Raw genomic sequence first — 53790 nt, forward strand, 5'->3', positions numbered from 1 at the left:
AGAAATTAGAATCCAAAGAGATATTTAATTTAACTGGTTGAAAAATTTAAATTAATTTATTTTAGCATCTCAAGTTCACATCTTGATTTTTTATAATACCAAATGATAGAATAAAAAAAATTAGATTATTTCAATTGAAGAATAATCTTGAAGAGTAATGGTAATTTCTTATGATTTTAAAAATTCAAACCAATTTTTGCTACTTTCCTTAAATCATATAAAGTTGTTAAAAATAATTGATATTAACAAATTAAAAACATTTTAGTTAAAATATACGTAATTATATATATATATATATATATATTTTGGATAAAATTTAAATATATATAATTTCTTTCCCCTGCGAGTAACAGCTCATTTCCTTTCCGAAACAACAGAGGCACCGCATTTTTCAGACAGTGTAAGGAGTACTGAATCGTCGAGCTCTTGTACTGTTCTCTCAAGCGCAATGGGTTTCGTACAAGAGGCGCGCGATAATCATGTCAAGAAAAAAGTAGAAGAAGGTATAAACTAATCTCGTTTTTGTTTTAAACCCTAAACCACTGGTTGGTTACTGAGAAAGTTATGAAATTATGAATTGAGAGAGCCATGAGTTTGGGGTTTCCCATATTTTACCCTGCTCATTCCAGGAATAATAGGAAGGTGTGTTAATGCAATCACACCGCACATTGGTTTGATTCTAGTGGAGGCTTATTTCATTGAATTAATCATAATTAATGAGTGTGTTGATGATTTCCTGTATCCACAATTTACCAGCTTTACGCAGCAAAATGAAGCAGAAGGCGCTGAAGGAATGTGATCATTACACTGCAAAATATGCTCAATGTGCTTCTGGGAGAACAATTTCAGTTGTTTGGCAATGCCGTAAACAAGCTAAAGAATTGAACGATTGTCTCCATCAATTGTAAGTTCTGTTCTGCATGTTCATTAAACTTTTTAGTTAAAGCTTTGATTCTTTCAACAAAAACAGGTTCTTGGAAAATGAAACCCAATTTTGGAAGCCAGATTGATGAAATCGGAGTTTGATATATCAATGAAATCGGGTAGGCCATTATTTCAGCAATTACAAGATTTAGGGGCGTTTCAAATTGACCTTGATGATTATTTATGTTCTAGCTGACCAAACTTCTCACATTGAGAAAACTATATTAGCTCTCTATTTGTATGGATGCTTTTGGTTTTGATTTGAGATGAATGGAGATATTTCTTAAGGTCCTTCGTTTTCTGTACAGCTGTTGGAATAAATTGAAACCATAACTCTTCTTATTTTGCCTCTGGTCTTTTTAAGGGAACCATCCCATCGTACCTTATCTCTCAGTTTCTATGACATATCATATCTCAAACAACTTTTTGTACAAAAAATTACATAAAGACAAATGAAAGGACCTATTAACTCGGCTTACACACTCATACGTGCAACAATGAATTTGGTGCATGCATGAGCTTCAACATAAGAGTGTTGACCCTAAATTTGCTTGCATAACTTCATTTTAGCAATCCATTGATTGCCTCGGTTGCCAATAAATATAATTGTTTTTATGGAAGATGTAAGGAAAAAAGAAGTGTTCAAAGTCCTACACACACAGAGACATGCACATGAGATCAAGGTCTCAAGTTAAGTGTCATTGCTACTTATTTCTTTTCTTTTCTTTTTTGTTTTTGGATACAATCATTGCTACTTATTTCTTACTATTGATTAAAAATATCAAGATTATTGATTTTATTGTTGTACACTAGTTGTATTTTTTAGACCTAATTTTCCATGGACTAGAATGAGTAGCCAAACATGAAAAGATTTTCATCCTACCCATTCGGATGCAAATTATAGTCTGAATGGCCTGATTCATAAAAAGTAAATGTTTCTCGAGGAAAATGCCACAGCCACCTTCCGGTCAAGGTATTGTTTTTGGATATATTTTCCAATATCAGTCTCCGATCTTATATGGCTGACAACAAGCCTCCCAATTCACTCCTGAGATCTGACCAAGGGAATTCAACCAATTTTGCAACCCCTGTCCTTTGTGCAGCACTAACCAGATCTCCTAAAATGGGAAATTATAGCATTACTGATACTAGAAAGACAAATATGGCCTGGCCAACCGAGAAAGTGAAATAATAATCAATATCAACATCCTAAAATCAGGAAGATAGCGTATGAGATATTTGTTTCTCTCGAAGCTGCTTTTTCTCATCAATTGTCTCCTCAACAGAGTAATTCTTCAGGGTGACTATGGATCTGAACCTGATCTCCTTTTTCTTTTTTCTTTTTTCAAATTTTTTGTTCAATTTTCCCAGCACTAATGATGCTGTTTTAGAGGAAATGAAGAAAGAATACATTCTGCAGAACAGTGGTGAAGGCTCTGCAAGAATATAGATTTGATTTCATTGAAGATTGGCCTAATCAATGAGCAACTGTTTTTACAATTGTTCAGCAAAGCATCTGCCAAAAACGTGTCATCGGTATGTTTGGATGCCTCCTTTGCATTCTAGTTCGTCAGAAATCTAGAGTGAGCTCTTCATCATCTGACTCAGTGGACAAATTAGTATGACAGCAAATTTCCGGGTTTTTTTTTTCTTTGTTGCATAAGACTAAATGAAGAAAACTTGTACGAATTTTGCAGGTTTCTGATATGGAATGTTATTTACTATTTATAGACTGCAGACGCATTCAATTTGGTGCTATTTGATAGTAAAGAACAAGATCCTAGTTTCTCTGCTCAGGTTATGTTTTGCGTCTTCTGACACTAAATAGCCTGCTTGGCTCCCTTACAACGGTGCTGCAGCACCCAAAAAAAAAAAAAAAGTTAAACTAATATGTCAAGGTTGAGATTAATCAGTTGGCAAATTAGGTTATAAGCTTGGAAGCTATCGTCGGAATCATGAGCATTCATGACACAAATCGCTCCTCTCTCGTCATCGTGCAAGATATAAGAAACATTTTAATGAAAGATTGCGAGGTTATATACGAGCACGTTTGTAGAGAAGTGGATTCATACACGAACTACATTGTTAGCCCCACTCATGGTATTGACTTGTAAGTGATAATATTGAACCTCTCTAAGGATATCTCTCAAGGGGGAGCGACAAGTTATTGGCCTTGTTTATTAAGTTTTAAGATAACGCAGAATTTCACATAGCGCGTTCTTAATTTTTTGCAACTTGATACTACATGGTTATTCAATGGAGCAACCTTCTGGAAGTAAGAACCAGAAGAGTCTGCGACAAATACAAGTGCTCTGCAGGAAAGATCACCATAAATTTAGAACGTGTCATATAGATAACTTACGTAACGTATAAATCTATATTTAATATTATGCTCAACCTTTAACGGCTGAGTTAGTTAAATATACTTGCTGATGTTCTAAGCATATGACTTGGTTGAGGGCAATATCTTGGTCTTGAAAATGTCATTATATATCTAATGGGCATTCCTCTTTATTCACTCCTTTCTCCCTCCCTCCATATACCGAACGGACACTTTGGTTGGTGGTATCATAGCCCTGAGATTTCATAGGACACTAAACAAATAGAAGCACCTCAACAATGTCAATGATAGAACTAAAGAGCATTATGAAATTAACCGTCCCCCAATGCAACCAATGACCTGCTTGAATGTGGTGTACGCTTCGACTATGGAATCCAGTTTCAACCAGTAAAAAATGATATAATGTGTAACATGCTTCAAGCACCATACAACCACATAATCTACTAAATCATTGCTTGTATATTTCAAAAGTATAATGAACCAAAATTCACTCAACACATCTATATTACAAAGTCCATGATGGGATTAAAAAAGGGGGCAAATAAAACAGGAGTAAAAGCAGTCCGGTTCATTTTCACGGCCAAAGAGCATTGCTGCATCCCCCTTACGTTGGCTTTCTCATGTTGCGTCCGGCTCTAATCACCTCATCTACCAATAGTAACTGAGAAGCTATAACTGGCCTGTAGACCATAAGAAAGAAAGCATGTGACAACCCATTATAAGAATATAATTGCCCTCCCTCAGTTAAATTTGAGGATTACAGTGTAAGGTGTTGGGGATAACAGACCCATCATGATATTAAGAAAAAGTCAAACAAAGCTAAGGAGGGCATAGGAACGTAATTGATGAGCCTTATCGAATTAAATTAGTGGCAAAGTATAGACCCGTTTTCCCCTGATCCTAGTGAGCATGTACATAGAGATATAAAGCAGGTGTCAGGTAATTTTAGGTCCAGACATACCCAGAGTTTATGATTTGGCGCTTGACGGAGTAGTTGTCAAAAATGCCCTCCATTTGGGGGTCTAATGGTTCTCCTGTGTGTTGGTTCAATCCCACTGTATTTCCTCTGTCATGTTCTCCCTGTAACAACATTCAGCAATTGTGTAAAGATGCCATTCTGTTTTGCAATTAGCAAAAAGCAATTTGCATAATGAAATTAAGGCATTGATGATGCATACTGTGAGAGCAATGATCACATCTTGTGTGTCAAGTCCTGAATTCTCAGCAAGGGTCTTGGGAACCACAAGAAGCGCATCAGCAAAAGCCTCAACACCAAGTTGTGCACGCTGTTTCATGTTTATAAACATCTTTCTCAGGACAGGTAACAGAAAATTTAAGATCAACAGGGAAGCTAGAAGAAAAATGCCTGTTACCCCTTGAACTGTTTTCTTGACTTCATTCACTAGATATTGCCTAGCAGCAACTTCAAATGCACCAGCCCCCTGAACACAGGCAAGAAAATCACATGTAAGCATCAGTTGTGGCACCAATATCTCACGAGTCACGAGCATCATAACAATAAAAGGAGTACGCCATTGATCTGAATTAAGGATATATTACAATTGAGCAATTTTAAAAAACACACTGATATAAAAGTCAGTTCTAGGAGTGGTATTGCTTGTACTCGCTATTGACTTCTAGAAACACTTCCGGTGACATTTATTCATCCATTTGAACAAGTTTCACTCATAAAACACTTCCAGTGACATTTATTCATCCATTTGAACTAGTTTCACTTCATCTCAATAAAATGACAACATTATTTCTAATCCACTTTCCGCTATAACTCACTCATCTGAGAATATGCCAGCTTCAGATTCCACATCAATCTTCCTCTCCATAGATCAGAAGTGTAATAAGCAATAACCCTTTATACTATAGCGCAACTTAGTTCCAGAATCTCATGTTTATTCATACAGAGATTTCTCAACCAATATTGTCCACCTTCTGGACAATCATCCCACATTAAAATTTAGGTCTCTGTACAAAGGTTAAACCATTCTGTCTTGCAGTACACTCATTTGTAAATTGACGGAATCAGGACAAATAATGGAGCCACTTGATACGACAGAAGCATGCATCAGACCATAAAAATGCATAAGATGCTTTTGCAATAATTCTGAATCATAAATGCAAATAACTCACTAAGACAACGGATTCATCCTCTATCGTATTCTTTACTGCTCTCAAACCATCACGAACTGCATCTTTAATCTGAGCAATAGTATGGTCATTGGGACCTGTGCATTACAATAGCAGAGAAGATCATCTCATCAAGAATCCAACAAAAATGAAGTGATTAAACATACAATGTACAGAAAATATCATCCTAAAATCTCTGCTTCAAATCCAGACTAACATCCATCTAGTTAGGAGAGAGGTTCATGGTTCACTGGTCAAACAGCTCAAACGGATCTACGTACACAATCAATAACCAACATATATTTTTTATGGTTTTTATTTAGATAAGATCAATTAAAATTTTAACTTAGATAACTGTTAATTATACTTCAATTTAACCATCCATTCAAGTTTGACTTGATGATGAAATAACTACGGAGCTTACTAGTCTCCATGATCCTCACTTGGAGAAGGGGCAAGCCATCTCAATAATTCTATATCATCTAGGTTTCAAATCTTGCTTTGCCAATATACACATCACCCAAAATCCCCAAGGGAGCCCACCATCCCACTAAGCTTGTCCAGGCTGGTGATCTTGAAACATGTATAGTTCTTACTGGTTGAACAGGCCAGTATGTTGACCAATCCTCTAGCAGGGCAGTAGATATGTAATAACAGAACCAGTAGGCCCACTAACTACCCCATTTACCAATCAAATAGGGTGACCTCTTTCGGTTTTAAAAACTAAGTAAAATACTAAGATAAGCATCTAATTTTAAAAATAAAATATTCCTACAATTTACCTTTAATCAAGATTGTGCATGAATGAGGATTCTTCACATTCTCTACAAATGTATATTTTTCTTCACCAAGGACATGCTCATACACCAATCCTGCCCAACCAAGACATTCAGGAGTCAAATCATCTACAGAGTTTACTGCCTCTCCTCCACAGGCCAAAATCAATCTCTCCATGTTTCTTCTCTTCGCCCTCCGAAGGGCAATTATCTAAAGAAACACACATATAAAGAACAATAAGAATGCAGCTATATAATGTTCATGTTCTAAAAGCAAGTTATACGCAATGTAGTGCAAATTTTTCATATATTAACATTATAAAACAAATAATATAGACAAAGAACATACCCCTGCCCTGGCAAGAAGGTCAAGTGATGGGGGATCAATTCCTTTCTGATTGATAACAACAAAGTTGCTATCATTACCAGAACATACCTGCATCCATGATGTGTAAGAAGAAAAATAGATAAAATTACTATAATGCACTATAAAACAACTTACACCTATCATAGTGTAAAGTGTTAATGATCATTATAAAAGAATATCCTTTTCCTACCTTATTTTTCAGTTCAATAATTTTTTTAACTTTTTCATCAACCTGGCGCCTTTCAGCTGCAACCATGGCCTCTCTTTGTTCAGCATTTGAGTAGAAAAAACCTGCATTTATTTCACTGACAGGAAAATGTTCCAACATTATTATAAGAACATACTATGTCCAGAAGATGTAACAAGCTCATGAGTCTGATAAAATATTGAATATCTTACAACAGATATAGACTTCCTTATTTCATGTCAACAAAGTTTCCCAGATTAAATAAATATAGTAAACCCATTCGAGAATCATTAGAGATTTCTGCTTATTTTGAATTTGTACATTTTCCGATAGAGTTTCATAAAAAGGCATGAAAAAGACAGTTTGTGTTTGCCAAAATCACTTCTATTGTTTTGTTTGGCCGCATGTTTCAACTAGGTTCATTTTATTGCCAAACTAATAAAAAAAGGAGCCTTATAAATTTTAAATTGCAATTAATCTTATTTGAATTAATGCATAATTTTAAATCTATTATAAACTTCACTCAAGTGTAATTACAATTAGTAATATAATTTCTCATTTTTATTTTGATCAAAATAAAAGAATCACAACAAATATATAAAAGGTCGTAATGTGAACAAAAATATAAATTTGACTAAGATAATTATAATAAATATATAAAAAGAACATCATCTAATATTGAAAATTCTCCGAAAAAAGGGCAATGATTCATGGAAGACAGATATATCAAAATACATTTACTACATATTGAAAATGAACAGAGATGTTAGGTAACAGAGGCTGGGTTAATTCTATTAATTAATGATGCTGAATAATGATATCTTCATTTTTTAAATAATACATTTCTGCATGTGCTTGATAGAAGAGGTTTCAATTTCCTGCTTCCTTTACATAGAAGAAAAATTGCTTCTGCCGCTCAAGAGATGCTTTTTTTTTCCCCTAACAGCTTGGCCAAATACATCAAGAAACTAAATTTGTTTGAATAATAAGCTGCAGCTTCTCCTGAAAAAGCTTAGCCAAACAGGCTATAACTTAAATGGCAAATATTTAGTAACAATACTATTCTCCTACACAATATTGCTTCCACAGAAGAGAACTGAGAATCATGCATTCACCAAAATCAGATAACATGAGTAAAGCTAGCAAGAAGTGACAACCAGCAACAAGAAAAAAGTCTATAACTAATTGTATGAACCAGATGAAGTAAAATCATTATTTCACACATTTATTCATAGTATCCGCTATCCAGCATCATTAAACATGTCTATTTGTATACACATATTTGGCAGGGCCTTGGGTCTCATTTTTTTATTTTTCCTGGTACAAGTTACGTTATCTTGTTTTTGGCAATTTGCATTCTTTATTTTTAACATAGCATTATAACATAAACAGAAGTCAGTAGAGAGAATAATTGCTGGTGGAAAAGGTACGTGACAATACTTGTTACTTGATGATGAAATCAGATAAAGAAACCATTCAATAATATTAATATTAATATTAATAGTATAATATATAATGGTGTAGATTAAAAGCATGAGATGATCAAGAGAGCCAAGCAACTACCATTTTAACAGTACCACGTATATAATTCATATGCACCCAGTAAAGAAATTGAAAGAAGAGTTAGTACATCATCTTGATTATTCCATTTACCTTTTATCATACTCCAAAGACACATTGCATGTTAGTATATAACAATTCTCTGCACGTCGCTTCATATCAGGGTGCCTGGAACCATGATCAAGAACAAGACCCTCAACCTAGAAAAACACGAGTGAACTGTATAATTAAATTAAAATTAAAAAAATTGAGAGTATTTAATGTATGCAACAAGTAAACTTAACAAATGAATGCAACATGATTAAAGTCCAGCTAGATATATGTGAAAGTGACACCATTCACGTGATTGAGATGTAGCTGAAATGCAATTGAACCAAAGAGCTGAAGAGAAATTTTAAAGGACACACGACACAGGTGAAATGGGGAAAAGAGTGATATCAAGGATGTTATAGTTTTATAAAATGTTAGTTTTAGATTTAAATGACAGTTGACAGTTGCTGTGTGATTAGCCGTTGGGAGAGTGTGAGCGCCTATATATAAATTAAAGCATTTCAGTTGTAGTTTTATCTCAGCGATGAATGAAAAGAATTCCTTCGTTCCTCAATTTCTCTCAATCTCTTCTTCTCAATCTCTTTCCTCTCTGCTTCTACCTGCCTTTCTGTTCTCTCATCTTTTCCCTTATCCCTCTCTAATTCCTACCAGTCCAAATTATTTCTACGCATCAAAGGATTTATTTCTTTAGAAGATAAAAGAATTCTTAGGAAAGTAAGGAGATAAAAAAATTCAGAACACGGCTTAAATTAATGGAAAAAGGTTTAATAGGAAGCAGTGTGGCTAGTCTCTCATTCCTAAAAGACACACTCAAAATGAAAAAAGGGGGGGCCTCAAGCCAGACACCACAAGAAGGCGGCAAGTAAAGACAACAACCACCCATCAAAATACAGACATTCAGCTTTAGCTTAAGCCATGCATTCCAAAAAGTTGTCTTTTGGATGTACAAAAACTTAGACCAAGAGGATAAACAAGACTCAACTCTGAAACTTCTCTAGAGCAAGAAAAGGCAGGGAAAAGTATGATTTAACGACATCACAGACAGAATAATTAAAATTCCAAACTCTCATGCATTTTTTTAATCTAACAACCTCTCCTACCCATAAACCAAAATCATAACATTGTCAATAAATGGGCAAACCATTTCAGTAACATAGTCTTTAACTTCTCACTTGATCGGTAGAAAAGGCAGAAATCAAGGTAGTTAACATTATTACTCTCCCAACCCCGGGCTCCTGACCTTGTAGGAGTGAGTAATTGAGTATGATAATCACAATATGGGATATGTTGTAGAACCATTATTGTTAGTAAATGTCTCAAATGCATTCTCATCGGTTTTAAATTCTGAATGTGTCAGGATGGAGGGACGATTTTGTCCATATAAATCAGTTTCCAATTGCAAAAATGCATATGGAAACAAGGCCTGAAGTTGATGTTGACAATCCTAGAAATTGCCCTGACGCAACAAAAGTCATTTCTTGACAATCCAAAGTGATAGGCAACCAATAATAATGTGTTCAAATCCCTGATAAGATTTGTAGAGGTTGGCTTGGCTCCCTAACTAGGTAAATGAGATTCTAGCAACACAATCACTTATTTAAACATACTAAACAATGCTAGAAGTTTAGGCATTGTTAAATTCCATACCATATGAGAACACTGATAACTGGCAGTCAAAAGTTATGGCCAACAAATAAATACAAAACCCAGTACAAATGAATGACTATACTTAACATACCAAGCGTGTGTCTACATCAAACTTGTGCCTCATGTGCATAATCTCCACCATAAACAAATCAATTGCTTCCTCAGGCTTCCGGATGCATAAAACCTGCAATACAAAAAGAAAAGTCAAACCAAAACAAATTGTAGTTTGTAAAAGGTACCACACAAGCAATTTCAACTGATTCAATGAGCAGAAGCAATAACTGAAATAAGGTTGTTTCATTAGACTAGCATATAAATGTCACTATCTCCGTGAATACTCACCGAATTAACAACTACATCAGTCAATTGATCAGCCAGTGCCTCGTATAACTGTAAAAAAGAACATAAAAAAGAAAAAAAGAATATCGAGCTCAGTAAATTGCATGTCCACTACTTGTTTGTTCACTCTGTCAATAATACTGAAGTACAATCAGTTTTGCATTAAAGCAAAATAAAATAAGATACCTTTGTCCTAAGGGTTGTCCTTGCAACCATACAGAGAATCTCTTTGTCAGGCTCACCACCCATCACAACAGGAGTCTTGAATTTTTCAAGGAATTGTAGAGTTGCTCTTTTTGCAATCTCAAAACCATCAACCAAGACACGTGGATGCATACCTGTAATAATCATATATCTCATTCATATATGTTTCAAGGCGATAGAAGACAAAATTAAAATGTTCATCATCTACTTTGTGAACTGAGAGATTCTTGAGGCCGTTCCTATCCAACAGCGGGACTGGGGAAGGAAAACTTCCATGAAAGCCAGACTAATTATCAAATGTCTTTTTGATTACTGGTTTTCATCTATTGAAATCTTCCCCCGTCATGAATGCGAGAAATCTGCCTATCAAGCAGTCGGCACAGAAAGACCAAGAATTACAGGGCACTTTACAAAAACACCATTTGACCTAAAAATTTCAGGAAACCCTAACCTTGAGCAGGACGTAAAAAAAGCCTACAAGAAACCTGAAGATAAATACGTGTGTTTCCTGAGAAGCAGTAACAGACACATAGTAGGTGCCTGGGTGGAGTCCAACTGCTAGATATGCAGATATAGAGACGCAAAATTGAGAGAGAAAAGCTTGAACTAGAATACTAGATTATAACTTAAATACCCATACTTCTTTGCCACTCAGCAGTTGAAATACAAGTGAATGATCACCGACCTTCATCTATGTAACGCTCAGATTGTTTCATAAGTTCACCAATAAAGATCACAGTAGAAGTTGTGCCGTCTCCACTAATGTCATCTTGGGCAACAGCTGTCCTAGCAATCATGATTGCTGTTGGGTTTTGGATTTGCTGTAACAAAAATGAAGAAAATAATTATAGAGGATTAAAAATTCAGCAACATGTAACAACCACAGAGGTGGCAGCTTATGCCATGCTTGGTAAGGGTCACTGCAAGGAAAATTAAGTTAATACAGTTTTTGCACTTCGCACTTCCAAATAACTTTAAAGCAAGACCTATTCACCTTCATTCTCAATCTATAAAGTAAAGACATGTCAGACACTTGAATTAGACACAACCCCTTATACCACACAAACATGAAGTCATGAACACAGTAAATTGTGTTGTTCATTAGTTTCAGGATACATGCTTCCCAGTTACCAGTACTTAGACCCCTACCAACAAAGGATGGCCACACATAAGAAAAACATCCAATAAACATAGAATATTTGAAAAAATCTTAAGAGGTTGAGCGTGCAACTCCGCACCACATCAGTGAAGCGAATATTTACAAAGAATCAATGAGAAGACCAAGATCAAACCGCAAGGAACATATCATACCAACAGGTTTTTTTTAAAAAAAAAAAAACTCCCACCAGATCTTCAAGTCAATTATTCCCATGATTTCATTTGCTTCAACAAAAAAACAAAATTGATGGAGATTTGGTAGTATGGGATACCAAATCTCACATTCAGTAGTATGGGATGCTCAATAGGGTATATAAGTGAGTTGGTTCTCCTACTTCAACAGCTAACTTTTGGAGTAGGTTTCTCATCCCACTTAATACCCGTCAATTAAAATCAGAGCCTCATTGTCGGTGGTTTTGGAGAGGCTACTTATAAAGGGTTCTAATCGAAAGGAGACCAAACTAAATGCTGTGCAGTGTAACCATCAGGATGTCGGCTTTCTATGGAGGGCCAATTGATGGAGACTTGGTAGTATAAGATACCACGTCTCACATTGAGTAGTATGGAATACTCATATAAGTGGATTGATTCTCCCACCTCAACAGCTAACTTTTGAGGGTTCCCCATCCGCTTAGGTACCCATAAAAAATGAAAGAAATTAGGGGAAAAGAAACAATCTAAAAATTCCATAAGATGCCAATGCATATTACTATTGGACAACTTTAAGAACCACGTATCATGTCTTGTAAGGCCAACAATCATTCATCTAGAGCTCCAACACCAAAACATGCACTTGCATTTATAAATTAATTTCAAGTGCACTCGAGGGATGAGCATAAGAAACACTAACAACAGATCAAAATATTGCCGCTTCCTCATAGTATTAGATCGAAACAGTAAGAAATTATGGTAGCAACAGAACACCTAGAGAATACCTAACGAACTCACCATTTCTTTCAAGAGAGTGTTCCCGTCTTTAGTGAGCTTAATGTCCCCAGCCCCACCAACCAACCTGATTCAAGAAAGACATTGTGATAACGTAAGCTTAAAACAAGTATAAGGAGAAGCATCGGATGGAAGGAGAAAAATAAGGTAAAACAGTGGCAGTACATTTTGATGGTTCCCTTGGGACCGAGGTTGGTCTTGAGGACATCCTGCAAGCCCTTGGCGGCATTGATGTTCATGTGCAATGCCGCCGATTTGTTAAGCACCTCGGCATTAGGGTTCAGCACTCGCAGGGACATGCTTCCGGTGACGGCGAACACAAGCACAGAGAAATGGAGAGAGAGAAAGAGAGAAACTGCCTACAGAACGAAATCGCAGAAGCAAACCCTGGTAAAGAAGAGAGATGAGGGTTTTAGAGACTTCTAGCATTTCAAATAAACTCAAGAATACTTTATATATATTTAATTTTCAATTTACGTATGTTAAAAATATTTAAAGAATATAATTATTTATTAAATTTAATAAAAATATATTTTAAATATAATTTATATTTAAATATATTTTTAAGAGTTATCTGAACGGTCCTTCGTTTAGAACAGGACATGACCATAACATATGAAATTATGGTAATCTTTAGGAATTCTTTTAAAGATGAGATAAGGTGGGATGGATGGTGGAATAGCTTGTATTATTTGAGAGAATGAAAATGAAAATAAAATAAAAAAACAAATAAACTTTGTTTTATTATTTGAGAGATTTAAAAAAAAAAAAGGTATAATAACTTTGGATAACTTTTCAAGCAATCCCTTGTCTTTTTAAATATTTTTTTTATTTTTTAATTTGAGGGTTGAAAATGAAAAGATATCATATAAATAATGTTATTATAAAATCACTTTCATCATTCTCACCCCTCACGCTATTTTACTCTCCTTCATCATGAAACTAAGAAATATAGTTATATTCAATTTAAATAATTGTATAATTATTTTAAAATAATTATTAAATAAAATTATTTATTTCTTTAATAAAACTCTTAAATAATATAACGTTGCATTCTATTCTACTCCACCACATTCCATTGATCCATTCCATTAATTCCATTAATAATTATTCATTTTCATTTCTTTATATGCTCTCAAACGTACCTCATGCTGCTATATGGATTATATGGGGTGATAGCCAATGCAATTTTCCTTATTAATATTCATGCTCTTAATTATTTACTGGGAATAAAACGTAAAATCAATTTTTTATCAAAAAAACTTAAAATTAAATTAGTAGTTTTATCAAAAGAATTTTTTATGAATACAAATTTAAATAAATTAGGTCTCATGAGCTCACTAACACTTATAAAAGTATTAGTTAATCACTCATTAATAAATTCTTTACATCAACAAGAAGATTTGACTTTAACTAGATTAAATCCCCATGCGTTGCATGGTTTTTTAATTAAAGAAGAAGGTTATTTTATTTAAAATGATCTTTTAAAAATACAAATGAATTAAGAAATTGTTATCAAACAACATTTCATTATGTATTGATAGAACAGTGACTTAAGTATTATTCAAAAAAAATTAACAAAAATGGTTGATTTTTTTGCAAACTAATTAACTTAATTTAAGTATAATTTTATTATAACAATTGAAGGATGAACTTATAAAGGAAAGAATGGTGTCAATATAAACGTTAGTCGAGAATATTGTTAGTCTATCTTTTAATATTTTGCAAATATAAATGCAGCTGTAACATTTTCATATTTTATTCATTTATAACTTAAAATATGAAAAGTTGTGAAATAAATTTCTTTAATTTAATTTTAAATGTTATCATATATTAGAGAGATTTTAATAATAAAATTAACTAAATGAGGACACTTGGAAAAAGTCAATATCATTATGTAGATTGAATGTCATGTGTTTCACAATTTTGAATTCATACAAATATAAGAGGAATTTTTTAAAGTTTGATATTAAACTAAAAATTAGAAAAATAATTGCATGATGAATTTTAAATAAAGATATCTTTAAGAACTTGAATAAAAATAATGATATTGGCATATTAGACATATGTAAGATTTATTTGAACATATACATCTTTAATTTAAAGAATATAAATGTTGTAATAATGAATTATCTTATATTGTGGACGTGAAAATATCATTAATAGTTAAAAAAATATTAGTAAACAAAATTGATATCCATTGTGTTAGAAGTTGGAAGTTATTGAAATCATGTCATGAAAATTTTTTACGCATATTAATACATCTTTCATAATCTTGCATTTTGTCACAATATCACGCACCTTTTACATGTATATGATGAAGATTAGATATCACTTATTGTATGTTTTATTTGGAGTATGTGTGTGTGTGTATAAATCAATGTGAAAAGATAACTAAAACACGACAACATAAACATTTGAAAGATTTAAAACTATTGCACTATCAAGGTCCCTCAATTTGCAGACAAGAATTCTGATGGGACAGGTGAAAAGACATTATGGACTGAAATAATCTATGTTTTCAGACACAACTTGTGAGAATGTTTGAGACAATTCTTTAAAGTTTCTTGCACTGTAAACAATATGTGTTCATTAAATAATATCATAGTAGATGGATGTGAAGCAAAAGGATTTAGGAATGAGAAGAGGAATGCATGGCTAGCAACTTTTCAACAATATCAATTGGTGGGTTAAAGTGCATATGGGTTGCTGTTTCATAGTTGCTTAGTTAAAGCTTGTATGATTTGAAAAATAAAATAATAGATGTATAACAACTAAGAGAGAGAGAGAGAGAGAGATATATAGATAGATATATATATAATGATGTAAGTAAATATAATGAATGGAATATTTTCAATTTTACTCTTGTAGAAGCAAACGATACACAGTTGAACAACAACAATTATAGGTGGCTTCATTTTTGACATTTTTCAATTGAAAGCATTATGTGTACTCTTGTCGAACAGGACAACATTGATTGACCTCTCCCTATATTTATGCAAAAGAGTAAAATTAGGGTGAGTTGACAAAATGTTCATTAGCTAGGATGCTTAATAAGAAAAAGATAGTGAATTAAAATTTCTCACTCTTAATTAGCAATGGTAAATGACAGCCTATTCTTGTTCTCAAGACCAATTTTATGATCACGGATGGTGCCAAGCCCTTGAAGGAAGCCTATGATGTCTGTAAGATTCTCAAATAATGTGGTATGTTGAATCAGTTAACATGAAAAATCAATTGAAGATTAGATGCGCACCAACTAAATGGTCAATGTTTGTTTTGCATTTTTCTATATCTGCTTTCTTGATAATATCTTTTATAGAGAATAAGTTGAATCCATAAGGAGGAATTTTTGCATCATGAGCATGGACAAATGTGTTTGCATGAAAATTAATCTTCTAAGAATGTGCAGTAGCCTTGTTGTCCTCGTTATTAGGCAGAACTTCAAAAATTTTTATAAAGTACACTTTTCCTTCGACAAGTTCAGCTTTAAATTGTTGAACTTGATTCTTGGTTTGGATAGATGCTTGGATTTGTACTCCCTGAACATAACAATGAAAATTATGATAACTATTAGTTTAACTGAAAAAGAAAGCGAAAACATCTATAATGTATGAATACCTTCTCATTAATAAGCAAGAAACATATGTTCCAAGTGTCATATGGTAGATTTTTATGTTTCAAATGCCACTTTCTCAACACTCTCACAACAACACACCATGTTTTGTGAGAATCATTGATGTCACTTAAGTAGTCATACTTGTCGAAGGAAAGATCTTCAGCCATAGCAGTGTCACAGATGAATATTAGCACAACTAAAATGAAATAGTGGCACTCATTGATAGGAGAAGGGTCCCTTGCATTTTTATACTTTGTTTTTTTTTTGTTATAATTAATCAAACTTGTAAAAAACAAGCTACATATGAGGAATTTTGCTTTGGGAATGATGGAGCGAAATTTATTTCAGAATAATAAGCGAATCATTGATAGGACCGCAAATGAGGGGATTTTATCATAGATCATGGTTGAATGGAAGAAAATTTACCAAGGATAAATGTTGACTGTAGAGTTATTTATTACATTCAAGGAAAACTTATGAATATTAAATGAAATTTTCAAAATAAAATAGTGGGAAATGAGTACTGACATCATTAATATTAATTTTTTGGCCAAATGTCATCAATATTAATTTAATGTCATTACTATCAATTAATGATTTTTAATAATAATATCGTCATTAGATTTTTCAGTTGTTAGTCACACTAATTAGAATTTCTTAAACTATAATTATCAATTATAAATGGTTGTATACAAAACACAAGTTACAGTGATTTTGAAAATATTAATTACATTTTTAAGCAATAAATGCTATTAAATTATTTATTAGCATTTATTTTTATAATTGTCAAACAAATGATGCTAATAAATTATGAGGGATATATGCATTTACAATGAATTGACCAATTGAGAGAGGAGTATTGAAATGTAACCAAGGTATATAAATCAATGAAAGTGAATGAATTTTCCACCTGCTTGCTACGACATTCGTATAATATAATTGATAGTTAACTGATTGATTGATTTTATGAATTATATATTAAATTTTTATTAATTTGACCCATCTTTAATGGTTTTATCAAAATAGTTTTAGGCGTATCAATTTTCAGTTAACGAAGGTTTTTTTTTTAAAAAAAAAAAAACACACAATTTACCTTTAACAATTGTTGCATTACTTTTGTTTTGCAAAGTTACAGGACAAAAGTAAAAAACAGCGTCGTTGATCAAAACCAAGTCCAATTGAAGTGACTTTTTCAAGATATTTTAAAATATTGGAATTAAATACTTTATATTTAAGCAATTTTTTAAGAGTTAATATGTAATTAAAATCTTGAATTATAAGTTTAGAAGTGATTTAAATTTTAAATTTTTAAAAAGTACATTATAAATTCTAAACAATTAAAGTTTGGGCAATTTCACCCCACCATTAAATTTAGATAAACATCTATTAAATTAAGACCTAAAATTAATTTTCACCAAATGTTGATAGAAGAAAGGAAGAGTAAAATTTAGTAAAAATTATACATGAGATCTTAATTTAATGAATGCTTGTTAAAATTTAAAGGTAAAGTTGAAATTGCATTAATTTTAATTGTTTAGAGCTCATAATGTATTTTTTCAAAATTTAAATTTCAAATCTTTTTTGAATTTGTAGTTCAAGTTTTTTTTTGTCAAAATGATTTAGAGTTTAAATTATATATTAATTTTTTTTTAGATCAATACTTTTTAGTGTGTTATTTGAAACTTTTGTGCGCAAACACTCCAAATCACTTTCATTATTGTTAGTTAAAAAAGAACCACTCTCATTATTCATTGACTTTTATTTCCATTATACCTTAGAATCAATCAATCAATATATTTATAAAAAAAATCAATATATCAATATAAAATTCATAACTATAAAAATTAAAAACGTATCGCATTTCCCATGGGAGTATTTTATTTTATAAAACAAATAAATATATAATTTATTTTAAAATTAAAAAGTTGTTCAATGTAAAATAGAAAAATATTGTAAATCACAGTTAAAAATGTGGACATAGTAGATTGTTTAATTAGTTGGAAATCAAAACTAGAATATTTTTTTAAGGACAAAAGTTTGAATAACACTCAACACTTTAAACTATTAATTATTTTAATTTTATTCTTAAAATAATTAAAATAAAATATTTTTATTCTTCTGTCAAATATTTTAATGGTCAACATTAAAATTTTTGTTAATATTTTTAACAGTTAATGTTGGAAATTTGATGGTAAGAGTAAAAATATTCTGTTTTAATTATTTTATAGATAAAATTACTTTAAGTAATAGTTTAAAGTGCTAGATACTCCTCAGATAATATTGCAGGATAAAAATATAATTTTATCTTTTTTCTTTTAACAAGCTTTAATCATACACTGCAAAATAAAAAGCAGTGCAGCCATGGCATTTTTATAAGAAACATCGTAAAAATAGTAGCGGTAACTATTTAGTCGGTGTTTTTGGAAAATGCCAGAATTACCACGAGAAATGTTTTTAAAACGCCGCGAATGACAAACAAAACACCCGGAAAAGGAACTTTTTTTTTTAACTTATGATATTAGTAAACTTGGGAATGAATTTTACATATTTTTAGAAAAGAGCAATTTAATATAGTAACAATAAAATTATTAAAAGTACATATATACTTTTGGTTTTTAAACTACATAGGATTTTACGTTTGTTTCAATGACAATACAACCTCGTATCTTTGAAAGAGGTCTCAAGCTCAATCTTGATCTTAGAATCAACATGTTTAAAACTGAATTGAATGTGATCATAATGAGAATATATGTATAAAAATTTCAAAATTGATATTGAATGATTGAATAATCTTTTAAATTTCTGCTTAATATCCGCCCAATCCAAAAGTTCATGGATCATTCTGATCCAAATAAACGTGGATCCAATTTTAATGGACCTTTTTTTTTTTATCAAATTGCATTTTACTGGACTGCTCTAAATTAGATATATTTCGTGAAGCCCATGATGGATTGATTAACACGAATCATGTGTCTTTCTTGTTAAGATTCGGATTGGATCAGATGGTCAGGATGCTTCAAACGGATTTAGCAGTGCTTGGACAACCCTGAGTCTTAATTTTGCAAAAAATCATTTATGCTAATCGATTTAGCCTAGCTAGTAATCAATTTATCTTATTGCATCCTCCTTTTATTTCCTATTATATGGTGCCTTTTAAAAAGATTTTTTTAATTTTTAATAGAAATACTTGATAAATATTAATTGCATTTTATTTTAGTACTGTCCTTATTTAAATTCATTAACTATAAGAGAAAATATAATACAAAATTTAAAAATTTTCATTTAAAAAGGTAAAATTAAAAGTTTATTCTATTTTTTAACAGAATTAATAACTTAACCATTTTTCATTAGTTTCAATGAGATAGTTAAATTAATAACTTAACCATTTTTTATTAGTTTCAATGAGATAGTTAGATATGAAACATTTAGATTCATGTTTAAAATCATAATAATTATAGTTTTTTATCACTCGCATGCCGTACACAGCTGCAATTCCTTTATAGGAATGCTCATGCATACACTTTTTACTATTTACATGAATCTTACCTACTTTTTTTGGTTCAATTCCAAGGTGTCTTGGTGCTACTAAAGCCTCGTTTGGTGTCTATGAATCATGAGTTTAGAAGTAGAAATAGAAACAAAATCCAACTGAATATGTTTAGTAGTTTAGAATTAAGATTCTTAAGAATTATAATTTTAACAAAATTGTTAGAGTCCAATTCTATCTTGATAACCATGGAATCAGTCCAATTTCATATAATTGATGTTGTGACACGTCTCTGCCCTCCCCCTTATCCACCCCCATTTCTCATCTTTGATCATATAAAAGGTGTTGTTGGTGACTCGAGACACTTCGTTGATCTTGCGCTCACCTTGCGGACAACTCAATCGTGGATGGGGCTCAACCCATCAAGTCAAGTGTCATTGTCAATTATGGTGGCACTCACCCAAGTCTAGGTGTCGCTCATCTATAGGCAAAATGTGGACTTGCAAAAGTGCTTGAGCTCGTGGAGGCTCTTGCCTATTGGCCACTACCCACAACGTCTCTCCCTCTCCCCCCCCCCCTCTATGGTGTTCTAGAAGTAGATTTGTAGTGTTCAGTGACATGGGGATGAGGAAGAGATGGGGTGATACACCTCTTGCAAATAAAATCTCTCAAATTTTGTTCACGTTGACTAAATCTTGTAATTATATCAAAATCTTGTACATGGGTTGCAAGTCTGAATTTGTAGTTGAACTATTGAAGTTGTGCGTAGTGGAAGGAGATGTTTGCTTTTTTTTTTAGCAAAGGCACGTTTTGGTATTTTTCTTATTTTAAATATATATAATTATTAAAATTATATCAGGATTTTATATCTATACCAAACATACTTTTATAACCTAATTCAATGCCGATTTTCATTCCAATTTTAATTTCATCAAAAACTCTTTCATCATGTCAAACAATGTCTAAGTTAATAGACCATTGACACCATACATCCGTTTATTCTTCCTCACCTCCAAATAATGTATGGGGTTAGTTCAAATCTCGTCCATTAAAAATAAAAAAAGTTGTAGACAGTATTTGAAATGATATACTTAAATTTATATTTAAAATTTATCTATTTAATTTAATTTTGTTGGGTATAGTGTAAAAAACTTTAACTTCAAAGACAATGAAAAAGAAAGAGATGATGAGTGAGAATGTAAAGAGAACCTGAGAGCTAAGCTATAATAATTGATACTTTAAATAATCAGGGTATAGATAAGATTTAAAATTATAAAAAAATATAATAAAATATGGATTTGTAAATCAAATCAGAATCTAGAATTTTTTACAAATTCAAATTCAGATCATGGGTTTGGTCAAAATCTAAATCCAAATCCCTTAGATCAAAACCAGCGCAAATGAATCTAGTAAAAGTTTAAATAAATTAACAAGGAGTCCACATAAATGAAATTCTTAATTTAGGATGGAGGATTGGTGCCATTCATTTTGACGAATCAAAGAAAAGATGGACCCCATTCTCTGGTTATCTTTCTTTGTTTGACATTAGTCAGTAAAGGAGGGGGGGGAATAATTACAGATTCTCTGAAAAATTTTGACAGGCTCATATTTCGGGTGTGAAAATGGGAAGAATCTTTGCTTTTAATCACCACGTTGAAACCGTGTGTGAGGTCAATGTAAGGCTTGTTCTTTGATCCGCATCTACAAATTAATGTATTGTCAATTTTTAATTTTGCAGTGCTTGGACGATCACGACTTCTTGTAAATTCCGCAGGCGCGGAGTCTCTAACGTGTCGCTTTTCTAATATTCTAATATTTCTTTTAATGTTATGATATTTCTTGAATTTAAAGTGAAAGAGATATACTCATTGGAAGTTGACCCATACTGTTTTTTAACACTTATTCCGATTCAAAGTTTCCTTATGCCGGTATAATAATGCTTATTCTAATATAAACATGAAAAAATATGTTTTGTTATTTGTCTTTTGATTTTGTACTCTTTTAAAAGTCATTTAATATCAATTTTTTTTACTTTTTACGAATTGTGTTAACTTTATAACTTTTTCAGAATCTTTTTTAACACCACTTCAAGTTGGATTAAATATTTATCCATTCTTACAAATCCTTTATATTCATATAATAACTTAACATTTCTTTACATATGTGTTCTTGCTTATACAGATACAAGTAACTTAAATCAATACAACAATGAAGATTTGTGCTTTGTTGATCTTATTTTTGTGCTATTTGAAGCTCAATCATTGTTGATCTCTTTCACATTCTTAGTATTGGACTCTCATATTCATCTATCTAGAAGCATTCTAAGCACATTCACTGGTCATATTAAACTCTTATTTAATTCTTGCTTTTTTTTCCCTTTATACCTATATAGCATTTTTGTTCTTTTGGTATTCATCTCAATAGTAATTTTGTCAGGACATTAATATATATAGCCATTACTTTTCTTAAGTCATCGAAAACATGCAACTCCACCATAAAGCAATGTTCTATCACCTCATTCTCAAAGAAACACAGAAGGAAAGAAGAACAACGCTCCAACGGCTAAGTACATAAATCTAACGAATTTATTCCCATCATCAACTATAAATACAATTTATCTATGAAGCGGGCGCAGAGAAGTGATTTTGCACAATTGTATGCATTCTTTTCTATCCAACTTCCTGTTGCAATATCCATTGTTTGTGAGTTTAATTGATTGTAAATTTACTCTTTGAGAGAGATTTTAACAGTAATAATTTATTTTTAAACTTACTCTATTTATTCCTATTTTTCATATCTAAAACAAAGGAACTTAAGCTCGAGAAGCTTAAGGGAATTTGTAATTACCTTTGTAAGGGAGAGAGTTTTTAGACTTAGTAAAAAGTCTATGCTGTACTAAGGCAACCAAGAGTTTAGTTTAATCTTGATAGATAATGAAAAATCTTAATGATGCCTTGGAAACTAAATATAGGCTTAGGTAGACAGAGCTAAACTAAGATAAATTTTTTGTGTAAAACTTTTCTTCTCTTTACACAACTTTATTTGATGTTATCGTTTCTTACTTATTTTAATTTCTACATTACTTGTTTTAAATTTTAATTAACTCAATTCACCCTCCTTGGATGACTTTTACAATATTATCTATTGAAAGTGAAATATTAAAATTATTTAATTATAAAATTTAAATATATAATTTTACAACTCAAAAAGTTAGAAAAATGATATGAAAATAGATAAATGACAATATATTAAGCCTATTAAATAATTTTTTCTTAGACCCTAAAATTTTTTCACACAGCCGTAGCCTCAACCTTGTCAGTATCTAGCAAAAAAGTTAGTTAAGCAAAGATACGAGTTTCGCAATAAAGAGCGGGATTAGAGGCCCCAAAGCCCACAAGTTTAGGTCCCATTTAATTGCTAAAAATAAATGAAATAAAATGTATTGAAAAAATAGAAGAAAAAAAATGAAATGATGAAAAAGAACTGTGAACCACAAAGAGATATAATTTAATTCATTAGCTTGAGAATTGTGATTCATAATATTTTTTAAAAGTGTGATGACTTACATATTTATAATATATATTAAAGAGTTTTACTTTTATTATGTTTATCATGAAGGGAATTAGCAATTTCATTTATTTTTGTGTTAATTTTTTTTTAATTTATTTTATTTCATTCTTTTCTAGTAATTAAAAGGACCTTTGTTTTTTTTTTAACTCAACATAATTAACTCTAACCAACTATTTAATGGTGTCATTATTTGAAACACAAGCTTTTATTATTGAGTTAGGCTTAGCCCATAGGTTTGGCTTCTCTATCCATGGACCAGTACCTTTGTTTTTTGGCCAAATCTATGGATCAGTATCTACATACCATCTGCAGATTAAATTAAAAGATCGCATTAATTCTCTCAACTTTTACATGTGGAGAGGACAATGTACACTTTTACAGTCTTGCGTGTGTAGAAGATAAGTGCACGAACTATTGCATCACGTACGTTTTGATTCTTGGCATCAAATCCCCCCTTTGGGTCCTACAAAATATTGAACCCCATAAGGAAGTTCACACGTTGATTAGTTTAAAGGCACTTTTGGTACATGTAGTTTTCTACTTTGCACAAACATTGATTCCCTGTATTATAATTAATGACTGAATGAAATCATATTCTATTTAAACACTTAAACTTGTTTCGTCTATCTATTTTGTTGGCCGACGTATTTGATTATCTACTTAATTTAATATAAAAAAACATTACAATTGGGAAAATATACGTATATATAATTAATTCTGATACACCTTATTACACATAATATATTCTTGCATGGACAAGAGTATAATATCTTCCTGCTGATGCTTGGAAAAAGAATATGAACAAATTATAGTTTCTTTTGGTTGACACTACTTTAGAACATGGCCGGTTACGTGCAGCATCAATCCAGCATTTTAGTTTGACTTGGATGTAAAGTCATTATTTCATATAGAACACATAGTGTTTATCATAATTTACTGTAAATTAAAGTTAGAAATTTGATAATGATGGATGCGTTAGGTCTGACATCGATGGTTCTGTTTATTAAAGAAGAGTAATGACTTGTGGTGATTTTGTCCTGAACGAATATGGTAATTTGGTGAAAAAAAAAAAAAACTTTACTAAATTACTTGGATTTCATCCTAACATGGGGGCAAAACTTTCAAGTATCTCAGAAAATCTAAATCTTTATGCTAGAATGAAATTTGCTCTATAGACTAAAATTAACATATACTATTATTGGCCTGGGCTCCTAGACTTATCCTAAATCACCCTCTTAATGGTTCTATTAAGAATATCAAAGTTCACATCATATAAGATTGAATCTATCTCTTAACTTTAGAAGAATATATCTTAACCATAATCTCTTAACTTTTAGATAAATGATTTTATGGTAAGTATCAAACACATTGATTTAATATATTTTAAAATTTTTATTGCATTATTTGACAAAGTTTGTTAATAATAATGTTCATAATTTCTTTCATAAAATATAAACTAAAAGCAAAACAAATAGAATCAATGCTTTAAGAATAAGTGTAGCATTATTTTGTTAAAAATAAATAAATTCTATGACAATTATATTTTCGAGCTATTAAAATAGTTGGACCATACATAATACATGCATAAAAGATTACATATAAAATTAAAATGAGAATTTCGTATTATATCTTAAAGCTTATATAATGTGTTAACTTAAGAGCTAGGAATATATGGCCCTATTTGGTATAATAGAAAAGTTGTTGATAGAATTGATATTGAAATCAAAATTGTAATCAGAATTGAAATTGAATTGGGTTATAAAAATATGTTTGGTATGATAATAAAATCCTAGTATAATTTTTATTTGATATATATATATATCTAAAATACAAAAATACCTAAATACCCTTGCCAATTTTTTGAAAGAAAAACCTATCCTTTTTTTTTTAAATAAAAAACTTGTCTTGCTACAGATTATGATTTTTGAAGAAAGCGCCGCACGACACCAAACGAGTATTATCCAAATCACACGTGAATCATATTAACTAATTAATATTGAAAAAAATAAAGACTAAGAAAAATTCCTCCAAATGAAAAAAAAATATTCATCTTCTCCTTCATTGAAATATGTCCTCTGGTTTCAAGTGCAAGTTTGAACTTCTTTGGTGGTCATCGATGGTGATCACATCAATTGATCCTCTCTTTTGTCCACACCAATGTCATGGTCTCGAAGCTTGCCAACTAAGTAGATTGCTCGATGATTAGTTCCATGCAGGCAAGGGTATATGTGACTGAAGAAACTAATTCTAGAGAATCGGGCCAATTCCATAGCTATCATAGAATTCAATTCTGGTCTTTTTCATGGAATTGGATTCCTTAAGAATCTTGATTCGAGATTGTCAAACATACTCAAATGTGGAATTTATTTCCAAATTTAGGATTCCTATATATCAAATTGGGCTTATAACTCTCATATTTCATTGAGAAAAAATTAAAAAATTATGGGGTCATTGCTCCTATTGATCTTTTCTATTTTTAACTCTGCTAGTGGGTTTAAAACCATTAGAACAACAGGGGCAAATTTTAAAACTTTCACTCACTCCTTATAAATTTTTTCAACCTGAGTGAGACCTATCCGCCCCCATCACTACTTATGTCCTGCCATTGCTTTTTGGGTATAATTATGAATTTTTTTACTTATTGATTTAAATTTTATTTTTCGTGCGTGATTTCATATTGTGGCCTTGTAACACAATCCCCACCCCCCCCCCAAAAAAAAGTTGAAAAGTCTGAAGTGTCTAATCAGTAAGAACGAATCGGGGAAATGACAATTATTTGAAAAAAGAAATCCAATTTAATGGTAGCTAATTGATCTCTACACATTGTGAAGACAAGTGAATTATAATTAATATTTATTTGATCATTGCAAATATAAAATTTTTTATGGCTCATAAATATTTTTCTGTTAAAAACAATGGTGTTTCAGTATTGGATGAGCACTAAATTGCAAGTTATAGCATGATTAAAACATGTGCAAATTGGATGCCTTCATGCCAAAGCCACTGACGAATATATAGAAGACAAATACACACAAATAAATGACAAATCGAGGCATCTATGTTCATATTTGATTGCCAGATGCTTGTGTGAGCTACGTCAGACAAATTGTACTAGACGTGAGATTTATCTTGAATCTTCTTTTTTCTTGCTTGTATTCTTTTGCCGCATTCGGGAAAAGAAAAAAGAACAGAAAATTACATTTCAGCGTGATCATTAGCTTTATTAGGAAAAATATTCTTACAACACGTCAAGTGTTTGGGCCCAAAAATTAAAATATGACAAGTCACAAAAAAGTTAGACTTTTATCAAATAGTTAATAAGTACACACATAAGTACGATTAGCGATGTTTTTCTAAATTAAATGCGGTAATACTTTTTTCTATATGCTAAAAATGTTCTTTAATATATACTTGGTGAAAATTAATTAACAATTGCATTTTAGTAGTGCATCAACATCAACTAATCGAGACAATATTAATTATTTAATATCATACAAGAACTTATAACAAGTAAACATTAACAATTGATGAGTGAAAATTCAAGTTTTAACAAATATTTGATTTGTTGAAGTCATTGGCTGATATATATATATATATATATATAGTTTTGATCTTTTATTGATATTCTCCCTAATTCATTTTAATCAACTCCTTTTCAATTGCAATATTTAATAAGTGTTTAAGGAGAAAAATTATGCATAGTCCAAAACTATATATATATATATATATGTATGTATATATATATATATATATGTATGTATATATATATATATATATGTATGTATATATATATCACTTGATTGCAAGTTTTGATGGCTTACAACAAAATACCAACAATCTTGGGAGTTGGGAGAGTAAGTGGGTGCATGGTTTTGATGGCTTACAGCATAAAACCCTAAGATAAATTATGAAACGACTTTAAAAGATTAAATTAAACTAAAATAAGAAATAAAAGATTTTGAAAATCCAAAATTAGGACTAGAAGTCTTTTTTAGTAATTAGTCTAAACTTTTGCTACTCTCATTTTATAATTTTTCAACTCTCAAAACAAAAATTTGCAAGTAAGATTCACTAATTTATAAAGAAAAAGCTTATTATTAAGAGAAAGCACGACCATTAGATCATATAATTTTATTGAGTTTTACTTTTAGTCTTTATAATTTTTTTAATAGTTTTCATTTTTTATATTTTTCAGTAAGATTGAGTGACATTTGTTCTTTAAATCTGTAACAATATTAAATTAATTCAGTATCTTAATTTGACCTGCATGTAAAATCATTTTTTCATATAGAACACATAGTGTTAATCATGATTTACTATAAATTAAAGTTAGAAATTTGATATTGGTAGTTGTGTTAGGTTTGACATCAATGGTTTTGTTTGTTAAAGAAGAGCTGCGACTTATGGTGATTTTATCCTAAATGAATATGATAATTGGGTTAAAAAAAAAAACCTCCACTAAATATCTTGGATTCCATCTTAATATTACGGCAAAACTTTCAATTATCTTAGAAAATTTAAATCTTTATGCCAGAATGAAATTTTCTCTAAAGACTAAAATTAATATCTATTTAATTATATAGGAGGCATGAATGTTAGGATTTTTATTAACTTACTTTTATGAAGTGGCAAACGCAGGACCTGAGACCGTGAGGGAATAAAAAAAAATTATATATATTATAAATATTTAGTTTGGTAAAATAATATTAGAAAAAAAAATTAAAATGATATTTTTGTAATAATAATCCAAATGTAAATATAATGTATTCAAAATTTAAAATCTATTGAACTTAAATGAAATATAAAGGAAAAACATAATTTTAAATCATTACACTTCGCTCGTGTTTTACTATAAGTTCACATACTTTTTTTGATATTCTAAATCCCACATTTTTATTTTTCAGTATTTTAAATCTCTCTAAGATTTCTATATTTAGTTCATTTAAGAATTTAAAATATTAAAAAAAGTATAAAAATTTAAAATACTAAAAAAATGCAGAAATTTATAGTAAAACACAATCTTTTTTTTGATAGAGATTTAGTGTGCATTTGGTTTTAAGTTTGCTAAAAGTTCATTTGGTAAAAGTCAGTTTAATGAAAGTCAGTTGTTGTAATGAAATTTGTATTTGGATATATTTTTTTAAAAGTCAGTTTGATATATTGAAAGTTGTTTGGTTTGTGATAGTGAAATGTACTTTTGAATGTACAATTATAAAAAAGGACATTAATTTATAATAATTTATAATTTTTATTATACAAATGTAATATATTCAAAATATTTAAAAAATATAATAAAAATTATAAATAACATAAATTTTGATCTATAATGCGAATAATTTGATCTCTAATTATTTGTATTTTTTAATTTGTAATTTTAAAAAATGTAATAAATATTTGTAATTTTTATTATACATTAATGCTAAAAATTAACTTGATTAATTACTCAATTTATAATACTAAAAAAATTGATACCTAATTATTATTATTAAAATAATAATTATATTTTTAATGAATTAAATATTTTTTAAATAAAAAATAAGATATTAAACTTAGGATAATATGGTCAAATAATATCCTACTTTTTAAATTCACTTTTTAAAAGCTTTAAATAGTTACGTTTCAGAAATTCACTTTCAGTTACTATTTAAATATACTTTCAGGATGTGCTTTCCTACAAAATCTTCTATCCAAACAACTTTCAACTTTTTAAAAATAAAATTTTACTTTCTAAACGTGAAATAAGAAAAACCAAACGAACCCTTAAAACAAGCACTGGCTATGTCCGCCACTACTTTTAGGATATAGGAACTATTTTACTTATTGATCTAAATTTTGTTCTTCTTGCATAATTTCATGTTGTGGCGGTTGTTATATATCCCAAAACCAAAAAAAAGTTAAGAGTGTGTGAAGGGTCTAATAAGTAAAAAAGAATCAGAGAAATGACAATTATTTGAAAAAAAAATCCAATTTAATGGTAGTTAATTAAGTTCTACGCATTGTGAAGACAAGTTAATTATAATTAATATTTATTTGATCATCGTAAATATAAAATTTGTTTATTACTCATAAATATTTTTTTTAATTAAAAACAATCGTATTTGAGTATTGGTTGAGCAATAAATTGTAAGTTATATCATGATAAAAAGATGTGCAAATTGGATGCCTTGATGTCAAAGCCATGGAGGAATATACAGTCGACAAGTACACACAAATAAAAGACGAATATCAGACAAATTGTACCAGACGTGAGATTTATCTTGAATCTTCTTTTTTCTTGCCTTTATTCTTTTGTCGCATTTGGGAAAAGAAAAAAGAAAAGAAAATTACATTTCAATTTGATTTTTAGCCTTATTAGGAAAAATATTCTTACAACATGTCAAGTTTTTTGGTCCAAAAATAAAAATATGACAAGTCACAAACAAGTTAGACTTCTATGATTCGATCAAATAATTAATAAGTACACACATAAGTACGATTAGAGATGTTTTCCTAAATGCTAAAAACGTTCTTTAATATATGCTTGGCGACAATTAATTAACGATTGTATTTTAGCAATGCATCAACATTAACTAATTGGGAGAATATCAACAAAAGATGTCTTAAATGATTTAATATAGACAAGGATTTGTAACAAGTAAGCATCAATAATTGATAAATGAAAGTTCAAAGTTTAACAAGTATGTGATTCGTTTAAGCCCTTATTTGATATTAAATTATTTTACTGTCTTTTATTGATACTCTCCCTAATTAATTTTAATCAATTCCTTTCCAATCATAATATTTAATAAGCATGTAAGGAGAAAAATTATGCATAGCTCAAAACTATATATATCACTTGATATGACCTGATTTTGATTTCATTGCACGATTTTACCATATTCTTGTATTAAAAAAAACTATATATCACTTGATTGCAAGTTTTGATGGCTTACAATAAAACTCCAACAATCTTGAGAGTTGAGAGAGCGGGTGGATGCATGGCTTTGATGGGTTTCAACATAAAATCCTAAGATAAATGGTGAAACGATATTAAAAGATTAAATTAAACCTAAGTAAGAATTAAAAGATTTGAAAATTTAAAATAAGGACTAAAAGTGTTTTTTAGTAAGAGAAATATTTAGGTAGATCAACTGCATCGCATCATTTATAGTCTTTTAATTAAAATGCTTCAAGCAATCTAAATAAAATTTTATGTGAAATTTTTTTAATTAATTTTATTTTTATAACATAATGCACATTTAATTTTTTTTCCTTTTCTCTCTCCACTATCATTAATATCAAAATTAATTTATATTAAATACCATTTAAATGTCATGTATTTATTAGACAGATTACAAGTAACGTGGTGTACCTGACCTACCTAAATATTTTTCTTTTTAGTAATTAGTCTAAAATTTTTTTGCTCTCATTCTATGATTTTTCAACTCTCAAAACCAAATTTACAAGTAAGATTCACTAATTTATAAAAGAAAAGCTTATTATTAAGAGAAAATACAATCATTAGTCCCTAAAATTTTATCAGGTTTTGCTTTTAGTCTGTATAATATTTTTAATATTTTCAATCTCCATAGTTTTAGTAAAATTGGATAAAGTTTGTTCCTCAAATCTCTAATAATGTTAAATTATAGAGACTATAAGGATTGAAAATATTGAAAATAAATTATAGGGATTAAAAACAAAACTTGATAAAATTATAATAATAATAATAATAATAATAATAATAATAATAATAATCAATGATTATGTTTTCCCTATTATCAAATATATCATTACTTGGAAATCATTTTTATTTACAAATAAATGAATCTTATTTGCAAATTCGTGTTTTGGAGGTTGCAAGCAAGAGTTTAAGAGTATCAAACCACTAGAAGTGGTGATGTATTTGAATTTTTTTTTTTGGCTTGTAAATTCTTGTTTTGATGGTTGTAAATCATGAAACAAGCAAGAAGCAAATTTTTAGACTAATTTACTAAAGGATCATTGGTCATTATTTTGGATTTCCGTATCTTTCGGTCCCTTCTTTAAATTTGATTCAATTTTTACTCCCTTAATGTCATTCACCCATGATTAAAAAAAAAAAAACAGAGAGAGACAGAGAATCCAATGAGCTTCAATTTTCAATGGCACGATCTCTTTGAATTAAGCACCACCACAATAAGTTTGGCTCACATGTTATTTACCCACCTGCTGTTTGGACTTGCAGATAATATAAAGTTGAGAAGAGAAAGTAAAATTTAGTTAGAAAGAGAGATTCGAAAATGCAAGTACTGATAATAAAATCCAATACAATGCAATTCATGGACCTTGTGTGTTTGATTTCTGTTCTTTAATCAAGTTGTCAAGCCCTGGACCAGGATAGTAGATTTGCCATATCTAAAAGAAAGAGACAATTTTCAAAATCAGCTTTGTATAGAATCTGCTGAAAGCATATTTTAATTTTTTTTAAGAGATTTTATGGGATATTTAGAGAATAAAGTTGTACTGTTCAATCTGCATGCATGTACTTGGAATTAGGTCATGAACCTTCCCCCCCCCCCCCCTTTCTTTCTCTCCAATTTGGTTCGGTCCTTTCTCATGATCAGGACATCAACGGCCAAATCTGTGTGTGGTGATTTTCACTAAAAGAAACAAAACACTACATTTTGACATGTGCAATTAGAGAATTTAATTGTGAATAATTGTCTCACAGACACTCTATGTATGATGTAGATCTAATTTCTAGAAGATCTTGGCTCAGATTATGTATCTATGGATAAAAACTTTAACTTCTGGCAAAAAATAAAAAATAAAAAAAAATCGTATTATTTTTGAGTTATGGATAATATAGTCTATTTATATGACTCTTTGCAATTTGCAATACATGGGGCTCATCATATCATAATAATTTAACATTCAAAAAATTAATTATTTAATCTCTTTAATTTTGACTCAATTATAACTTAATATTTAGATTTTTATTTGATATAACCTAATTTCTATAATTTTAATCATTTAAAATGTTGATCTATATATTTTAGAAAATAAAATTATGAGGAATAAAGTTATTTCTTAGTAAATGATAAAGTATAATGGGATAGTGCAATCCATATAGCCAACCTTATGTAGTAGGATAAGATTTTTTGTTGTTGTTGTAAAGTCATTTCTTAAAATTTAGGAATTGATGTTTTAAATAACTAAAACTATAAAGATTGGATTTTATCTAGTCAAGTTTTAGGGATTGAATTAAAACTATAATATTATAATAATTAATTTTCTGTTTAACATTTATGGCAAAAAAAAATTATATATGAGTTTTAGCATCAGATAAAACAAATGGGTTATAAAATTACACACAGACGTGTATGTGCAATTTTATAGTCTTGAATATTTTTTCAGCGTGTTTCCTGTTTGGTTGATCATGAAATAGTTAAAAAAAAAAAGACTTGTCCAAATAAATGATAAATTTTTATATATCTATCTCCCCACCTCTCTCTAAATTACATTTATAGAAGAGTTTATTCTATCACACCCTTGAAAGTCCCTCGTGGCCTCTGCAATATTGCTAGTGAATAAAAAAAGTAGGCATATATATACACTTAATTAGTCTTATTTATTATATTTGTATATCAGTATGTAAAGATGTTTTTTCATTGCTTCTCTCTTTTCCCCTTTTTTGTTTTTAGTCTAAAACTTTTTGTACTTGAAAACCATTCTGAAATTTTACAAAGAAAAATCTTGCCCTCAGGGTAGGAATTAGAAAATGAGAAGGAATAGTCAACAACCTCAAGCAAGTCAAGCTTACATTGATGTTAAGATCTAAGCGAGCAATTATGTAGTTTCTTGATGGACAGATATAATTGACGTTCTACAAGAAATTTTTAATTAATTAATTGCATGTTTTATATATAAAAAAGTACTTAAAAAAAAACAGAGAGAGAGAGAAACGTGCTTGAAAAAAATATGACACGTGTATTTTCTATCTTATTTCTAGAAAACATTTTTCTTCTATCAAACATTGCATAAGTAGGTATTTATGTTTGATGTTAGATTAGTTTTGGTTAAAACCGCTTAAATAATGTGAAAGTAGTTTTTAGTCAAAATCATATTTTTGATCAAAACCAACAAATTACCAAACAGACGCTAAATTGTAGGGATTCACTGATCATGAGTTAGAAATAATACAATTTTATTATAAAATGCAGATAAAATTGTAGACTCATAATCTAGCTGGAGTTGGAGAGGATAATATAATTGATTATATATAATTGATCCATGCTAATGAAAGATTCGATAAAATTTTACGTTAGTTAATCAGGTTCAGAATTGACAATGAATAGATAGGCAAAGTTAACATAATTGATCGTCATGCACCAGAAGATAAAGAACAAAAGAGAGATAAAAGAGACCCATTGTGAGAGGATAACATGAAGCCACCTCAAAAGAAGAGCTCATCACTTCACTGTACGTATTGATGTAAATCCAAAATAGACAAGCCTATCGCATAAAAAACTCATCATAATTTTAATTTTAAGTTCATAAATAGGAGTCGAAGCTATCACGCATGCTTAACAAAAAAAGTCTTCAGAGGAAAGTATGATACACTCACCTCCATCAGATAAGAATAAAGCTTATCTTCATTCCCATCACCATCAGATTCCCATTATCTGGTTCATTCTCTTTCCGTGGATCAAGGACTATATGTGTATATCTGGTTTGTACTTCATAGCACGTAGAAAAGATGTGCAACTATCTCAAGGGCCAAAAGGATTCTCGTGACGGAGCATCTTCCAACTTGAACAAGCTTTTGACTATCTAGAAGCGTCTGCTTAGCTTAGCTGTCTATAAAACCAGACAAGCCAGAGCACTAGTTTGGCAAACTGGGATCACCAAAGAGATCAGTTCCAATTCATTCCAAATATATATATTTTAGTTCTTCTCTAAGTTTTCAGAGTCATAACAATGGCTGCCATATCCTACAGACAAAACCCACACGTCAACAACACTTGCCAGCAGAAAGGAGTCATCGCTGAGGAAATCCAAGGACTCATTAGAGTTCACAGAGATGGTTATGTGGAAAGGCCTCAAGTTGTTCCTTGTGTTTCCTGTTCATCATCACAATCATGTCGTTCTGTGACTTCCAGAGACATCTTCATCAACAAAGACACCGACCTATGGGCACGTTTATATGTCCCTGTAAGCTTCTCCAACACCAATAAGCTTCCTTTGCTAATTTACTTCCACGGTGGTGGCTTCTGTGTTGGCTCTGCTTCTTGGAGCTGCTACCATGAGTTCTTAACCAGTCTCGCTTCGAAAGCAAACTGTATCATTCTCTCTCCGGAATACCATTTAGCCCCAGAAAATCGTCTTCCTTCTGCATATGAAGATGGTTTCAGCACTGTCATGTGGTTGGAACAAGAATCTCTGAACAGCTCTAGCGGGCAAAAATGGTGGCTGAATCAGACCAACCTATCATCTCTTTATCTTGCAGGTGACAGTGCAGGAGCCAACATAGCCTACAATGTTGGTTCACGCATTTCATCAAACACTCGATTGTCACTCAAAGGTATAATCTTGATCCAGCCTTTCTTTGGAGGAGAAGAAAGAACCATGTCAGAGAAGCAATGTTCAGACAAGTTTCTTACTCTATCAGCCTCAGACACCTACTGGAGATTATCGCTTCCTCATGGGGCAAACCGAGACCACCGTTATTGTAACCCTCTTGTTAACGGCGTCACCAAGCTGAGAGAGTTGAGGGTTTCAGGTGTTCTGGTGTGTGTATCAGAATTGGATATAATGAAAGACAGAAACTTGCAGCTTTCTGAGGCTTTGGTTAGAGCAGGGAAGAAGGTGGAGACTGTGATGTTCAAAGGCGTGGGCCATGCGTTCCAAATTCTGAATAACTCACATCTTTCACAGACTCGTACCCAGGAAATGATCAGTCACATCAAGAACTTCATCAGCCATTAGTGATGATGACGATAGCTCTGCATCATCTTTGAAAATTTGTCCGGGGAGATTTGGCGTCTACAGTCTCGCGTGTTTGCTGTAGTAATATGATTAGGATGTGTAAGCGTCGCTTGTGTACGGTCATTTTAACAATAATTTAGTCACAGAAGACAAATATTAGTATACCTTATAGATTTGAGTTTCTTGTTTTTTTAAGACTAGATGGCTATCTTTTTCTGTTATTTGCTTTTTGTCTACACATTAACTTTTTGGTTTACGGTGTGAGTTCCTGATTGTCACTTAAAATGATTCTTAACTTGGATCGGTCATTAGTTTATTCAACCAAATCTCTACCTCACAAATGTTTTTTTTCCCCCATGAGCCAAGCCTAACAAACGCGTTAAATTGTAAGAGTGCACTATTAAATATCAGACAATAATTAGTAACAATTACATCTTGATATTTGGTTAAAAAAACAATTGGATCTTGATAAAACTTTCTAAAAATGAATTGTAAATATTCGATTAACACGATTATAAACAAGAATCCAGTTACAGCTGCAGTTGAAACTTAAATATGTTACAATTTATATTGGTGTTTTTCTTTCTAATATTTAAAATAAAATCTTAATAATAAAAACCATGAATATAGGCAGTGGCTAAGCTAGGATCTGGAGACGTGGTTGTGACTAATTTAATTTAAAACTTAATGATTTTTTAAAAATAATAATTTAAATAATTAAAAATAATAATTATATTTGGACTAAAATTATAATTATATAAATAGATTGATTACCATTTTTATTTTAAAAAATTATATTGAACATATTAATATAGTCTATTATGTAAATATACTCTTCATATTTTATCTCAATCATTAAAATGTTACATATTTAATAAATTTTTGAATTCAAATACTTTTACTTAATTCAGAGAGTGCAAAATATTAAAATTATCTATTGGACGACTTTTACAATATTATCTATTAAAAGTAAAATATTAAAAATATTTAATTATAAAATTTAAATATAAATTTTGCAACTCAAAAAGTTAGGGAAGTGAAATGAAAGTAGATAAATGACAAATGTTAGGCCTATTAAATAATTTTTCTTAGACCCTAAAATTTTTTCACACAGCCGTAGTCCCAACCTTGTCAGTATCTAGCCAAAAAGTTAGTTAAGCAAAGACGTGAGTTTCACAATAAAGAGCGGGATTAGTGGTCTCAAAACCCACAGATTTAGGTTCCATTTAATTACTAAAAAAGAATAAAATAAAATGTATTGAAAAAATAAAAAAAAAAAATGAAATGATAAAAAAAAATTGTGAATCACATTCGTAAAGAAGAGATATAATTTAATTCATGAAGTTAAAATTATGATTCATAAAATTTTTTAAAAATGTGATGATTTATATATTTATAGTATATATTAAAAAGTTTTACTTTTATCATGTTTACCATGAAAAAATGATAATTTAATTTATTTTGTGTTAATTTTTTTAATTTATTTTATTTCATTCTTTTCTAATGTTTTTTTAACTCAACATAATTAGCACCAACCAACTACTTAATGGTGTCATTATTTGAAACACAAGCTTTTATTATTGAGTTTGGCTTGCCCATAGGTTTGGCTTCTCCATCCATGGATCCGTATTTTTTTTTTTTGGCCAAATCTAGGGATCAGTATCTACATACCATCTGCAGATTAAATTAAAAGATTACATTAATTCTCTCAACTTTTACATGTGGAGAGGAGAATATACACATTTTACAGTCTTGCACGTATGGAAGATAAGTGCACAACTAGTGCATCACGTACGTTTTGATTCCTGGCATCAAATCCCCCCATTGGGTCCCACAAAATATTAAAGGCACTTTTGGTACATGTAGTTTTCTACTTTGCACGAACATTGATTTCCTGTATTATAATTAATGGCTGAATCAAATCATATTTTATTCAAACACTTAAAACTTGTTTCGTCTATCTTTTTGTTGGCCGACGTATTTGATTATCTACCAAATTTAATGTAAAAAAACATTACAATTGGGAAAAAATACGTATATATAATTAATTCTGATATACCTTATTACACATAATATATTCTTGCATGGACAAGAATATAATATCTTCCTGCCGATGCTTGGAAAAAGAATATGTACGAAGCATAGTTTCTTTTGGTTGACCCTATTTTGCAACATGGCCGGTTACGTGCAGAATCAATCCGGTATCTTAGTTTGATTTGAATGTAAACTCATTATTTCATATAGAACACATAGTGTGTGTCATAATTTACTGTAAATTGAAGTTAGAAATTTGATATTGATGGTTGTATTAGGTTTGACATCAATGGTTATGTTTATTAAAGAAGAGCAACTGCTTGTGGACTTGTGATTTTACCTGAATGAATATGATAATTGGGAAGAAAAACTTTATTAAATATCAACCATAACAAGACAGAACTTTTTGTTAGAATTATTTAGAGAAAAAAGCATAAAAAATTATGAGAAAAAGATTTCTCTCAAATTTTCTCTTAAAAAATTTAAATGAATTAAAATTTGTAAGAATTTTTATTTTCTTTAAAATATTTCAAGAGAAACAATTTTTTTTTTCAAATTTGATATAAAATGTTTCTCATAAAATAATATGAGAGAACTTCTCTCGATAAAATTTGAGAGAAACTTCTCTCGAATTTATTCAAGAGAAAAATCTTCTCAAAATTTTCAATGAGAACTTTCTTTTAAAAATGTTTCGAAAGACATTTTTTATGAAATATATTAAGAGAAATCTCATAAAAAATTTAGATAACATATTAAAAATTAAATTTTACCCCTCCAATCTCCTCCCACATGTGAGCCACCACATCATGCTTGTATTTATTTTATAAATATACTCCCTCTATTTAAAAATATAAAGTATTTTTAATAGAATATCACCTCTAATACTTACCTACTTTCAAACTAACTCTATCTTTTCATATTTACCCTATTAAACAACTTATAATAAATATAAAGTCACTATAAATAGGGACACTTTTGAAAAAAAAACAATAATTATACCTCAAAAAATTAAAATACCTTATATTTTTTAACATTTAACTCCTTAAAAAATATCTTACATTTTTAAATGGAAAGAGTATGTTTTAACATGGAATAGAACACATCATGGTTCTACCTTTAATGCTTATTTTTTGTCAGTTGAATTACAATGAATTTATTGTCTTAAATTAACAAAACTAAATATATATTTCTAAAATATACACTTCTATTTTATATAGTTATTTAAAAAATAATTTATAATATGGCATATTTTTAAATGATTTTAACTTATTTGATCTCAAAAAATAATTTCAATTTTTTAATAATTTAATCGATGATTTTATAATATATTATTTCATTTAACTTGATTTAAAATTAAATTATATTAATTTTTAAATATTTTTTAATTTATATAATTTATTTTAAATTTTATGTTTTTCAATTTCAATTTTTAGATCTTTTAAAAATATTTTTATAAAATTATTTAGTATAGTTTATAATTATATCAACAATTTTTTTAAGAAAAACACTTTTAGTAGTAACAATTTTGCATCATTAAAGGAAAATTTTGATAAAATTTTTATTCAATAAGTAACCAAAATTTTTTGCATACAAAAGAGAAAAAAAACTTATCTATCAAGCCTATAAAAAATGTGAACTAAAGCAATATGTTTGCATGTTATTCTTGCAGTCAATAAGACTACAACTTAATATCGTTTTTTAGAGTCACTTAATTTTGTGTATTTTAAAATTAAATAAGTTATATTACATATATAATTATATAAATAATTTTTCTCAATTGAAAAATGAAATATAATGCAATTTGATTCTATAGATGCATTTTTTTAGCAAACTTATATACTATAGATATTAGTGAATATATGATAATTAATAGTAATATTATTATATAAATCATAATCATATATTATACAATACTCTAACATAAATCCTCTCTCTATGTATAAATAATTATTAGTTTATTAACACTATTTTATGTTTCTGACATTTAATTATTCTCTATTGTTTTTTTAATTGCATAAAAGTATCTAATATAGGATTAAGTAGTGATTCAAACTTTGATTCATCACATTATAACACTAGACTCAATCCCCATTAGTGTCTACTCCCTCTTACTTTACAATTACTTTTGTCACATTTTGAAGTATCTCATTCAATAATATACATGATATGAGTATTGAATACGTAATAATAATATATATATATATATATATTATATAGTTTCTCTTAAAAAATATAAGAAAAATTTAAAATTTTCTCATTGTAAATTTTTAGAAAAAGTTTCTCTTAGAAAGATCTGAATTGTTTTAAGAAAAAAATTTAAATAATTTAAGATAAAACTTTTCATAAAAAAGTTCTCTTTATTGAATTGAGACAAATTTTCTCTTAAAAAAAACTGAGAGATTATTTCTCTCGACTTAATTTGAGAGAAAGTTCTCTCAAGTTTATCCACAAGAACATTTCTTTTAATATTATTTAAAAGAATTCATTGAATTTTTTCAATTTTTTTTAGAAAAAGCTTCTCTTAAACAAATTTGAGAGGAATTTAATAGGTTTTTATTTTTTATTAATTTTTTGTTTTTGTCAAACATTTCTCATGGATTAAACTGAAAGAAAATTTTTCAACCATATTTTCTCTAATTTTTTCACATTGTTCTCTTAAAGTGTCTCTCTATTTAAATTTTTATGAGAAATTCCATAATTAATATTTAGAAGAGGCTTTCTAAGAAAAATTTTGAGAGAACTTCCCTCCAATATTTTTTTTAAGAGACAATTTTATTAGAAAATTAGTGTTTTCTTTTAGTTATCCTAGATTTCATCCTAATATTGCGGAAAGACTTTCAAGTATTTTAGAAAATCTAAATCTTTATGCTATAATGAAATTTGCTGTAAAGACTAAAATTAGCATCTATTGTGACTTGGCTGGGGTCCTAGGCTTATCCTAAATTACCTTCTTAGTAGTTTTATCAGGAATATCAGAATTCCCATCATGCAAGATTGAATAATTGCTTTTTGTAACATTTTTATGCAAGCAATAAACTTGTGGATTAGCTTGTTTAATTATGCAGGAGGCATGAATGTTAGGATTTTTATTAACTTACTTTCACGCGGTGGCAAACGCAGGACCCGAGCCCGTGAAGGCATAATTATATAAAATGTAAAAATAATAAACAATAATTATATATATATATATATAGTTTTGTAAAATAATATCAAAAACGAAAAATCAAAATGATATTTTTATAAAAATAAAATAAATTTGAAATATAATATATTCAAAATTTAAAATTTATTGAACTTATGTGAAATATAAAACACCCAAATTTTTAAACTCAAATATATTTTAGTTTGAGGCTAGTGGGTAGGGGGCAGGGTCAAAAAATTTTATTAAGAGAGTCGAGATTACAAGGCATATATGTTAATAGAAGAAAACTTAAATATATATATATATATATATATCACTAACATAACATAAACATTTCAACGTATATATTTTTATTTAATTTTATAAATATATAATAAAAATAAATATATACCATTGTTTTTTGAGTTTTACTCATCAATTTTTTATTGTATAAGAAAAATTAATTATTATGTCTTTGATAAATTTTTAACAATTTCATTCTTAATATAAACTATCATTAAATTGGCAAAAATTTCATCTTTTTTATAGGCATTGAACAATTTAAATATATCATTACGTTCTAAAATTTTGTTCAATCTACAAAATTCTATTACTTGCTTATTAAATTTATTATTTAATTTTTTTAATTGATAATTATGATAAATAAATATATCGATATAATAATCATACTTATTTGTCAAATTTTTTTATGTTAATGAGATCTAATTATATTATGATAAAAACTATTCATATAATCAATTTAGCTTAGTTATAATAGAAAATTTTTTTAGAAGAACATATCTTAATCATAATTTCTTAACTTTTAGATAAATGATTTTATGATAGGTATCAAGCTATATCATTTAATATATTTTAAAATTTTTATTGCAATATTTGACAAAGTTTGTTAGTAATAATTTTCATAATTTCTTTCATAAAATATAAACTGAAAGCAAAAGAAATAGAATCAATGCTTTAAGAATAAGTGTAGCATTATTTTATTGAAAATAAATAGATTCTATGACAATTATATCTTTGAGCTATTGAAGTAGTTGGACCATACATAACATATGCATAAAAGATTACATATAAAATTAAAATAAAAATTTCGTATAATATGTTAAAGCTTATATAATGTGCCAACTTAAGAGCCGAGAGTATATAGCCTCATTTGGTATAACAGAAAAGTTTTTGATAGAATTGAAATTGAAATCAAAATTGTAATCAGAATTAAAATTAAATTAAGTTTTAAAAATATGCTGGATATGATGACAAAATTTTGATATAATTTTTATTTGATATATATATATATCTAAAATACAAAAATACCTAAATACCCTTGCCAATTTTTTAAAGAAAAATCTATCCTTTTTTTATAATGAAAAACCTGTCTTGCTACGAACCATGATTTTTTAAGAAAGCACTGCACAGCACCAAATGGGTATTATCCAAATCACAAATGAATCATATTAACTAATTAATATTTAAAAAATAAAGACTAACAAAAATCCCCACAAATGAAAAAAAAAAAACCATGCACCTTCTCCTTCATTGAAACATGTTTTTGGTTTCAAGTGCAGGTTTGAACTCTCGCCTTCAACTTGTGCCATGCTTATCGTCAAGCTCTTCTACATTAGAATCACAACCTTCAGCTACCATGTCATTATGGAAGAGAGCGACAGTGACACCAGATCATCCAGGTAGATCTCTACCTCCAATACCTCATTCTCATATGCTTCCATCACCATCAAGAAATGCATGGACTTCTTTGGCGGTTATCAACGGTGATCACCTCAACTGATCCTCTCTTTTGTCCACACCAATATCATGGTCTCGAAGCTTGCCAACGTAAGCAGATTGCTCGATGATTAGTTCTATGCAGGCAAGGGTAGAGGTGACTTAAGAAACTAATTCTAGAGAATCAAACTAATTCCATAGCTATCATCATAGAATCCAATTCTGGTCTTTTTCATGGAATTGGATTCCTTGAGAATCTTGATTCTAGATTGTCAAACATGCTCAAATGTTGAGTCCATTTCCAAGCTTAGGATTTCTATATATCAAATAGGGCTTATAACTCTCACATTTCACTAAGAAAAAATTTAAAAGTTATGAAACCCTTGCTCCAGTTGGTCTTTTTTATTTTTAACTCTACTAGTGTGTCTGAAACTATTAGAACAATTAGGGCAAATTTTTAAAAATTTCACTCACTTCTTATAAATTTTTTCAACTTGAGTGGGACCTACCTGCTCCCATCACTACTTATGTCCTGCCACTGCTTTTAGGGTATAATTATGAATTTTTTTACTTATCGATCTAAATTTTATTTTTCCTGCGTGATTTCATATTGTGGCCTTGCAACACAATTCCCCCCCCCCCCAAAAAAAAGTCTGTGAAGTGTCTAATCAGTAAGAACGAACCGGGGAAATGACAATTATTTGAAAAAAAAATCCAATTTAATGGTAGCCAATTAATTTCTACACACTGTGAAGACAAGTGAATTATAATTAATATTTATTTGATCATTGCAAATATAATTTTTTTTATGACTCATAAATATTTTCTGTTGAAAACAATGGTGTTTTCGTATTGGATGAGCACTAAATTGCAAGTCATAGCATGATTAAAACATGCGCAAATTGGATGCCTTGATGCCAAAGCCACTGGCGAATATAGAGTAGACAAATACACACAAATAAATGACAAATCGAGGCATCTATGTTCATATATTTGACAGCCAGATGCTTGTGTGAGCTATGTCAGACAATTTGTACGAGACGTGAGATTTATCTTGAATCTTCTTTTTTCTTGATTTTATTCTTTTGCCGCATTCGGGAAAAGAAAAAGGAACAGAAAATTACATTTCAGCGCGATCATTAGCTTTATTAGGAAAAATATTCTTACAACACGTCAAGTGTTTGGGCCCAAAAATTAAAATATGACAAGTCACAAAAAATTTAGACTTTTAACAAATAATTAATAAGCACACACATAAGTACGATTAGGCGATGTTTTTCTAAATTAAATGTGGTAATACTTTTTTCTAAATGCTAAAAACGTTCTTTAATATATACTTGGTGACAATTAATTAACAATTGCATTTTAGTAGTGCATCAACATTAACTAATCGAGACAATATTAACTATTTAATATCATACAAAAACTTATAACAAGTAAACATTAACAATTGATATGTATAAGTTTAAATTTTAATAAGTATTCGATTCGTTTAAGTCATTGACTGATATATATATATATATATAGCATTCGATTCGTTTAAGTCATTGACTGATATATATATATATATATATATATAGTTTTGGTCTTTTATTGATATTCTTCCTAATTAATTTTAATCAATTCCTTTTAAATTGCAATATTAATAAGCGTTTAATGAGAAAAATTATGCATAGCTCAAAACTACACACACACATATATCACTTGATTGCAAGTTTTAATGGCTTACAATAAAATATCAACAATCTTGAGACTTGGGAGAGTAAGTGGGTGCATGGTTTTGATGGCTTACACCATAAAACCCTAAGATAAATGATTAAACGACTTTAAAAGATTAAATTAAACTAAAATAAGAAATAAAAGATTTTGAAAATCCAAAATTAGGACTAGAAGTCTTTTTAGTAATTAGCCTAAACTTTTGCTACTCTAATTTTATGATTTTTCAACTCTCAAAACAAAAATTTGCAAGTAAGATTCACTGATTTATAACGGAAAAGCATATTATTAAGAGAAAGCACAATCATTAGTTCATATAATTTTATTGAGTTTTGCCTTTGCACTTTGCTCGCGTTTTGTTATAGATTCCCACACTTTTTTCCTATATTCTAGATCCCTATATTTTTATTTTTAATGTTTTAGATCCCTTCAAGATTCTTATACTTGACTCATTTAAAGACTTAGGACACTAAAAAAATAAAAGTGTAGGGATTTAGGACACTGAAAAAAAAGTATAAGGACTTATAGTAAAATATAAGCAAAGTGTAGGAATTCAAAATTTTATTTTCTCATAAATAAAAGATTCAATTTTTTTTTTAAACTCAAATATGTTTTAATCTGGGGTTAGCACGTTCGAAACTGTTGGGATAATAGGAACTATTTTACTTATTGATCTAAATTTTGTTCTTCCTGCATGATTTCACATTGTGGCGTTGTTATATATCCCAAAACAACAAAAGTAAAAAGTTTGTGAAGTGTCTAATAAGTAAAAAAGAATCAGGGAAATGACAATTATTTGAAAAAAAATCCAATTTAATGGTAGTTAATTAAGTTCTACACATCGTGAAGACAAGTGAATTATAATTAATATTTATTTGATCATTGTAAATATAAATTTTTTTATTACTCATAAAAATATTTTTTTATTAAAAACAACCGTATTTGAGTGTTGGTTGAGCAATAAATTGTAAGTTGCAGCATGATAAAAAGAAGTGCAAATTGGATGCCCTGATGTCAAAGCCACGGAGGAATACACAGTAGACAAGTACACACAAATAAAAGACGAATCGAGGCATCTATGTTCATATACTTGATAGCCGATGCTTCTGTGGGCTATATTAGACAAATTGTACTAGACGCGAGATTTATCTTGAATCTTCTTTTTTCTTGCTTTTATTATTTTGTCGCATTTGGGAAAAGAAAAAAAGAAAAGAAAATTACATTTGAGTTTGATTTTTAGCCTTATTAGGAAAAATATTCTTACAACATGTCAACTTTTTTGGTCCAAAAATAAAAACATGACGAGTCACAAACAAGTTAGACTTTTATGATCGATCAAATAATTAATAAGTACACACATAAGTACGATTAGAGATGTTTTCCTAATGCTAAAAACGTTCTTTAATATATATACTAGGCGACAATTAATTAACGATTGCATTTTAGTAATGCATCAACATTAACTAATTGGGAGAATATCAACAAAAGATGTATGAAATAATTTCATATAGACAAGAATTTGTAACAAGTAAATATTAATAATTAATAAATGAAAGTTCAAATTTTAACATGTATTTGATTCGTTTAAGCCTTGTCTGATATTAAATCAATTTACTGTCTTTTATTGATATTCTCCCTAATTAATTTTAATCAATTCCTTTCCAATCATAATATTTAATAAGCATGTAAGGACAAAAATTATGCGTAGCTCAAAACTATATATATATATATATATATATCACTTGATATGATCTGATTTTAGTTTTATTGTACGGTTTTATTATACCCTTGCATTGACAAAAACTATATATACCACTTGATTGCATGTTTTGATTACTGACAATAAAATACCAACAATCTTGAGAGTTGAGAGAGTGGGTGGGTGCATGGTTTTGATGGGTTTCAACATAAAACTCTAAGATAAATGGTGAAACAATATTGAAAGATTAAATTAAACTTAAGTGAGAACTAAAAGATTTAAAAATCTAAAATAAGGACCAAAGGTCTTTTTTAGTAAGAGAAATATTTAGGTAGACCGACTACATTATATCATTTATAGTCTTTCTAATTAAAATGCTCCAAGCAATCTAAATAAAATTTTGTGTGAATTTTTTTAATTAATTTTATTTTTATAACATAATGCACATTTAATTTTTTTTCCTTTTCTCTCTTCACTATCATTATTATCAAAATCAATTTACATTAAATACCATTTAAATGTGATGTTTTTATTAGACATATCACAACATGGTCTACCTGATGTATCTAAGTATTTCTCTTTTTAGTAGTTAGTAAAATTTTTCTGCTCTCATTTTATGATTTTCAACTCTCAAAACAAAATTTACAAGTAAGATTCACTAATTTATAAAGGAAAAGCTTATTATTAAGAAAAAATACAATCATTAGTTCCTAAAATTTTATCAGGTTTTGCTTTTAGTCTGTGTAATATTTTTAATATTTTTAATTTCTATAGTTTCAATAAAATTGGGTAAAGTTTGTTCTTCAAGTCCCAAATAATGTTAAATTATAGAGACTATAAGAATTGAAAATATTCAAAACATACAAATTACAGGGATTAAAAACAAAACTTGATAAACTTATAATAAGAAGAATAATAATAATAATAATCAATGATTATGTTTTCCCTATTATCAAATATATCATTACTTGGAAATCATTTTTGTTTACAAATTAATGAATCTTATTTGCAAATTTGTGTTTTGAAGGTTGCAAGCGAGAGTTTAAGAGAATCAAACCACTGAAAGTGATGATGTATTTGAAAAGTTTTTTTTTTCTTACAAGTTAAAAAATTTTACTTGTAAATTCTTGTCTTGATTGGTTGTAAATCATGAAACAAGAAGGAAGCAAATTTTTAGACTAATTTACCAAAGGATCATTGGTCATTATTTTGGATTTCCAAATCTTTCGGTCCCTTCTTTAAATTTGATTCAATTTTTACCCCCTTAATGTCATTCACCCATGATTTAAAAAAAAAAAAAAACAAAGAGAGAGAGAGAATCCAATGAGCTTCAGTTTTCAATGGCACGATCTCTTTGAATTAAGCACCACCACAATAAGTTTGGCTCACATGTTATTTACCCACCTGCTGTTTGGAATTGCAGATAATATAAAGTTGAAAAGAGAAAGTAAAATTTAGTTAGAAAAGGAGATTCGAAAATGCAAGTACTGATAATAAAATCCAATACAATGCAATTCACGGACATTGTGTGTTTGATTTCTGTTCTTTAATTAAGTTGTCGAGCCCTGGACCAGGTTAGTAGATTTTCCAAATCTAAAAGAAAGAGACAATTTTCAAAATCAGCTTTGTATAGAATCTGCTGAAAGCATATTTTATTTTTTTGAAGAGATTTTATGGGATATTTAGAGAATAAAGTTATACTGTTCAATCTGCATGCATGTACTTGGAATTAGGTCATGAACCTCCCCCCCTCCCCCCTTTCTTTCTCTCCAATTTTGGTTCGGTCCTTTCTCATGATCAGGACATCAACGGCCAAATCTGTGTGTAGTGTGATTTTCACTAAAAGAAACAAAACACTATATTTTGACATGTGTAATTAGAGAATTTAATTGTGAGTAAATGTCTCACAGACGCTCTATGTATGATGTAGATCTAATTTCTAGAAGATCTTGACTCAGATTATGTATCTAAGAATAACAACTTTAACTTCTGGCAAAATAAAAAATAAAAAAAAACTTTAACAAAATCGTATTATTTATGAGTTATGGATAATATAGTCTATTTATATGACTCTATGCAATTTGCAATACATGGGACTCATCATATCAAAATAATTTAACATTGGAAAAATTAATTATTTACTTTTTATAATTTTGACTCAATTATAAATTAATATCTACATTTTATTTGATATAACCCAATTTTTATAATTTTAATCATTTAAAATGTTAATTTATATAGTTTAGAAAATAAAATTATGAAGAATAAAGTTATTTCTTAGTAAATAATGGAACATAATGACGTAGTACAATTAATATAGTCAATCTTACGTAATAGCCAGGATAAGATTTTGTTGTTGTTGTTGTTGTAAAGTTATTTCTTGAAACTTAGGATTGATGTTTTAAATAATTAAAACTATAAAGATTGGACTGCATCTAGTTAAATTTTAAGGATTGAGTTAAAACTATAATATTATAATAATTAATTTTCTGTTTAACATTTATGGTAAAAAAAAAACTATATATGAGTTTTAGCATAAGATAAAACAAATGGGTTGTAAAATTACACACAGACACGTATGTGCAATTTTGTAGTCTTGAATATTTTTTCAGCGTGTTTCCTGTTTGGTTGATCGCGAAATAGTGAAAAAAAAAAAAGACTCGTACAAATAAATTACATTTATAGAAGAGTTTATTCTATCACACCCTTGCAATTCCCTCGCGGCTTGTGCAATATTGCTAGTGAAAAAAAAAAGTAGGCTTCTACACGCACTTAATTAGTCTTATTTATTATATTTTTATATCAGTATGTAAAGATGTTTTTTCATTGCATTCTCTCTTTTCCCTTTTTTGTTTTTAGTCTAAAACTTTTTGTACTTGAAAACCATTCTGAAATTTTAACAAAGAAAAATCTTGCCCTAAGGGTAGGAAGTAGAAAATGAAAAGGAATAGTCAACAACCTCAAGCAAGTCAAGCTTACATTGATGTTAAGATCTAAGCGAGTAATTATGTGGTTGCTTGATGGACAGATATAATTGACGTTCTACAAGAAATTTTTAATTAATTAATTGCATGTTTGATATATAAAAAAGTACTTTAAAAAAAACAGAGAGAGAGAGAAACTTGCTTGAAAAAAATATGACACGTGTATTTTCTATCTTATTACTAGAAAACATTTTTCTTCTATCAAACATTGCATAAGTAGGTATTTATGTTTGATGTTAGATTAGTTTTGGTTAAAACCACTTAAATACTGTAAAAGTAGTTTTTAGTCAAAATGATATTTTTGATCAAAACCAACAAATTACCAAACAGACGCTAAATTGCAGGGATTCAGTGATCATGAGTTATAAATAATACAATTTTATTATAAAATGGATATAAAATTGTAGACTCATAATCTAGCTGGAGTTGGAGAGGATAATATAATTGATTATATATAATTGATCCTTGCTATATGAAAGATTCGATAAAATTTTACGTTAGTTAATCAGGCTTAGAATTGACAATGAATAGATAGGCAAAGTTAACATAATTGATCGTCATACACGAGAAGATAAAGAACAAAAGAGAGATAAAAGAGACTCATTGTGAGAGGACAACATGAAGCCACCTCAAAAAGAAGCTCATCGCTTCACTGTACGTATTGATGTAATCCAAAATAGAGAAGCCTATCACGTAAAAAAGTCATCACAATTTTAATTTTAAGTTCATAAATAGGAGTCGAAGTTATCACGCATGGTCAACATAAAAAGTCTTCAGGAAAGTATGATACGCTCACCTCCATCAGATAAGAATAAAGCTTATCTTCACTCCCATCGCCGTCAGATTCCCATTATCTGTTTCATACTCTTTCCGTGGATCAAAAGACTATATGTGTATATGTGTATATCTGGTTTATACTTCATAGCACGTAGAAAAGATGTGCAACAAGGGTCAAAAGGATCTTCACGACGGAGCATCTTCCAACTTGAATTTGACTATCTAGGAGTGTCTGCTTAGCTTAGCTCTCTATAAAACCAGAGCACTAGTTTGGCAAATTGGCATCACCAAAGAGATCAGTTCCAATTCATTCCAAATATATATATTTTAGTTCTTCTCTAAGTTTTCAGAGTCATAACAATGGCTGCCATATCCTACAGACAAAACCCACACGTCAACAACACTTACCCGCAGAAAGGAGTCATCGCTGAGGAAATCCAAGGACTCATTAGAGTTCACAGAGATGGTTATGTGGAAAGGCCTCAAGTTGTTCCTTGTGTTTCCTGTTCATCGTCACAATCATGTCGTTCTGTGACTTCCAGAGACATCTTCATCAACAAAGACACCGACCTATGGGCACGTTTATATGTCCCTGTAGGCTTCTCTAACACCAATAAGCTTCCTTTGCTAATTTACTTCCACGGTGGTGGCTTCTGTGTTGGCTCTGCGTCTTGGAGCTGCTACCATGAGTTCTTAACCAGTCTCGCTTCGAAAGCAAACTGTATCATTCTCTCTCCGGAATACCATTTAGCCCCAGAAAATCGTCTTCCTTCTGCATATGAAGATGGTTTCAGCACTGTCATGTGGTTGGAACAAGAATCTCTGAACAGCTCTAGCGGGCAAAAATGGTGGCTGAATCAGACCAACCTATCATCTCTTTATCTTGCAGGTGACAGTGCAGGAGCCAACATAGCCTACAATGTTGGTTCACGCATTTCATCAAACACTCGATTGTCACTCAAAGGTATAATCTTGATCCAGCCTTTCTTTGGAGGAGAAGAAAGAACCATGTCAGAGAAGCAATGTTCAGACAAGTTTCTTACTCTATCAGCCTCAGACACCTACTGGAGATTATCGCTTCCTCATGGGGCAAACCGAGACCACCGTTATTGTAACCCTCTGGTTAACGGCGTCACCAAGCTGAGAGACTTGAGGGTTTCAGGTGTTCTGGTGTGTGTATCAGAATTGGATATAATGAAAGACAGAAACTTGCAGCTTTCTGAGGCTTTGGTTAGAGCAGGGAAGAAGGTGGAGACTGTGATGTTCAAAGGCGTGGGCCATGCGTTCCAAATTCTGAATAACTCACATCTTTCACAGACTCGTACCCAGGAAATGATCAGTCACATCAAGAACTTCATCAGCCATTAGTGATGATGACGATAGCTCTGCATCATCTTTGAAAATTTGTCCGGGGAGATTTGGCGTCTACAGTCTCGCGTGTTTGCTGTAGTAATATGATTAGGATGTGTAAGCGTCGCTTGTGTACGGTCATTTTAACAATAATTTAGTCACAGAAGACAAATATTAGTATACCTTATAGATTTGAGTTTCTTGTTTTTTAAGACTAGATGGCTATCTTTTTCTGTTATTTGCTTTTTGTCTACGCATTAACTTTTTGGTTTACGGTGTGAGTTTCCTGATTGTCACTTAAAATGATTCTTAACTTTGGATTGGTCATTAGTTTATTCAACCAAATCTCTACCTCACAAATGTTTTTTTTTTCCCCACGAGCCAAGCCTAACAAACGCGTTAAATTGTAAGAGTGCACTATTAGATATCAGACAATAATTAGTAACAATTAGATCTTGATATTTGGTTAAAAAAAAAAACAATTGGATCTTGATAAAATTTTCTAAAAATGAATTGTAAATATTCGATTAACACGATTATAAACAAGAATCCAGTTACCGCTGCAATTGAAACTTAAATGTTACAATTTATATTGGTGTTTTTCTTTCTAATATTTAAAATAAAATCTTAATAATAAGAACCATAAATATAGACAGTAGACCGTGGCTAAGCTAGGATCTGAAGTCATGGTTGTGGGTAATTTAATTTAAAACTTAATAATTTTTTAAAAATAATAATTTATATAATTAAAAAATAATTTTTAAAAAATAATAATTTGAATAATTAAAAATAATAATTATACTAGGACTAAAATTAAAATGATATAAGTAAATTGATTACCATTTTTCTTTTAAAAATTATATTGAACATGTTAATACAATCTATTATATAAATATACTGTTCATATTTTATCCCAATTGTTAAAATGCTATATATTTAATAAGTTTTGAGTTCAAATACTTTTTCTTAATTCATAGAATGCAAAATATTAAGATTATATTAAGATTATGGGGTAAAAAGTTACAAAATTTACATACTTTACTTTTAATTTGTCCCAAAATGAGGGGTATATTTGCCTACCCTCACCAAATATGGCTCCGCCATTGAACATAGCCATTTAATTTGGATTAAAAAGCATAATTTTGAGTTGTTGTTACATTTTTTATTAGTAATTTGTTATAAACTTTGATTTTACATTTGAAATATTCATTTAAAACTCAATTTTACATTGCAAAATTTATAAAATTTAGGACATATCACATAATTATGCGTTAGTTTTTACAAGGATACAACTTTTAGTAATTTACCAAAGATGATTGGGTTGGATAGAAAGGATCCCTTAGCCATTTAATTAATAAGATGAATGGTTTTGAATTTTATAAATGCAAAAAATAATACCCGATAGCTACCCATTTAATTAGTAGTGATTCGTATCAAATAGTTAAAATAAGAAAACTAAATTTTCTTCCCTTGCAAAATAGGGATAAGTTTGTGTGAGAATTTATGGAGATGTAAGAGGACAAATTTGGCATCCAAATATACTCTGAAGTGAGGCAGGTTATTATTAGATCCACCTGAAAAGTCTTTTTCATGTGATGGAGATGGGGCGGTCCTTGTTTGCCAAAAAAATTCATATTGCTTCAATATTTAAACCAACTTTTTTTTTAGAAGAAGGAAGCAGTGTTGGATCAATCACAAAGTAGCGCGAATACAGGTAAGATGCCATTTGAGATTATTCTCTCTCTCTTTTACTAATTGTTTTTAAATATCTTCTTAATAAAAATAATCTTATTTGATAAGGTATTAAATATAGACACTTTTTTTAAATGATATGATTTTGATATATATAAAGCATAGAATGAATCTTTAATTTTTTTTTTGAGCAAATGAATCTTTAATTTTCACTTTGCTAAAAATCTATTTGACAAGAGTGTGTGCGCTTTTGAAATTATGTTGGATTTGGTCAAAATATGATTTTAATTAAAATAATAATATGAGGGCAGTTTTCTCTCGCAAGTTGCAAAAAGCCAAAACCAAACACACCCAGTCGTTGAGTTTGAGGATTCATTTGAAAGGAAACATGACTCAATTAAGAAACAAGTTGTTTGGTCAAAAAAAAAAAAAACTAAGAAACAAGTTGATCTTCTTGTATTTATTTTACTTCCCACAGTCCACAAGCCAAAAATTCAATGCGATCATGATGTCCACGAAATTTTATTCTTTGATTCTTTCCCTTCTGGGATGGATCTGGAAGTTTACAAATGGAAGAGCCAAAAATGAAAAACTACTTGAAAGTGCCATTTTTACAAGTAACAGTAAGAAAAATTCACAAGAAGATTGACAATAGTCAATGGAGTAACTGCTCTTATTATATGACCATGTTTTTTATCCAAAAGAAGAAATATAGTGCAAATATTTGTTATATGATGTACCTCACAGTTAGAAGATTTTTTTTTTTTTTATAGAAACCAAAGAAGAGATTAGGATGAAAAAGGATTATCAATGAAAAAACTCATAAAGCTAATTTCTTAACATAAGATATGACTTTTAATTTTTTTTTCTATTTATAAGCCACTTCCAATATTTGTACAAAAATTAAGAAAAACCTTAAACCTTATTAAATCTGTCTAAAAAGTTAACATGCTTTTAATTTTATTCCTATTAAATATATATATATATATATATTTAAAAACAAAGTATTCTAACATTTAATAACCTTTCCAACATTTAATAAGGGAAAATGGTAAAAATTGACATAATAATTATTAAAGTGCTATATAAATAGGAACAAAATAAATATTGTCTCTTCTACTCAAAAAAAATAAATATTTTTTCTCTACATTATAAATAGGATTAGAAAAATGTCAAGAGAAAGAAGGTAATGCAAAAGAATGTGACTGTATACAATACTTATTTTTGGCAATGAGGAATGGGGTCTATCTCTCTACTTCTTTCCCTTTCTCTCTTTCCAAATGCACCCTTTTGTATTCATTTTATGAATGTAGAGAATTTGAATGAAAGATATCAGTACTTTTTGATTTGGGAGTTAGTCACAAAGCTTTACCAATTGTTGAATGTAAAATCCTCCCAAGGGAGTGCATTGGGATAA

General features: G+C 29.5%; 4 protein-coding genes across 5 annotated transcripts; 3 read left to right on the forward strand and 1 right to left on the reverse strand.

The window, feature by feature from the left end:
• The first annotated feature begins 359 nt into the window (after window positions 1-359).
• Window positions 360-2652, forward strand: LOC129287888 (uncharacterized). Of its 2 annotated transcripts, XM_054924164.1 has the most exons (4): window positions 360-503; window positions 757-904; window positions 1006-1043; window positions 2296-2652. In XM_054924164.1, exons 1-4 carry the CDS (start codon window positions 449-451, stop codon window positions 2313-2315), a joined length of 261 nt encoding a protein of 86 aa, XP_054780139.1. In that variant the 5' UTR covers window positions 360-448; the 3' UTR covers window positions 2316-2652. The 2 variants fall into 2 exon arrangements, with proteins under 2 accessions (XP_054780139.1, XP_054780132.1); XM_054924157.1 differs by lacking the exon at window positions 1006-1043.
• Window positions 2653-3631: 979 nt separating this feature from the next.
• On the reverse strand, window positions 3632-13059 carry LOC129292270 (T-complex protein 1 subunit zeta 1). The gene is made up of 15 exons (XM_054929849.1): window positions 12807-13059; window positions 12645-12708; window positions 11224-11359; window positions 10521-10672; window positions 10338-10385; window positions 10087-10179; window positions 8391-8497; window positions 6741-6855; window positions 6533-6619; window positions 6190-6394; window positions 5411-5505; window positions 4639-4707; window positions 4444-4551; window positions 4227-4345; window positions 3632-3945 (listed from the first exon to the last, which is right to left on the reverse strand). The coding sequence occupies exons 1-15, from the start codon at window positions 12938-12940 to the stop codon at window positions 3870-3872; spliced, it is 1608 nt and encodes a 535-aa protein (XP_054785824.1). The 5' UTR covers window positions 12941-13059; the 3' UTR covers window positions 3632-3869.
• Window positions 13060-34150: 21091 nt separating this feature from the next.
• LOC129294188 (probable carboxylesterase 17) lies at window positions 34151-35499 on the forward strand. The gene has a single exon (XM_054932377.1). It carries the CDS (start codon window positions 34256-34258, stop codon window positions 35261-35263), a length of 1008 nt encoding a protein of 335 aa, XP_054788352.1. The 5' UTR covers window positions 34151-34255; the 3' UTR covers window positions 35264-35499.
• Window positions 35500-49485: 13986 nt separating this feature from the next.
• Window positions 49486-50954, forward strand: LOC129293903 (probable carboxylesterase 17). Its single transcript, XM_054932031.1, has one exon. It carries the CDS (start codon window positions 49692-49694, stop codon window positions 50697-50699), a length of 1008 nt encoding a protein of 335 aa, XP_054788006.1. The 5' UTR covers window positions 49486-49691; the 3' UTR covers window positions 50700-50954.
• The last annotated feature ends 2836 nt before the right edge of the window (window positions 50955-53790 follow it).

Source organism: Prosopis cineraria, unplaced genomic scaffold (assembly GCF_029017545.1).
Source record: "Prosopis cineraria cultivar Desert tree isolate PC_DT_omini unplaced genomic scaffold, ASM2901754v1 PC1, whole genome shotgun sequence".
NCBI classification, from domain to species: domain Eukaryota; kingdom Viridiplantae; phylum Streptophyta; class Magnoliopsida; order Fabales; family Fabaceae; genus Prosopis; species Prosopis cineraria.

Bases quoted from the DNA above. Each gene is read 5' to 3' on its own strand.
- LOC129287888 (XM_054924157.1), top strand. From the start codon at position 449: ATGGGTTTCGTACAAGAGGCGCGCGATAATCATGTCAAGAAAAAAGTA. The intron at 504-756 runs GTATAAACTAAT...ACAATTTACCAG, and splicing joins CAAGAAAAAAGTAGAAGAAG to CTTTACGCAGCAAAATGAAG. The intron at 905-2,295 runs GTAAGTTCTGTT...CAATTTTCCCAG, and splicing joins AACGATTGTCTCCATCAATT to CACTAATGATGCTGTTTTAG.
- LOC129292270 (XM_054929849.1), bottom strand. From the start codon at position 12,940: ATGTCCCTGCGAGTGCTGAACCCTAATGCCGAGGTGCTTAACAAATCG. The intron at 6,395-6,532 runs GTATGTTCTTTG...GTGTTTCTTTAG, and splicing joins ACCTTCTTGCCAGGGCAGGG to ATAATTGCCCTTCGGAGGGC. The intron at 4,708-5,410 runs GTGAGTTATTTG...GCCTGTGTTCAG, and splicing joins AGGATGAATCCGTTGTCTTA to GGGGCTGGTGCATTTGAAGT.
- LOC129294188 (XM_054932377.1), top strand. From the start codon at position 34,256: ATGGCTGCCATATCCTACAGACAAAACCCACACGTCAACAACACTTGC.
- LOC129293903 (XM_054932031.1), top strand. From the start codon at position 49,692: ATGGCTGCCATATCCTACAGACAAAACCCACACGTCAACAACACTTAC.